Genomic DNA, 53823 nt, shown 5'->3' on the forward strand with positions numbered 1-53823 from the left:
GTAGCCACCCTTTGCCTTGATGACAGCTTTGCATACTCTTGGCATTCTCTCAACCAGCTTCATGAGGAATGCTTTTCCAACAGTCTTGAAAGAGTTTCCACATATGCTGAGCACTTTTTGGCTGCTTTTCCTTCACTCTGCGGTCCAACTCATCCCAAACCATCTCAATTGGGTTGAGGTCAGGTGATTGTGGAGGCCAGTTCATCTGATAGAGCACTCCATCACTCTCCTTCGTGGTCAAATAGCCCTTACACAGCCTGGAGGTGTGTTTGGGGTCATTGTCCTGTTGAAAAACAAATGATAGTCCCACTAAGCGCAAACCAGATGGGATGGCGTATTGCTCCAGAATGCTGTGGTAGCCATGCTGGTTAAGTGTGCCTTTAATTCTTAATAAATCACAGACAGTGTCACCAGCAAAGCACTCCCACACCATCACACCTCCTCCTACATGCTTCACGGTGGAAACCACACATGCGGAGATCATCTGTTCACATACTCTGCGTCTCACAAAGACACGGCGGTTGGAACCAAAAATCTCAAATTTGGACTCATCAGACCAAAGGACAGATTTCCATCGGTCTAATGTCCATTGCTCGTGTTTCTTGGCCCAAGCAAGTCTCTTCTTGTTATTGGTGTCCTTTAGTAGTGGTTTCTTTGCAGCAATCGACCATGAAGGCCTGATTCACGCAGTCTCCTCTGAACAGTTGATGTTGAGATGTGTCTGTTACTTGAACTCTGTCAAGCATTTATTTGGGCTGCAATCTGAGGCTGGTAACTCTAATGAACTTATCCTCTGCAGCAGAGGTAACTATGGATCTTCCTATCCTGTGGCAGTCCTCATGAGAGCCAGTTTCATCATAGCGCTTGATGGTTTTTGCGACTGCACTTGAAGAAATGTTCACAGTTCTTGAAATTTTCCAGATTGACTGACCTTCATGTCTTAAAGTAATAATGGACTGTCATTTCTCTTTGCTTATTTGATTTGTAGGGGTAGCCAGGTGGTAAGCATGGCCAGCCGTAGCAAAATGCTTGTTGAAATTCTCGATTATCGTAGATTTATCAGTGGTGACAGTGTTTCCTAGCCTCAGTGCAGTGGGCAGCTGGGAGGAGGTGCTCTTATTCTCCATGGACTTTACAGTGTCCCAAAACTTTTTGGAGTTAGTGCTACAGGATGCAAATTTCTGTTTGAAAAAGCTAGCCTTTGCTTTCCTAACTGATTGTGTATATTGGTTCCTGACTTCCCTGAAAAGTTGCATATCGCGGGGGCTGTTCGATGCTAATGCAGTACGCCACAGGATGTTTTTGTGCTGGTCAAGGGCAGTCAAGTCTGGGGTGAACCAGGGGCTATATCTGTTCTTAGTTCTGAATTTTTTGAATGGGGCATGCTTATTTAAGATGGATAGGAAAGCACTTTTAAAGAACAACCAGGCATCCTCTACTGACGGAATGAGGTCAATATCCATCCAGGATACCCGGGCCAGGTCAATTAGAAAGGCCTGCTCGCTAAAGTGTTTTAGGGAGCGTTTGACAGTGATGAGGGGTGGTCGTTTGACCGCGGACCCATTACGGACGCAGGCAATGAGGCAGTGATTGCTGAGATCCTGGTTGAAGACAGCGGAGGTGTATTTATACGGTAAATTAGTCAGGATGATATCTATGAGGGTGTCCATGTTTACGGATTTAGAGTTGTACCTGGTAGGTTCCTTGATAATTTGTGTGAGATTGAGGGCATCTAGTTTAGATTGTAAAACATATGGGGTGTTAAGCATATCCCAGTTTAGGTCACCAAGCAGGACGAACTCTGAGGATAGATGGGGGGCAATCAATTCACATATGGTGTCCAGGGCACAGCTGGGGGCTGAGGGGGGTCTGTAGCAAGCGGCAACAGTGATAGACTTATTTCTGGAGAGGTGGATTTTTAGAAGTAGAAGCTCAAACTGTTTGGGCACAGACCTGGATAGTATGATAGAGCTCTGCAGGCTCTCTCTACAGTAGATTGCAACACCGACCCCTTTGGCAGTTCTATCTAGACGGAACATTTTGTAGTTGGATGGAAATTTCAGAGTTTTTGGTGGTCTTTCTAAGCCAGGATTCAGACACTGCTAGAACATCAGGGTTGGCGGAGTGTGCTAACGCAGTGAGTAACTAAAACTTAGGGAGGAGGCTTCTGATGTTAACATGCAAAAAAACAAGGCTTTTACGGTTACAGAAGTCAACAAATGATAGTGCCTGGGGAGTAGGAGTGATACTGGGGGCTATAGGGCCTGGGTTAACCTCTACATCACCAGAGGAACAGAGGAGGAGTAGAATAAGGATACGGCTAAAGGCTTTAAGAACTGGTCTTCTAGTGCGTTGGGTACAGAGAATAAAAGGGGCAGATTTCCGGGCGTTGTAGAATAGATTCAGGGCATTATGTACAGACAAGGATATGGAAGGATATGAGTACAGTGGAGGTAAACCTAAGCGTTGGGTAACGATGAACGAGACGAGCAGTTCGAATGGCTGCTACAGCACAGGCGAGCAGGAAGCACGGCTGTTGATTGCGTGTGCTAGCGGGCCGGGGCTAGTAGATGGATCTTCGTGGTCGTCGCAACGGGAAGCCTGTTGAAACCACATCAGACGATTATGTCGGCAGACCAGTCGTGATGGATCGGCGGGGCTCCGTGTCGACACTAGAAGGTCCCGTCCGGTTTACAGAGAGGTAGATAGCCAGGAGATGGGCCTGGCTCGAGGCTAGCTCAAGGCTAACTGGTGCTTGCTTCGGGGGCGGTGGTGATTAGCCAACAACATCCATTCGGTTGCAGCTAGCTAGTTGCAATGATCCGGTGTTAAGGTCCAGTGATTCAGTGATTCCGGCAGAAAATCCGATATGTTCTTGGTCGATAGCGCGCTGTGCAGACAGTGCAGACTGGCAGATAATAGTCCAGGCTAGAGCTGGCTGGTAGGTAGTGCAGGCCACGGACAATGGTGAAAACCGCTAACGGTGGCTAATAGCAAGTAGCTAGTTAGCGGGCTAGCTGGCTAGTTTCAACTGGAGGTTCTGGATAAAAATGTAAAATAAATAATAGAATCCGTTCCACATTGGGTGAGGCGGGTTGCAGGAAAGTATATTTGGTTTAAGGATGAAAAGTGTGATTGAGAAATATATACGAAAGAGACATAAAAAACAAAAAAACAGGCTATTTACACGTACACACTACAGAGTACACGACTGCACTGCTACGCCATCTTGGATGAACATTTACTTTTGTTTTGTTTGTGTTCACATATACACTGAACAAAAATATAAATGCAACATGCAACAATTTCTAAGATTTTACTGAGTAACAGTTCATTTAAGGAAATCAGTCACATGACTGGGAATATAGATATGCATCTGTTGGTCACAGATACCTTAAAAAAAAAGACAGGGGCATGGATCAGAAAACCAGTCAGTATCTGGTGTGACAACCATTTGCCTCTTGTAGCGTGACACATCTTCGCATAGAGTTGATCAGGCTGTTGATTGTGGCCTGTGGAATGTTGTCCCACTCTCTCCTCTTCATTGGCTATGCGAAGTTGCTGGATATTGGCGGGAACTGGAACATGCTGTCGTACATTTCGATCAAGAGCATCCCAAACATGCTCCCCAAACATGCTCAATGGGTGACATGTCTGGTGAGTATGCAGGCCATGGAAAAACTGGTACATTTTCAGCTTCCAGGAATTGTGTACAGATCCTTGCGACATGGGGCGTGCATTAACATGGTGATGGCGGCGGATGAATGGCACGACAATGGGCCTCAGGTTCTCATCATGGCATCTCTGTGCATTCAAATTGCCACCGATAAAATGCATTTGTGTTCGTTGTCCGTAGCTTATGCCTGCCTATACCATAACCCCACCGCCACCATGGGGAACTCTGTTCACAACGTTGACTTCAGCAAACCGCTCGCCCACACAACATAATACACATGGTCTGCGGTTGTGAGGCCAGTTGGACGTACTGCCAAATTCTCTAAAATAACCTTGGAGGTGGTTTATGGTAAAGAAATGAACATTAAATTATCTGGCAACAGCTCTGGTGGACATTCCTGCAGTCAGCATGCCAATTGCACGCTCCCTCAAAACTTGAGACATCTGTGGCATGGTGTTGTGTGACAAAACTGCACATTTTAGAGTGGTGCACCTGTGTAATGATCATGCTGTTTAATCAGCGTCTTGATATGCCACACCTGTCCGGTGGATGGATTATCTTGGCAAATGAGAAATGCTCACTAACAGGGATGTAAACAATTTTCTGCACAGAATTTGAGAGAAATACACTTTTCGTGCGTATTGAACATTTCTTGGATCTTTTATTTCAGCTCATGAAACATGGGACCAACACTTTACATGTAATGTTTATATTTTTGTTCAGTGTATAATTAATAGTTCCAATTCTATCTATTAATTTCATAGCTGATCCATCCCTTAAAAAAAGGTATTATAATAAATAAAAACAGGTTTATGAGGCGTTTGTGAGGCAGATAATGCGCCACCTGATGGCCACCCTGTCTGGGATCTTACACAGTGACTCCACCGCTGCCACCAGGCTGTGCATGACGTTAGGTGGACCCACAGCTGCCAGAGCAGACGAGCTATCACAGAAATACAAATGGAAGCAGGTCAAGTCAACCAGACATTACAACAAGACCTCACTCTCTATCGAGACAGGACTGGTTAACGTCTATCGAAATGAGACAATGAGAATGGTAGTGTAGTGAGTGATGCAATAGCAAAAAGCTGTAGTCAAATATTTTTTTATAACTAAACCATCTGCGCTGTAGTGCTGTATACAATTGACCATTCGCTAAACTCCGCCCCCGAAGAGCGATTGTCCAATCACAGCTTAGCAACCGTAACCAACCACTCGGGCCTCGGATACATTTCGCAAAAAATCCTCATGGCGTCTGTGGGCTACGGGGAGTCAGAGATACTTTTTCTTGCGCTGCTACAAGTGAACGATTAGTTACCGGAGTGTAACTCCAGTTCTATGAGTGGAGCGGAGCCCCATAGGGGAGCTCTGCTCCTATTGGTTTACCCACTGCCCTAAGGCAGCATCAGCCTGAGACAAAATTATGCACACACCTGCAGCCAATAGGAGTACAGGTGTCCCTATAAGAGGGGATGCCTCCCCTCATTCAGCCTCCCGAGATATTTATCTTCAGCGAGACTAGAGGGTCGGCAAGGCCTTAAGTCCTATGGGGCTCCGCTCCACTCATAGAACTGGAGTTACACTCCGGTAACTAATCGTTCTATATCGTGGAGCTCCGCCCCATAGGGGAGCTCTGCTCCTATTGGTTTAAGGCGGAGCGTAGCGCTCCAAAATGTACTCCCTGCCGAGCCCAACACTTCCCATCAAAATGAAAAGGTCAGGCCTAGCAATGGCTGCAACCAATTCCCGCAGTACTGCAACCACTGTAACCATACAAGTGTCACAATATACTGCGTCATCGGTTAAAAACCCGCCCCACCTAGTCCAATGGCAACACCAATGACTAGTGGGCAGATCACCAGAATACAGGCCCTACTAATCTGTACTAGCAGATAGATGGTGTCACGACCCGGTGCGAGAAACAGTCACTAATAATTGTCAGAACCCAGAAGATGAGGCAGACACAGCTGTACTAGAGATGGTGGTTTAATTAAAGAACAAAATCTTCAGGCAAAGAAACTAAATCCACAATGTCCAAAAATAAAGCCAAGAGGCACAAAGAGGAAAACCTCAAAAAAAAAAAAAAGAAACTCCACAAAGTGGTAAAAAACAGCAGGGAAAAACAAACCTCAAAAGACTACTCAAACAAAACACAAGAACTAAACCAGAGAACCTCTGGAAAATCCCACCAGAGAAATATCTATATACAACAAGGCTAGGGCTGGGGCTGGGTGCTAACTTACAAACACTGAGCAAGGAACTGAGGAACACACAGGGTTTAAATACTAACAAGGGAATGACCTACAGGTGCAAACAATAATTAGAGCAAGAAAAACAAAAGGTACAAAAAAGGTGCAATGGGGACATCTAGTGACCAAAACCCGAACAGTCATGGCCAAAACCTGACAGAATCCCCCTCCTAGGAACGGCTCCTGACGTTCCTACCAGCCTTCTCAGGGTGGAGGGCCCTGAACTGACGAATGAGGTCAGGGTCCAGTATGTCCTTGGCAGGAACCCAGGAGCGCTCCTCGGGACCGTAGCCTTCCCAGTCCACCAGATACTGCCAGGACCGCTGCACCCGGCGGGAATCCAGTATCCGGTGGACGGTATAAGCCGACTGGCCACCGATGACACGGGGCGGAGGGGGGAGGTCTGCCTGCCGGGATAAGGGGAGAAAAAACAACAGGTTTTAATAAAGAAATGTGAAATGTTGGATTGATCTTAAGTGATCTGGGTAAGTGCAGGCGAAAAGTAACGGGATTGACTCTCCTGGCAATCTTAAAGGGACCGATGAACCTCTGGGACAGCTTGCGAGACTCCACCCGTAGTGGTAGGTTCTTAGTTGAGAGCCATACTCTCTGGCCGGGGGTACAGGGTAGGACCGGGACGGCGACCTCTGTTGGCTTGTCGTTGGTACTGCTGAGAGGAACGCAGAAGATTAAGACGTGCCTTCTTCCACGTAAGCCGACAGCGTCTGATGAACCTCGAGGCTGAAGGCACTCTGACTTCTGCCTCCTGGTCCGGGAACAATAGAGGCGCATAGCCAAACTGACACTCATGCGGGGACATACCAGTGGAGGAGGAGCACAAGGTGTTGTGCGCGTACTCGGCCCAAACAATGAAGGATGACCAAGTGGACGGGTTGTTGGAAACCATGCATCTGAGGGTGGTTTCCAGCTCCTGATTCATCCTCTCAGTTTGGCCATTGGACTCCGGATGGTACCCTGAAGATAAACTGGCCTTGGCCCCTATGAGTTGGCAGAAGGCCTTCCAAAACCTTGAGGCGAACTGGGGACCTCTGTCGGAAACCATATCTTGCGGAATCCCAAAGACTCGGAACACATGGTTAATCACCAACTCAGCTGTTTCCTTGGCAGAAGGTAATTTGGTCAAAGGAACAAACCTGGCCGCCTTAGAAAACCTGTCGATGATGACTAGGATCGTAGTATTACCATGGGACGGAGGAAGGCCAGTAATAAAGTCCAACGAGATATGGGACCAGGGTCGGTGGGGAATAGATAGAGGGTGAAGGAGTCCTTGAGGGCGGAGGTGAGAAGATTTGCCCTGGCAGCACACGGAACAGGCCTTGATGAAAGTGGCAACGTCTTCTTTTATGGTGGGCCACCAGAACTTACGCTGGATGAACTCCAAGGTCGCGGCCTACGCCCGGGTGACAGGTGAGGCGAGAGGAGTGCCCCCACCGAAGGACTTGGGACCTTGCTGCCTTGGGAACAAACAACCGATTAGCAGGACCTCCTCCAGGGCCCGGTTCGATGGCTTGAGCTTGTTTCACGGTATCCTCCACTTGCCACGAGATCGGAGCCACGATCTTAGCGGCCGGAAGGACAGTCATGTCAGTATCTTCTCGAATGGCAGGAGAGTAGATTCGTGACAAGGCGTCCGGTTTGAGATTCTTCGACCCGGGTCTATAGGTGAGGATAAACTGAAATCGGCTGAAGAAAAGAGACCATCGAGCTTGTCTGGCGTTCAACCGCTTCGCCTGCTGGATATACTCCAGATTCTTGTGAAACGGTTGAGAAGCCCCCTCGAGCCAGTGTCTCCATTCCTTCAATGCCATCTTAACCGCTAGGAGTTCACGATCCCCCACATCGTAATTCCTCTCGGCCGGGGTAAGCCGGTGAGAGAAGAAGGCGCAAGGATGAAGCTTCTTGTCTTCACCCCTCTGAGACAGGACAGCTCCAACCCCAACCTCTGATGCGTCTACCTCCACCACAAAAGGTTCATCCGCCGTTGGTAGTGTCAGGATGGGAGCAGAGAGGATGCGCTGCTTGAGTCCTTGGAAGGCCGTCTCAGCTTCTCTACCCCACAGAAACCTTGTGTTGCCACCCTTGGTTACCGCCGAGAGAGGGGCTGCCACCGAGCTGAAGTTCTTGATGAACTTGCGGTAAAAGTTGGTGAAGCCCAGGAAACGCTGAACTTCCTTAACGGACTTGGGGGTGGGCCAATCCGCTACCGCCTCTACCTTCTTGGGGTCCATCTGGACTTGTCCGGGTTCCACTATAAATCCCAGGAATTGTACTCGAGAGGAATGGAATTCACACTTCTCCGGCTTAACGTACAAATGGCTGTCTAGGAGGCGTTTGAGCACTTGTCTGACATGCTTAGTGTGTTCTTGAAGGGAGCTCAAAAGATGAGGATGTCATCCAAGTAAACAAACACAAAGATGTTAAGCATATCCCTAAGCACATCGTTTATGAGCGCTTGGAACACAGCCGGAGCGTTGGTCAGGCCGAAGGGCATCACCGAGTATTCGTAGTGACCAGTAGGCGTGTTGAAAGCGGTCTTCCACTCGTCCCCGGGTTTGATCCGCACAAGATGGTATGCGTTCCGCAGGTCAAGCTTAGTGAAGACAACTGCTTCCTGGAGCAGCTCAAAGGCTGTGGCCATAAGGGTAGTGGGTAGCGGTTACGGACGGTTATGGCATTGAGTCCCCGGTAGTCGATGCAAGGTCGTAATCCACCGTCTTTCTTGGCCACAAAGAAAAACCCTGCTCCCGCCGGCGAGGTAGATGGACGCATGAGGCCTGCTGTCAGAGCGTCCTTGATGTAGGTATCCATAGCAGCTCGTTCGGGAGGAGAAAGGGAAAAGATCCGACCCCTGGGAGGGCAGGTCCCCGGCAACAGGTCGATGGTGCAATCGTAAGGTCTATGGGGTGGTAGTTTGGTGGCCCTCTGTTTGCTAAATACCAGTTTGAGGTCATGGTAACACTCGGGAACTCGGGACAAGTCGATGGATTCTAGAGACTCGGAGGGAGAACTCTGGGAACTCGGGAAGATACAAGTGGCTTGGCACGTAGGACCCCACTGCTTGATAGTGCCCACAGACCAGTCGATGTGAGGGTTATGGCTGTGAAGCCAGGGATAACCAAGGACGAGAGGAAACTCGGAACAGGAGATCAGATGAAAGTTCATCACTTCCTGGTGTTGGGAAACTGAAAGTCGTAAGGGGGTAGTGGCACGAGTGACAAGTCCAGATCCCAAAGGACTTCTATCCAACGTAGTAACCCTTATGGGGTCACTTAGAGGTTCAGAAGGAACGCCATTCTCCTTCGCCCAGATCCCATCCATGAAGTTACCTGCGGCTCCAGAGTCTACCAAGGCTTGAAGAGAAAACTCGTGGTCGTCCCAGGAAAGGGTAACTGGAATGAGCAGGCGGGAGTTGGATGGATGGGAGGAGGTTATGTTTCCCGTTACAGTCCTCCCAGGCCTGCACGGGAGAGTGCGTTTCCCTGGAGCCCGGGACACGTGGAGCGGAAATGGCCCGGTTTGCCGCAATATAGACAGCATCGCTCCCTCATCCGGCGGTCTCTCTCAGCCTGGGAGATGCGTCCAACCTGCATGGGTTCTGGTGGAGCCAGCGAGGATAAAGGTGGAGACTCGGAGCTGGAACCGATAGGAGCTAGGGTGAGCGGTCTATGGTTTTGTTCTCTCTCTCTCAGACGCTGGTCTATGCGTGAAGCCAACTTGATAAGGGACTCGAGGTTGTCCGGTGGTTCCCGAGTGGCCAGTTCATCTTGGATGGTGTCAGAAAGACCCTTCAAAAAACACACTGTGAGCGCCTGCGTCGTTCCAGCCACTTGCTGCTGCCACAGTGCGGAACTGGATGGCATAGTCCGTCACGCTGCGCCGACCTTGGCGGAGAGTCAGGAGCTGTTTGGCTGAGTCAGGGCCGTTGGTAGGACCTTGAAACACTCGCTTGAATTCTTCAGCAAAGGTAGAGTAGCTGGCACAGCAGGGACTTTGGGCATCCCACACAGCAGTAGCCCAGGCTAGGGCCTTTTCCGACAGCAGGGTGATGATATATGCTATCTTGGACCGGTCGGTGGGAAACGACGATGGTTGCAGCTCAAAGGAGAGAGAACATTGGGTGAAAAACCCCTTACAAACACTCGGATCCCCTGAGAACCGTTGGGGAGGCGGCAGACGAGGTTTAGCCAGGGGATTAACTGCCAGGGGCCCTTGAATCGGATGAACTGGAGCAGAAGCGGTTGCCGGGGAAAGTCGATCCGAAATCTGCTTTATGGAAGTCAGCATCTCTGACAGAAGTTGAGAATGTCTAGCCATTAAGGCCTCTTGCTGAACCAGAGCAGCTTTGTGGCGTTGGACAGTCCCCTCATGGTGGGACATCATGGAAAAAAGATCCTGGGTACTGGCTGCCTCTGGGTTCATAATAATGGCTCAGTGTTTCTGTCACGACCCGGTGCGAGAAACAGTCACTAATAATTGTCAGAACCCAGAAGATGAGACAGACACAGCTGTACTAGAGATGGTGGTTTAATTAAAGAACAAAATCTTCAGGCAAAGAAACTAAATCCACAATGTCCAAAAATAAAGCCAAGAGGCACAAAGAGGAAAACCTCCAAAAAAACAAAAGAAACTCCACAAAGTGGTAAAAAACAGCAGGGAAAAACAAACCTCAAAAGACTACTCAAACAAAACACAAGAACTAAACCAGAGAACCTCTGGAAAATCCCACCAGAGAAATATCTATATACAACAAGGCTAGGGCTGGGGCTGGGGCTGGGGCTGGGTGCTAACTTACAAACACTGAGCAAGGAACTGAGGAACACACAGGGTTTAAATACTAACAAGGGAATGACCTACAGGTGCAAACAATAATTAGAGCAAGAAAAACAAAAGGTACAAAAAAGGTGCAATGGGGACATCTAGTGACCAAAACCCGAACAGTCATGGCCAAAACCTGACAAGATGGTACCTCAATATCCTGTTACAATACTACCGACCACTAATGGAATAACACAAAGTGTCACTCTACATTGTGTACACGGTAGGCCGCCTCACTCCATCAATGGAACCCCAGAGATTAGTGGGCAGATCCCAGAACATGATTCATACTAATCTGAACAAGCAGATAGATGACGTCACATTCCGTCAAATAAAAATCGTAACTAAGTTACTACTATTATCCCCCATCATTCCGCCTCACTCCAGTGAATCACTGGTGGGCAGATCAATACATGCCCTCTACTGTACTGAACCTGTCAGTCAGGAGTCATGCCAAAAATATGTCCTTCTATCAGAAGCGGACCTGATGGAGACCCTGTCTCCACAGTCCTGCATTCCTCTCCTCCTAGCTCTAGTTCTCCCTTCAGCTACGCTGAGTACAGACTGAGCCAAAGAGTTAGAAGACATATCCAAGAGATAGAAACGGATAAATGGAGACGGTGTTGATCATGACGCCGCTCTACATATATCCTCTAAACCTGTTCCTCTGAAAAGGGCAGTAGAAGCTGCTACTCCACGAGTGGAGTGAGCTCTGATACCCTGAGGCAATTGTCGCCCCGCTGCCTCATAAGCTGTCTCAATGCCCTCACAAAGCCAATGAGACAGACGCTGTTTCGAAAGTGGTCTACCTAGTGCAGCCGCACCGTGACACACAAACAGCTGAGGCGATGACCTAATCGCTGCTGTGCGCTCAACGTAACACGCCAAGGCGCGTACTGGGCACAGGCGATGGAGCCTTTCCTCACTCCTCTCCCTATGAGGAGGGGGAGAAAAAGCCCACAGCTCCACGGTCTGTGATCTATATGAACTCCTAATAACCTTCGGCACAAATGCCGGGTTAGGACGTAACACCGCTCTGCTCAGATCGCCATTAATGGCCAGGCAGTCGGGTCTCGTCGAAAGAGCACACAAATCACTGACACGCTTAGCAGTAGTCAAAGCGAGCAACAGTGCCGTCTTCATAGACAGCATCTTGAGGGGTATTTGATTCAATGGCTCGAACGGCAACTTACATAGCGCTTCGAGTACCAAAGCCAAATCCCACTGAGGAAGCGTGGCTCTAGGTGTTGGCCTAAGCCGCCGCGTTCCTAATAGGAAACGTTTCACTAGAGGGTGGCTAAAGACATTGTCTCTGCCAAACCCCTTGTGACAAGCTGAAATCGCCGCTGCAAACACCTTAATGGTGGTGGGCGATCGCTGCTTATCAAACATAAGCTGTAGGAAAGAGAGAATACTCTCAACCTGACAGCTCATGGGGTCTACACCTTGTGTGACACACCATCGTGAAAACACGTTCCATCTACTGGCATACATCCTGGAAGTGGAACTGGCACGTGACCCCTGTATGGTCCTGATCACTGCATCAGATAACCCACGGCGCTCTAGCCTGTCCCTCTCAGCAGCCAGGCCTTCAGTGGTTGGCCGATTATGGGCAACTGCCCTATCGTGCCCTCCGCCTGAGACAACGCGTCCCGTCGATGTGGAATTGGCCAAGGTGGCGCAATCAACATCTGACTCATCTCCGCAAACCAAGGAGCCCCTGGGCGATCGGGGGCTATCAATATCACTGACAGCCCTCCTGACCTCACCCTGGCTAACAGTGGGAGAATGCAGGACAGCGGAGGGAATGCATACAGAAGAACTCTCGGCCACGGGTGGTGCGCAAAAGCGTCTCTTCCCAGTGGCGGTTCGTCCTGTTCCCGCAGAGAGAACCATAGAGGACATTGCACGTTAATGTGTGACGCGAATAGATCCACCTCGGCTCTCCCGAACTGTTCCCAACTTTGGAGAACAATGTCCGGATGCAGACACCACTCGTCGTCTCGAGGACCCCCTCTTGACATGAGGTCTGCTCCTACGTTCAAGTAGCCCGGAATGTGTGCTGCTCTCAATGAGCGAAGGTGCTCGTGAGCCCACAGCCACAATTCCTCTGCCGCCCGATGGAGAGCAGGAGACCTGGCTCCTCCCTGGCGATTTATGTGGGCTACTGTGGTCCGGTTGTCTGACCAGACCAGCACATCGCGACCCCGAAGGGTAGACGCGAAGTGGGTCAAAACCAGTCGAACCGTTTCCAACTCCAAGAGGTTGATGTGGCGACTCGAAAGAGGCCACACACCTCCTATCGCTTGGGTCTGACCCTCCCCATCCAGTCAGAGACGCATCTGTGAACACTGGGATGTAAGAGGACACTTTGCCTATCGGGACTCCGTGCGTGAGAATGTGCGGGTATCTCCAATAGTTCAGATCTGCCCTGAGTGAGTGGGAACCACCACCAACCGATGACGTTGACGCAATGGGTCTAGTCTTAGTTGGGCGAACCATCGCTGCATCCTGCGCATGTGCAGGAGTCCCAAGCGGAACCACAGAGTGGGCTGACGACATGAGACCCAAAAGTGACATGATAGACAGCGCCGTCACCGTGTGATTCGGACGACACTTCCTCAGGGCTAGCAACAAGGCTACCCTTCGGGGGTCCGAAATTCGAGCCCTCATCATTACAGTGTCTAGCTAACCCAGGTAGACAATCTGATGACTGGGCCAGGGCGCGCTCTTTTTCCAATTCACAGCGAACCCCAGATGTGTGAGATGAATCACTGTCTGTGTCGTGTGAGTGATCGCCAGCTCTGCTGACGGGGCGAGAACCAGTAGGTCGTCTAGGTAGGCTAGTAGCCGTATTCCCTGACGACGCAACGGTTCCAATGCCGCCTCCACACACTTGGAAAACGTGCGAGGTGCCAGGGCGTACCCAAATGGCATCCTCGTGTATTCGTACGCCACGCCTTGAAAGGCGAATCGCAGAAACTTCCTGTGACGCGGCTGTACCGGCACATGAAAGTACGCGTCCTTTAGGTCTATGCTCGTACATAAGTCTCCTTTCTGGACACATTCCAGCAGACATTTTGTCGTTAGCATTCGAAAGGGCCGTTTGATTACGCTCTCGTTGAGAATGCGTAAATCCAATATCGGCCTCATTCCCCCCGTCTTTTTGGGCACCAGCAAGTAGGGCGAATATAGCCCCTTGTTCCTTTGCTCCTGGGGAACTACTGTGACCGCCTCCTTCGCCAAAAGTTCCGTAATCTCTGAAACCAGAGCGGCCACTTTTTTGGGCGTTTTCATCACCGTCTCCACCACTCCCCTGAATGGGGGTGGGGTCCGATGGAATTGGAGAGCATAACCCTTCTGCAACGTCTGTTCTAGCCAGCATGAGAGGGTGCAGCTTCGCTGCCACTGCCAGCAATGCAGAGAAAGCGGCCGAGCGCGAAGCTGTGGTACATTCAGTAGGAAGGACCTGTATTCCTCTATGGCCCTTGCCGCCGCTGTTCTCCAACACTGAGGTGGTGGAACAGCCCAAGGCGGGCCTCCCATGAAAGAGAGAGGAAACATTAGTGCGCTCTGAAAGAGGAGGAGGGGCAGAGACGTCAGTTAAACCCGTAACCGTCGTATTCCTGCCCTCCGTGAACGCAGCGCAGGTCTGAATTGCACTGACCGAGGCCACAGCATGCGACAGGGCACCATCCCCAGCAAGCGATTGCGTCATCATCCCAGATGACTGCAATTCGCTATTAGAGCCCCTCACTATAATACTCCTAGGAGTCTGTAATATGAGGTCTCTATGAGGTAACACAAGGCGGCGCCTTGATACCTTCTTAACCTTCACCTTCTGTGTGTGTTCAACTCTGCACCTCTGGTGGGTTGAGCCACACTCAGTGTGGTGAGCATCAGCGTGTTCTGTGAGAGGTGGGGGCGCCGATACATTGGTTATACCCGTAACCGTAGTAATCAGGCCCTCCGTGAACGCAGCATGGGTCTGAATCGCACTAACAGAGACCTTAGTCTGCGATAGTGCGCCGTCCCCAAATAGCGGCTGCGTCATCATGTCTCCTGACTGAGACTGCAACCTGCTATGAGAGGCACTCACTACAGTACTCCTTGGAGTCTGTAATGTGAGGTCTCTTTGAGATAAACCAAGACGGCGTCTTGGTATCTTTTCCCCTTTCACCTCCTGTGCGTGTTCAACTCTGCACCTCTGGTGGGCTGAATTACGCTCAGTGTGGTGAGCATTGGCGCGTTCAGAAAGAGGTGGGGGCGCCGATACGTTAGAGACTTTCGTGACCGTGGTAATCGGGCCCTCCGTGAACGCAGCATGGGTCTGAATCGCACTAACAGAGACCTTAGTGCGCCATCCCCAAATAGCGGCTGCGTCATCATGTCAGAGTCTGACAGAGACTGCTGCCTGCTATGTGAAGCACTTCTTATACTTGAAGTGCTATGTGTACCTACTCTGAATGCCTGTTCAGCAACGCACCCCTGGTGGGCTGAACGGCGCTTAGAGTGGTAGGAAAGAGAGGGTGAGATTTGAACGCTCTCAGACGTATTATGGAAAAGGGGCTCTTTTTTGACAAAGTCAGGTGGAGCCAACTCTTTATTAAACACATCAGTCAAGACATTAACATCATCACCCATCCCTTCAACCGAAGGATGGGGGGAACAGTGGCCACGTTCAAAACCGACGTGTCCTCCATCCGCTCCCCCGCGTCCCGTCATGTGCGCCTCCTCTTGTGGCCTCCCTTAGGGGCCCAGGTTGGCGCTCTCACCACTTCCCTCGCCGGCTACAATGGGGCCACCGGGGCTGCTGGGGGGGGTTGGGCCCGCTCTCCTGCTTCCTGTGGCCGCCGACTGGCGCCGGATACGCCGCCTCGCTGTAGAACCCTGTCTACTCTGGGGGGCGGAAGTGGAGGGTCTTTGCGGAGGTGCAGGGCCTAACCTCCCTGCCAGTGGCAGGTGTCTGGTCAGCTGCTTCTTCTCCTCATCCAGTTTTGAGAGCCTCTCAGTCGCCTCTTTGACGGCGACTCCGAAGAGCCCGTCGTCAGAGAGGGGGGCGTTCAAAAGGGACGTCCTGTCTGCCTCTTTCATGGTTGTCAGGGACAACCAGAGGTGTCGCTCCGCGACCACCGAAGTGGCCATGGACCTCCCCGAGCAGACGGCCGATGCCTGTGTTAGGTGCAGGATGGCGCCAGAGATCCTAGACGCCTCCTCCACCTCCTCTGGCTCCAGCTCTGTCTTGCCCGTGGTTAAACGGGACAGAGCGGCTGCCAAGAAGGCAATGTTATTGGCTGCTGCTACAGCCTGGGCTCCCAAATTGAAGGACTTCTCTAACAGCTGTGCTGTGAGACGGTCCTTCTGAGATGGCAAGGTGGCCTTCTTGGAAGAGGGCCAGGGACTCGAACCCGGTACGAGATACGCCGCCATGGCGCTCTCTAACCTGGGGATTCCCCTAGCTTGGCTCTGGAACCTTCCCTCCACTCTAGTGAATGGGAGGTTCGATTTAGCCGGCGAACGCGCCGCTAAAGGTGCCTCCCATGAGCCCTCTACGTATTTAGCCAACGAAGGCATGGCTGGAGCTAGTGGCTCTGCCGCTCTTCTTGGCCTGGAATAAGGGCCGCCCTCCATTAAATCAACCTCCGGTGCAGAGGGAATAGGGGGCAGCGGTATTTCCAACCGTCTGGCAGCCCTCTCAATGAGTCCGGGAAAGTCCGTTCTCAGAGACACTGCGGCGAAGGACAGGGCTTCTGATTTCTCAGAGCCCGTGTCGTCATCGCCATAGGAACTACAAGCCCTCTCGCTAACCAAAGGAAAGGGGGGCTTGAATGTATGAGGGACGGGGTCTGACTGTTCCATAGGAATGCCTGCCTCCTCCTTATAGTCCCCATCATCTCCAGAGTCTGCGCCGTCAGATGATGCCTCTGAAGCAGAGGCTAGTATTGACAGCAGGTCCTCTAGAGGGATATCCTCCCTAAAAAACGCCCAGCGCTGCTTCCTCTCCTTCATAGAAAGGAGGGCGCAGGAGGCGCAGTTAGGGGGACTGCAGACGCCCTCTTTGGCAAGCTGGGACCCTAAACACACGAAACATAAGTCGTGGGAGTCGCCGGCCGCCATGGAGGAGCATCTGCATTGAGCTCTGAAAAGAGCTTTTGGGGGTGGAAAATCTCCTGGTGTGCTCATTGTTGGACGATGTCGATGACTGGAATTCGACTGCGTTTTCTTCGTCCTGAGTCTTTTCTTCGTCTCTTCTTGGCTTCTTCAGTCTAGTCCAGTCACTGAAGATAAAGGGAGGCTGATTGAGGGGAAGCGTCCCCTCTTATAGGGACACCTGTACTCCTATTGGCTGCACGTGTGTGCATAATTTTGTCTCAGGCTGATGCTGCCTTAGGGCAGTGGGTAAACCAATAGGAGCAGAGCTCCCCTATGGGGCGGAGCTCCACGATATAGAACAGAAAATGGTAAAACGGTAGAATAGTAGCCTGTAGAGGCTAGTCTTTTTTCTACCCTTAACAAAATCTAAAGGAAAAGTGTAGGTTGTGGATAAAGCTTTGTGGACGACTTCATTCACAGTTGAAAGCAAGATAGCTATGGACACATGTTTGCTCCAAGGTAAGAAACTAAGTTAACATTTTGCATAATGTGATATCTCAATATATTACTATGATTAAAAAGAAACTGTCTAGACAAAGTTAGCAACAACGTTAACATTATACAACTAAGCTAAACTTTGCTAGCTAACGTCAAGGTTAACAATGCCAGCTAACGCAACTTTGTTAGGTTACATGTATCACAAATCTTTAGCTGGCTATTTGCTAAAATACATCATTATTTTAGCACTTTGTTGATGGGAAGGCAAGTCTTCAGTACCCAAATCCAGCTGCTGGAGGAGATGCAGTCAGGCAGGCCACCTCCCCCAAAAAAAGGTACTGTAATATGAGGGTTAACCAAACCTAGCCTACATTACCAAAATGTTGACAGACACTCAAGGGCACATTTCAGACGTTTATCCTTTATATGGAGGGTTTGTACATAAGTTATACACAACTTACATAACTCATACATAACTACACAACTTAGTGCAATCACAAGTACAACATAGGCAACATACACTACATGGTCTTTGAACATCTCATTCCCAAATCATGGGCATTAATATGGTTGGTCCCCCCTTTGCTACTATAACTGCCTCCACTCTTCTGGGAAGGCTTTCCACTAGATGTTGGAACATTGCTGCGGGGACTTGCTTCCATTCAGCCACAAGAGCATTAGTGAGGTTGGGCACTGATGTTGGGCGAATAGGCCTGGCTCGCAGTCGGCGTTCCAATTAATCCCAAATGTGTTCGATGGGGTTGAGGTCAGGGCTCTGTGCAGGCCAGTCAAAGTTCTTACACACCGATCTCGACAAACCGTTTCTGTATGGACCTCACTTTGTGCACGGGGGCATTGTCATGCTAAAACAGGAAAGGGCCTTCCCCAAACTGTTGCTACAAAGTTGGAAGCACAGAATTGCAGACGCCATGCCAGGTGTTGTTGTCGCTCTACTGTCTTCTCTTTTTCCAGTGCCTCTGCTTCAGACTGGGAGATCATCATATCACTGTTGTAATATATCTCATTTTCATTCAGAACTGTAGAGAAACAGTTTGGTTGTGGCGGCAGAGGAAATGTTGGGAACTCACCAGTTGGGTTCGAGGAGGATGGTGGTGGCTCTGTGTTCTCCAATAGTGGGAGCTGCAAAAGAACAGTGTAAAGAACAGTTATTACAAAATACCAACATCTTGTTTAAATCATGTACTGTAGGAATTCTTATTGTAATAATTTGGCGTATTTTGTGTTTCCAGAGTGTATAGAGGAGCATCCCCAGTTGGAAAAAGAAAAATGAGGAAGGGGAGAGGTTCAAGATTCAACTCGCCCAAAAGGAAGAAAAAATCCATGCTCTTCAGGAAACTCAAACCCCAGACCCGTTAACGCCAGAGTCAGTAAATAACAGCAGTGTCTCCAACTACTTCCGATACCGTAACACAGCCCCACACAACTATCCCCTTGACATACAAGAGAGTAGATGGGCAGATTCAACAGATGCCCCTGCGTCAGCAGTTTCGGCTAGTGCTGATGAAACAGACACTTTTGACATAAAATCACAGAAAACATGCCAGATAACTACGAGAGATTTTCCAATAATCTTTGCAATACTAGATTGCACAGAGTTAAAGATGGAGAAACCGAGCTCACTGCTACTGCAAAGCCAAACTTATTCCAACTACAAGTCTAGCAACACACTGAAGTCTCTGATAATATGTAATCTACGTGGCTCAGTTATATTTGCATCCACCCTCTCTCTACACAGGATCCATTTCTGACAGAGAAATATTTCTACAGTAACATCACAGAGTTACTGCAAAGTCTGCTTCAATGTGGCTACCTTAAGAGAGATGATGGGCTCATGGCAGACAAGGAGTTTCTCATTGAGAAAGATGTGGAGGAAATTGGTCTTAGATTTGAACATTCCTCCCTTTGCAAAGTCCAACCTACAAATGAACCAGATGTCGAGATGACAAAGAAAATAGTGAAGCATAGGGTGCACGTGGAAAGGGCAACTCTTCTTTGTAATCCAATGCATTAGTATTGTTATCAGTGACTATGCTTGTTTCCTATTAATTGTATTTATTAAAAAACAATATTATTGATCTAAAAAGTTTTCTGAATTGCTTTACCTTGTAGCTCAAGCCACTGCCTATCGGGTACTCCTCCTCACCTACTGTTACTTCTAATGGGGGCCTGTCAGCAATGTAGCTCATAGGTGTGCCTGACATTTTTCAGTCAATGTAAATCTTCCATCTGTTACTTCTGACACTGTCCTGAGAACATGGAGGTGGAAACTGAAATCTGTTTCTGCATAACCTACTGCTGCTGCTAACAATAGATTTGTGCCTGTACAGTAAGTACCTGCCCATGTCTAAAACATGGGTTTCTATGACATGTAACAGTTGTAGATACAGTGGGGGAAAAAAGTATTTAGTCAGCCACCAATTGTGCAAGTTCTCCCACTTAAAAAGATGAGAGAGGCCTGTAATTTTCATCATAGGTACACGTCAACTATGACAGACAAATTGAGGGGAAAAAATCTAGAAAATCACATTCTAGGATTTTTAATGAATTTATTTGCAAATTATGGTGGAAAATAAGTATTTGGTCACCTACAAACAAGCAAGATTTCTGTCTCTCACAGACCTGTAACTTCTTCTTTAAGAGGCTCCTCTGTCCTCCACTCGTTACCTGTATTAATGGCACCTGTTTGAACTTGTTATCAGTATAAAAGACACCTGTCCACAACCTCAAACAGTCACACTCCAAACTCCACTATGGCCAAGACCAAAGAGCTGTCAAAGGACACCAGAAACAAAATTGTAGACCTGCACCAGGCTGGGAAGACTGAATCTGCAATAGGTAAGCAGCTTGGTTTGAAGAAATCAACTGTGGGAGCAATTATTAGGAAATGGAAGACATACAAGACCACTGATAATCTCCCTCGATCTGGGGCTCCACGCAAGATCTCACCCCGTGGGGTCAAAATGATCACAAGAACGGTGAGCAAAAATCCCAGAACCACACGGGGGGACCTAGTGAATGACCTGCAGAGAGCTGGGACCAAAGTAACAAAGCCTACCATCAGTAACACACTACGCCGCCAGGGACTCAAATCCTGCAGTGCCAGACGTGTCCCCCTGCTTAAGCCAGTACATGTCCAGGCCCGTCTGAAGTTTGCTAGAGTGCATTTGGATGATCCAGAAGAGGATTGGGAGAATGTCATATGGTCAGATGAAACCAAAATATAACTTTTTTGGTAAAAACTCAACTCGTCGTGTTTGGAGGACAAAGAATGCTGAGTTGCATCCAAAGAACACCATACCTACTGTGAACCGTGGGGGGTGGAAACATCATGCTTTGGGGCTGTTTTTCTGCAAAGGGACCAGGACGACTGATCCGTGTAAAGGAAAGAATGAATGGGGCCATGTATCGTGGAGATTTTGAGTGAAAACCTCCTTCCATCAGCAAGGGCATTGAAGATGAAACGTGGCTGGGTCTTTCAGCATGACAATGATCCCAAACACACCGCCTCGGGCAACGAAGGAGTGGCTTCGTAAGAAGCATTTCAAGGTCCTGGAGTGGCCTAGCCAGTCTCCAAATCTCAACCCCATAGAAAATCTTTGGAGGGAGTTGAAAGTCTGTGTTGCCCAGCGACAGCCCCAAAACATCACTGCTCTAGAGGAGATCTGCATGGAGGAATGGGCCAAAAATACCAGCAACAGTGTGTGAAAACCTTGTGAAGACTTACAGAAAACGTTTGACCTGTGTCATTGCCAACAAAGGGTATATAACAAAGTATTGAGAAACTTTTGTTATTGACCAAATACTTATTTTCCACCATAATTTGCAAATAAATTCATTAAAAATCCTACAATGTGATTTTCTGGATTTTTTTTCTCATTTTGTCTGTCATAGTTGACGTGTACCTATGATGAAAATTACAGGCCTCTCATCTTTTTAAGTGGGAGAACTTGCACAATTGGTGGCTGACTAAATACTTTTTTCCCCCACTGTATAATGGACTTGCTTCTGTGTTGTTATAGCCTCTTGTGGTTGAATTGGTTATTACATGCATTAGATGTCAATAATGCATTCACGTGTAGCTCACCTGTCAAAGTTGTAACTGCACTAGACTGGTCTTCTCTTCCAACTCACATTTTCCTTTTCCACCACGACCGCTGTAATAGGCTTGGCATCAATCTTCTTGCCTCTTGGCTTATGCCACTGTTGTGGCAAGCTTGTGGTGGACATTTCATCTTGGGCTCTCCAGAGGTCCAGGGTGTGGATCAGCCCAACAACATGCGAGCAGTAACCAGTGGAGCTAGCATAGAACAGTATGTTTGTTGGGGCGAAGTCGTTGGTTGTTTACGTCAGCATAACCGCTAGCTACAGCTGATATTGTACACAATGTAGTATGCGTTAGATTTTTCAATGATTGTGAGACCTACTGTGCAGTACATGAACAATGTTGCTCCTTTATTTAATCTGCCTCTGCCTCGATGGTCAGCTGGTGGGGTTTCTCCCTCTTACACTGGGCCCGGTTGGCTTTTGCTTCTATCCCAGTCCTCCTGCTTGTTGTGTTGCGCTCCTGCGTTATTTTTATTTAGTGAATATAACCTACAAAAGCATATTGAAGGCCCTTTTATCTACTCCTATCTGATATAAGTGATGGTTGTCTCAACTCACCAAAGAGGTACTTAGTCAGTTTATCTTAGTGTTATTACAATGCATTTCTCCATGTTCTCTGGAAGATAAAAGGCTAAACTTGCCTGAGTTAGTAACAGTTACCAAGGGGGGCAGGGTTTAGCGAAGGGTCAATTGTTGCCCTGTTGATAAATAAGTATCTGTCTCTCGAACTGGGAAATACATTACCTTATGAGTGCTTTGGTCCTCTTGCCTCCAGCTGTTCAGAATGTGGAACTCTGAAACACTCAGAATGTAGTTGACCTGAAACATAACCACTGAAGCATTGTATTGTCCTGTGGCCAACTTGGAATATGAATGAACACAGAGAGAAGTTGGCCAAAGCACAAACAGACTAGACTGTTCTGACCTGGGCTAAAACAGACTGGACCACCAGGCTAAGGGATGGAGGGAGGGACTCACTATCTTCTTGAGGGGGGTAAACGTCATAGAGGATGCAGCAGTACTCCATGGAGCACTCCACAGTGCAGGTCCACAGGGATTTGGCCACTGGGGCCAGCGGGATCACGCCCTGGCCACGGCTCTTGGTCAGCATGTCACACTCCGCCTGCTGCTAACTGGACTCTGCCATGTAAGGGCAGTGGTCGACCACGATGGTCGTCTTGTGGGAGACTGAGAACATCTTAATCTCTGGTTCAGCACTGTGCGAGTTCTGCAGAGGTGACAGAAGGAGGAAACATTTAGTCTGGTGTCAAGATGCCACCTCCTCTCAACTCAGCTTTAAAGAGCAAAGCACGAGTAGCTAACTACAGCCTAGCTTCGATGCAACCAATAGTTTTTACATTGTGCTGGACTAGAGTCTGTAAAAAAAACTATATTTTGGTTGTATCGAAGCTAGGCTGTTGCTAGCTACTCGTGCTTTGCTCTTTTCAGCTGAATTGAGAGGAGATGGCATCTTGACACCAGACTAAATGCCTACGCACTGACACCAATTGACGTTGCTAATGCATAGCTTAGTTAGTGGCTGAAAGATAGACATGTCCTATGACAATGTCCTTTACCTATAGATTTAGCTAAGTAAATTTACCCTGGCCCCTGCAGTGTAGTTAGGATCATGGTCGTTAGCTAGCGTGCTTAACTTAGCTACAGTATATTTACTTACTAGCGTTATCTAGCTAGTTTCCAGACATATTAAAACACTATTCATAGCTACGTTAGCTAGCTGTGTAGTGGGTGAGCCTTCTGCAGAAGTACCTGGGACCGTTGAGACTGAGGCGCGTCGATTTGCTAATGTTAGTTTAGTTTGCTAGCCAGATTAGCTATCAAACATAGCTACGAATTAATCTAAAATAAAGTCCGTTTTTCACACCATATAGCACCCTTATTGTATGGGTCCGGTCCACCAACGAAAATACAGGTTGTAGTTATACAACTAAGTAAATAGCTAGCTATGTATGTATGTCAAACAGTTGACATAACGCCTTGAGCAACAACAAAAAAACCTGAAGCAGACTTATTGTTGTTATTGACGGAACCATGTCCGTCGTGTATGAATGGTCCGTGTCTTACTTCGATCTGTTTTAATGGTTTCTATCTTATTTGCGTAGAGAACCTGTTGAGAATGTGCACAATCCATGTGCCGCATATGACACATTCACAGACCTTGGTCATGACTCTCAGTTCCAGTACATTACACATAAGAGTCATTGGACGAAGGCGTCTTCTGTAGTGACATTTCAATTTGTCATCATGGCTACTCTGTATTCTGATAAGAAAGGTTGGAACAGTATTTGACAGGGAACAATTATGATGGGGAACAGTATCTATTTCATAGGGAACAGTATAAGGAACAGTTGATCCAAATTTATTTGATGGGGTATCAGTATCTGATAGGGAGCAAAGATGGGAAACAAAAGTATCTGGGAACACTGTGATATGGAACTTATCTAATGGGAAACAGTATGGTGGGGGAACAGTAGGTATATCTAATATGGAACTGTATAAGGAACAGTATCTGACAGGGAATATGGTTGGGAACAGACCATATAAAAAGGGGTCTCATTTTAAGAGAAAATATCTGCTCTATATTTATTGTCAAGATATGAAATTGCACAATATATTAATGGATGTCAAACAATCTTTCAATTAAATGTGAGATATTTTGGCCATACTGTTATGTTGAAATTGTTCGCTTTATCCCTTGCCTTTTCAGGACCCCAAAGCTCTTTGAGGCCCCACACGGGCCCCCTGGTTGAGAATCACTGACCTGTTAATAATAACCAGCAAATGTAATAAAAACATTTCCCAATGAGAATCATTAACTGCATATGGAAATCGGAAAACGACAACTACACTACGGGCCTAACGAATGCTATTCAGACAGTTTATGTGGGCGTAACAAAGCTGCCAAATCGCTCAAAACGAGGCTAGTGGGAGGTAACCGGTCTGTCTAGAGAGACCACTCAAAAACCCTCCTCGTAAAGTACCCATAGTCCGTATAGGACTACCCCACACATTCTTTCAAATTATAACTTGTTCTGAAAAGCATGCAGCGTTTTTTTTCTTTTGAAACAATGTTGACAAAAAAAGTGGGAACTTTTGGAACACATGCAGCTTATTGGCAGTATGCGATATGATGATGCGATAATTCGCGTTGTAACATTTTCCAGACAACTCTCCACTTTTAACCATTGATGACTTGTGATATGTGAAAGATGTATAAAAATGAGTGAGGGTGGGGACAACGACATTCTTGAAATGGATTATGTGTCCGAAACAGAATTAGAGGGCGACACGGAGATAGAGATGCATATGATAGAGGACGTCGGTAAGTTCACGTGGATTTCATTATCTTTCGCAATATGAGAGAATTTCTCGCAAGAGAAAAGGGCGGAAGAATGTAGGCTTCCTTTGTAGCCTTTTGTTTCCACCTATCATGAACCATATGCTACGCTACACTATTCAAAATGTCATTGTATGTGCAAATTTTTTTCCTTCACAAATGTTATTCTGTTGTACACCTTATATATTTTCTCCTTTGTAATTTAATACATAAAAAAAGTATGCAATAACAATACTGACTTTTGGCACCACCATTGCCCTCTGTAATGAGAGGGTTCTGCTCTACCCTACACTATACATTATCATAAACTTCATTATCATCTACCACAGTGTCTATAATACTGTAGTGAATTAGAGGGTATTCTAACTGGGAATCAAACCCAGTCTCTGCGACTGGTCAATCCTTCCTTCGGAAAGTAAGCGCCAATGTTTCCAAATATCTTTCAAGTCCCTTATGCACAGGCACACCTTTGATGGTCTCAGTGTTTACCATGAAGGATGCCCCATCCCACTTCTGACACCAGTGCAGCGAATTTTGGGAGTGTCTCAGGACTCTAACCTGGATATCTGTGGTTGTCAGGCTAACGCCTTAGCCATTACACCAAGAGGTCCGACTTACTTGATTGAATAAGTCGCTAGTTTTTGTACTAAGGTCACTGGAATACATAAGTATTCCTTGATCACACTGGAGGACATAGCAATAGATAGACATAGGCCTAACAACTGCGCTGATTACATTCACAGATGCAAGATTTCAGTCATAGCCTATGGCTGACTGCACAGCTTGCCCCTACCCCAGTCTAAATTCACAAGAAATGAACCTATTATTGGCCCAATGTAGACTCCCACTCTCCTACACTGTATCAAATATCAGGGATCTTCAATCTTTGGGATCTTCGGGCAGGATGTTCATGACTAGATAATTACTTGATAATAATTGTAGTTTCAGGTTATATATGCACTGAGGGAAGGGCCTGAAAAAAATCAACATCCATTTAGTGTGTTTTATACTCTCTCCATTTAACGAAGTACTTTGAAAGTGCTTCCAACAAGTGCTGCTGCTTCATCAGTCTGTCTTTCTGCCATGAGCTAGTAAACATAGCCTTTGACCTGGTCTAGCATCAGGACAAGCAGGCTCAGCGTAGCATGTCTGTTCCTAGGGAAGCACTCTACAGGGGGAAGAGGGTTGCCTGTATAAATCACATAGCTAGGTGGATGGTTTTGCTGAAGGTACAGATTATATTGTGTCTCATATCTTCAAAGTCAAACTTGGAGAAATGCATGACACATGGCATGCAGTATGCAAGTATTTAAGTATTTCTGGTAACTTCAAAGGTTCTACATGCCAAACAAGTGAGAAATATTGCATACAAGTAAGTCAAGTGAAGTACATCAGGCATGCTTCAATTCAATAACATTGAAAGATTTTAAAATTATGTTATTACCACAGTTTTTTAGCACAGTTGCAATCAACTTGTCGAATGGAGGTAGTTGCCTAAGAGACTTAAACTATTCCATCATGGAGTATCTGAGTTTGAACATTTAGAGTCTTTTCCAGGGCGTTACTAAGGGTAATGTTTTCCAAACACCATCTGATTCCAGTTACAATAGGTTCCCATAGTACTTCCTACCATGGGATGCTTAGAAGTTTTCCCGATGGAATCTGTTGTGTAAAGTATGAATGTAGTACCAGACACAATAAAATATCAAATTTAACTGAATTAACACAATTTAATGTGGGTTGTTGAATGTGCTTTACTTTGGTATTATATTCCCATCTGAAATAAATGTGAGTACTTTGCATTGGTGCATATGCTCAGTAAATCTGATCAGGACTGTTTTGCTAGCACAGACTGGAATATGTTCCGGGATTCTTCCGATTGCATTGAGGAGTACACCACATCAGTCACTGGCTTCATCAATAAGTGCATCGGTGACGTCATTCCTACAGTGACCGTACACTACCGTTCAAAAGTTTGGGGTCACTTAGAAATGTCCTTGTTTTCGAAAGAAAAGCAATTTCTTTGTCCATTAAAATAACATCAAATTGATCAGAAATACAGTGTAGACATTGATAATGTTGTAAATGGCTATTGTAGCTGGAAACGGCTGATTTTTTATGGAATATTTACATAGGCTTACAGAGGCCCATTATCAGCAACCATCAGTCCTGTGTTCCAATGGCACGTTGTGTTTGCTAGTACACAGTGTTGTACGAGATCTTCAGTTTCTTGGCAATTTCTCGCATGGAATAGCCTTAATTTCTCAGAACAAGAATAGACTGACGAGTTTCAGAAGAAAGTTATTTGTTTCTGGACATTTTGAGCCTGTAATCGAACCCACAATTGCTGATGCTCCAGATACTCAACTAGTCTCAAGAAGGCCAGTTTTATTGCTTCTTTAATCAGCACAACAGTTTTCAGCTGTGCTAACATAATTTCAAAAGGGTTTTCTAATGATCAATTAGCCTTTTAATATGATAAACTTGGATTAGCAAACACAACATGCCATTGGAACACAGGACTGAATGGTTGCTGATAATGGGCCTCTGTACGCCTATGTAAATATTCCATAAAGAATCAGCCGTTTCCAGCTACAATAGCCATTTACAACATTAACAATGTCTACACTGTATTTCTGATCAATTTGATGTTATTTTAAAGGACATTTCTAAGTGACCCCAAACTTTGGAACGGTAGTGTATCCCATCCAGAAGCCATGGATTACAGGCAACATCTGCACTGAGCTAAAGGGTAGAGCTTTCAAGGAGCAGGACTCTAACCCAGACGCTTATAAGAAATCCTGCTATGCCCTCCGACGAACCATCAAACAGGCAAAGCGTCAATACAGGACTAAGATTGAATCGTACTTCACCGGCTCCGTCGCTCGCCGGATGTGGCAGGGCTAGCAAACTATTACGGACTACAAAGGGAAGCACAGCCGCGAGCTGCTCTGTGACACGAACCTACCAGACGAGCTAATTTACTTCTATACTCGCTTCGAGGCAAGCAACACTGAAGCGTGCATGAGAGCATCAGCTGTTCCGGACAACTGTGTGATCACGCTCTCCGTAGCCGATGTGAGTAAGACCTTTAAACAGGTCAACATTCACAATGCCGCAGGGCCAAACGGATTATCAGGACATGTACTCCGAGCATGCGCTGACCAACTGGCAAGTGTCTTCACTGACATTTTCAACCTGCCCCTGACAGACTCTGTAATACCAACATGTTTCAAGCAGACCACCATAGTCCCTGTGCCCAAGAACACTAAGGTAACCTGCCTAAATGACTACCGACCCGTAGCACTCACATCTGTAGCCATGAAGTGCTTTGAAAGGCTGGTCATGGCTCACATCAACACCATTATCGCAGAAACCCTAGACCCACTCCAATTTGCATAACGCCCCAACAGATCCACAGATTATGCAATCTCTATTGTACTCCACACTGCCCTTTCCCACCTGGACAAAAGGAACACCTACGTGAGAATGCTATTCATTGACTACAGCTCAGCGTTCAACACCATAGTGCCCTCAAAGCTCATCACTAAGCGAAGGACCCTGGGACTAAACACCTCCCTCTGCAACTGGATCCTGGTCTTCCTGACGGGCTGCCCCCAGGTGGTAAGGGTAGGTAACAACACATTTGCCACACTGATCCTCAAGGGGTGCGTGCTCAGTCCCCTCCTGTATTCCCTGTTCACCCATGACTGCATGGCCAAGCACAACTCCAACACCATCATTAAGTTTGCCTACGACACAACAGTGGTAGGCCTGATCACCGACAATGATGAGACAGCCTATAGGGAGGAGGTCAGAGACCTGGCCGTGTGGTGCCAGGATAACATCTCTCCCTCAACGTGATCAAGACAAAGGAGATGATTGTGGACTACAGGAAAAGGAGGACTGAGTACGCCCCCATTCTCATCGACAGGGCTGTAGTGGAGCAAGTTGAGAGCTTCAAGTTCCTTAGTGTCCACATCACCAACAAACTATCATGGTCCAAACACACCAAGACAGTCGTGAAGAGGGCACGACAAAACCTATTCCCCCTCAGGAGACTGAAAAGATTTGGCATGGGTCCTCAGATCCTCAAAAGGTTCTACAGCTGCACCATCGAGAGCATCCTGACTGGCTGCATCACCGCCTGGTATGGCAACTGCTCGGCCTCCGACCGCAAGGCACTACAGAGGGTAGAGCGTACGGCCCAGCACATCACTGGGGCCAAGCTTCCTGCCATCCAGGACCTCTATACCAGGCGGTGTCAGAGGAAGGCCCTAAAAATTGCCAAAGACTCCAGCCACCCTAGTCATATTTTTGTTTTGTTTTATTTTTTTACTTATCTATTTTTTACTTCAGTTGATTTTAGTAAATACTTTCTTGACACTTATTTTTCTTAAAACTGCATTGTTGCTTAAGGGCTTGTAAGTAAGCATTTCACTGTATGGTCTACCTGCACCTGTTGTATCTGGAGCATGTGGCAAATAAAATTTGATTTGATTTGATGTGTATCTGCTGGGCCTTCTCAGAGTCTTACAAAAGATGGTGGTTAAGAAGACTCAAATCTCTCTATCAAGTTTAAGATCTTGTCATGCATGTCTCTCATGTCTTTAATGCATATTTTCTTTTTTTTTCTTCAGTTTATTCTCAGGAGTTTTTGCCAACCTATGAGACTATACCAGAGGGGGCATCAGTGACCAAAGTGGAGAAGGTGAGTCCCATCCCTTTAAAATGCGTAATATTTATGCATTATGAAAATGATTAGTACTCATAGTTTTAATAGTAGTTGTAGTATTAGTTTGAGCTGCCAAAGAATACCTTTACAATTAATACCATATTTGTATAACATGGCTTGTTCTTGCATTTATTTCACCAAGAGGGACATGAATTGATTCGCTATTGTATTTTCATATGCAGAAAATGTATGAGTCAATGTGCCAAATATCTGTAATTACAAGAGAGGTCTATGTTTGATCCCAATCCAAATGTGGACTGTTATTGTTCATGGAACAAAAAAGGGTGTGTCACTTTCGTTGTAGACTCTTCCCTCCCTCTCCCTATCTAAGTCTGATGTCAGTTGAGAAAGACGTTGTCTAGTAGGGTCTCGTACAAGCACAGTCTGTCGGTCTCTCTCTCGTTAAAGGACATGTATGATATCATGGAAGAAGAGTTTGAGGCTGTGGAGCTACCAGATATCGCTGTGGCGCTACCAGATATTGCCTGTTGTTTTTGCCCACAGGTTGAGTTCAACGGCAAATCTGACTCTCTGTTCTTCAATGATGGGGTTAGACGGATCGACTTTGTCTTAGTCTATGAAGATGAGGACATGAAGGAGATTGACAAAAATCGAACGTTCCAGAAACGGAAAGTAAGTGCATTTCTGGTGGCAGATTGTGAGTCTAAGTGTCCTTATTCACTTTCAACATGGTCAGCAGGTTTCTGTCTGACAGAAGTTAAAAACAGTATTCCTACTGTGCTGTGAAAAAGCATGTTTGAAATTAAATGCAGTTGAGTTTCACACTGTAAGCATAGTTTTGAGGAATATGTGAATCCAAATGTGTTTTCTTATAGCTTAAGAGGAGTACTGTATTATCTATGAAACAAGTTACTAAAGCCGCATTCCGTCAAAGGTGTAACTTGTAGGAATCAGTGTTATGTTCCGTCATAGAAGCTGGTGTTGTATTATGCCAGGACCTAAGGCTTTCTCATTGTACACCCGGAATATTGACTCTGAATATTTGTACAGGGAGTTTTTCTTTGCTTCAGTCACAGTGTGTCAGATCTAAGGTATCCCTATGATTAATATGAGTAAAATCCCTGTCCTACCACGTTGCACAATATCCATCACAACAAGGTGACAGAAATGTAACACACTAACATACACTATACACTATCCTTACAAATGTCAAAATATAATTATCCAAATGTCAGATTCTGGCACATCATAATGGCTGAAATAATAAGTAAATGCACCTTTGATAGAGGTAGCATCTGTGATTCACCAACAATATGTTGAAATAATGTTTTACAATGAGTGGTTTGGGAGCAGGGAGCATTGAAAGCAGCAGGAGTGTACACGCCTCGTATGCAGCTGTGGTCGCTCATGTTGCCAAGCTCTTGATGTCATGCCCCAGTAGGACTATTATGACATGCCCAGACTAAGGGAGGTTCTGTTAGACACTCCATTATACTGAAGCGCTGCTGTGGTGGTGTTATGATCCCATAGCTCTATATCCCATAGTTCAACGTACCATAAACAGATGATCCTTTTTAGAATTAATGAACTGTCTGCATAACTCAGTGTTGTTTACACAAACTATATAATTTAATAATAATAATTACCAATGATCAAATAACGTTCCATATTCAACTATCTAGACATGTTCTTCATATCATCCCAATGCTTCCTACATATGTCAATATAACCCAACTATCACTACTTCCTGTCACCCTCTTATGAAATCATGTCATTAGTAAATTGTATCCACAAACCACTACTACCTAATAACATATTTTCATAGACCTTGCTAGAAATAATTATTTTAATACCAAGCTACTTAAACAATCCAATTCAACCTTTCACATCTCCCAATAAACCTACTTAACCTTCTTCAAACAATTCAATTTAACATTAATTCAACATGTCTCATCACCCAATGAACTTACTTACTTTGTAAACCCTCTACAATATATATTATTCTCTATCGCTAACTTTCCATATAACGTTACCTCAACAAATGACAAATTACTGTTAAGTTATAGTCAAAACAAATAAAACATCTATTCACCGATATGCAACTTTAATTACTATGTTATACTATTCTCTATGTGTTGGTAAGACAATTCCTTTCACGTAATGTTATCAATTCATCTAGTAATCTAGGTCAATAGCATCAATGTAAAATATTTGCTTTCTGTTCCTTCCTGGGCTTGAACCAGGGACCCTCTACACATATCGACAACATTTACCATCGAAACACCATTACCCGTTACTCCACAAAATCTGCGATCCTTGCAAAGCAACTACTTCCATTTCACAGAGCAAGTTACGTCACCACATGGAACCCCACTAGCTCTCACTGCTAACTAGCTAGCCATTTCACACTGATAACATTCAACCCCCTATGACTTCCTTCTCTACAGCAACCACTGATCCTTGTACTCCTAATTTAACCCATTATGTCCCTTACAGTACTCTCACGTCTCAGCGAGACCCAGTTGCTAACACCCGCAGACAAAATATGGAAACCCCTTCTTACTAGTATACCAAATAACACATCTTCAAACAGCGTTCTACATTTACCTCTATCGTAGGGTTTAAAAACGAACGTAACAACATTAACCATCCCAAATTGCCGTAGTAACGTCATGTTTGGTTCAGTTTATCTATTACGATAGTATGTCCATAATACTTCTAACAAAGCTACATTATCCCTAGTGTTTGTTTAATATTCCTATTATTCTCTAAGTTCCCTTGCTTCAATTTTCATGAATATAAGACATTCACTTCTCCATGCGTCGTAAACTATATCCTATTTCCCCTGCAATCAACTAAGGTTATAATCACAGCTCATCTGAAAACAACACTCCTCCATTATCAGAATATAGCAGATGTAGGTAACTATCCTTTCTACGTAGACTACAAGTAAGACCAAACACTTGCTGTAGTTTACCATCATATATTGAATGCATATCCATATAATCAAAATCCAATTTATTTATAAACATTACGCCACCATTCTCAATCGCTTATCTAGCAAACCCTTAGGCAAGCACAAAAAAATGACTAACACACAATCGTCTCGCTATTCCTGTTAAATAAGTGAGTCTTTCTATTTAAACCACGCACCACGCTACAAATCTTCCATTCAACATCACCAAACCAAATACTTTGTAGTATCCATTCAAGCCACATACCATCATATGAATTACACTCCAAAACCCAGATTTTAGTCAGTACCATGGAACCGATGCCTTTTGAAAAGACAATATGTCCCACAAATAGCCCAACTACAATGGTTGGTAGTCTTAACCTCTGTGTCAAGGTGTCAGTGTAATGCGGTAGGCGAAGTCAGGCGCAGGACACAGAGCTAATCAAAAAACATACTTTACTCGTAGGTAAAAGTATGAACAAAACCTCCGCAGGGAGGGAATAAACCCGCACACTAACGACAACCAAAACATGAACAAACACGCACAACACACAGTGTGAGACAGAGGGTTAAATAGGGAAGACATAACTACATGATTGGAAACAGGTGTGATCAATGAAGACAAAACAAGTCGAACATAGATACATGGATCGGTAGTAGCTAGTACTCCGTTGACGACGAACGCCGAAGCCTGCCAGAGCAAGGAGGAGGGGCAGCCTCGGCTGAATCCGTGACAGTACCCCCCCCTTGACGCGCGGCTCCAGCCGTGCGCCGACCCCGGCCTCGGGGACGGCCAGGAGGACGCGGAGCAGGGCGAGTCGGATGACTACGGTGGAAATCCCTCAACATGGAGGGATGGAGGATGTCCCTCCTAGGGACCCAGCACTGTTCCTCCGGACCGTACCCCTCCCACTCCACGAGATACTGCAGGCCCCCCACCCGTTGCCTCAAATCCAGGATGGAACGGACCGAGTACGCCGGTGCCCCCTCGATGTCCAGTGGGGGCGGAGGAACCTCCCGTACCTCAGACTCCTGGAGTGGACCAGCTACTACCGGCCTGAGGAGAGACACATGGAACGAGGGGTTAATACGGTAATTAAGAGGAAGCTGTAACCTATAACATACCAATCAATCTCCTCAGGACTTTAAATGGCCCCACAAACCGCCAACCCAGCTTCCGGCAGGGCAGGCGAAGGGGCAGGTTTTGGGTCGAGAGCCAGACCCGGTCCCCCGGTGCAGACACCGGGGCCTCACTGCGGTGGCGATCGGCGCTCGCCTTTTGTCGCCTGATGGTCCGCTGCAGGTGTACATGAGCAGCGTTCCAGGTCTCTTCCGAGTGCCGAAACCACTCATCCACCGCAGGAGCCTCGATCTGGCTCTGATGCCAGGACCGGCTGATAACATAACACACACTGGAAAGGAGTAAGGTTAGTAGAGGAGTGGCGGAGTGAGTTTTGGGCCATCTCTGCCCAGGGGATAAAACCCGACCACTCCCCCTGCCGGTCCTGGCAATAGGACCGCAGAAACCTACCCACATCCTGGTTAACTCTCTCCACCTGCCCATTACTCTCGGGGTGAAAACCTGAGGTAAGGCTGATCGAGGTTAACCCTTGAGGTGAACTGGGGACCCCGATCTGACACAATATCCTCAGGTACCCCGTAGTGCCGGAAGACGTGTGTAAACAGGGCCTCAGCAGTTTGTAGGGCTGTACGGAGACCTGGCATAGGAATGAGATGGCAGGACTTGGAAAACCGATCCACAACGACCAGGATCGTGGTGTTCCCTTGTGAGGGGGGAAGGTCCGTCACAAAATCCACCGATAGGTGGGACCACGGCCGTTGTGGAACGGGTAGGGGTTGTAATTTCCCTCTGGGCAGGGGTCTAGGTGCCTTACACTGGGCGCACACCGAGCATGAGGAAACATAAACCCTCACAGCCTTGGCTAAAGTTTAGCCTTTTCTAAAGTGGGCCACCAGTACTTCCCACTAAGTGCACTGTCCGACCGATGCCAGGATGACCAGAGGAGGGTGACGTGTGAGCCCAATAGATCAATCGATCACGAACCTCGAGCGGCACGTACATCAGACCCTCTGGACACTGGGGGGAGTGGGCTCAGTACGTAACGCCCGCTCGATGTCCGCGTCAACCTCCCACACCACCGGTGCCACCAGACACGACGCCGGAAGTATGGGAGTGGGCTCAATGGACCTCTCCTCTGTGTCATACAGTCGGGACAGGGCGTCTGCCTTAGCGTTCTGGGAACCTGGTCTGTAAGTGAGAGTAAACACAAAACGAGTGAAGAACATGGCCCACCTTGCCTGACGAGGGTTCAACCTCCTCGCCGCCCGGATGTACTCCAGATTACGATGGTCAGTGAAAATGAGAAAAGGGTGTTTAGCCCCCTCAAGCCAATGCCTCCACACTTTCAGAGCTTTAACCACAGCTAACAGCTCCCGGTCCCCCACATCATAGTTGCGCTCTGCCGGACTGAGCTTCTTAGAAAATAAAGCACAGGGGCGGAGTTTTGGTGGCGTACCCGAGCGCTGAGACAGTACAGCTCCAATCCCAGCCTCGGACGCGTCCACCTCAACCTGGAATGCCAAGGAAGGATCCGGATGAGCCAGCACTGGAGCCGAGGTAAACAGGTCCTTCAGATGACCAAAAGCCCTGTCCGCCTCAGCTGACCACTGTAGACGCACCGGTCCTCCCTTTAGCAAGGAGGTAATGGGAGCCGCTACCTGACCAAAGCCCCGGATAAACCTCCGGTAGTAGTTGGCAAAACCCAAGAATTGCTGCACCTCCTTCACCGTGGTTGGAGTCGGCCAATTACGCACGGCCGAAATGCGGTCAATCTCCATCTCCACACCTGACGCGGACAAGCGGTGTCATAGGAAGGAGATGGACTCTTGGAAGAACAGACATTTCTCCGCCTTCACATACAGGTCATGCTCCAACACTCGACCAAGCACCTGACGCACCAGGGACACATGCTCTGCCCGTGTAGCGGAGTATATGAGAATGTCATCAATATACACCACTACACCCTGTCCGTGCAGGTCCCTGAAAATCTCATCAACAAAAGATTGGAAGACTGATGGAGCATTCATCAATCCGTATGGCATGACGAGGTACTCATAGTGCCCAGAGGTGGTACTAAATGCTGTCTTCCACTCATCTCCCTCCCGGATACGCACCAGGTTGTACGCGCTCCTGAGATCCAATTTCGTGAAGAAGCGCGCCCCGTGCAATGACTCCGTCATACTCGCAATCAGAGGTAGTGGATAGCTGTATTTTACTGTGATCTGATTAAGACCACGGTAGTCAATGCACGGGCGTAAACCACCATCCTTCTTCTTCACAAAAAAGAAACTAGATGACACAGGGGAAGTGGAAGGCTGAATGTATCCTTGCCTCAGAGATTCGGTGACATATGTTTCCATAGCCGCCTTCTCTTCCTGTGACAGAGGATACACGTGACTCCGGGGAAGCGCAGCGCCTACCTGGAGGTTTATCGCACAATCCCCCTGTCGATGGGGTGGTAATTGAGTCGCCTTCTTTTTACAGAAGGCGAGAGCCAAATCTGCATATTCAGGCAGAATGTGCATGGTGGGAACCTGGTTTGGACTTTCCACCGTAGTTGCCCCTACGGAAACACCTACACACCTCCCCGAGCACTGATTTGACCATCCCTTGAGAGCCCTCTGTTGCCATGAAATAGTGGGGTCATGAGAGGTTAACCAGGGAAGCCCCAACACCACTGGAAATGCAGGAGAATCAATCAGATATAGACTAATTGTTTCCTCATGCCCCTCCTGCGTCTTCATCCAGAGTGGCGCTGTGACCTCCCTAATCAGACCTGACCCTAAAGGGCGACTATCTAGGGCATGTATAGGGAAGGGCACATCAACTGGCACAAAATGAATCCCTAACCTACGGGTAAACTGACGATCAATAAAGTTCCCAGCTGCGCCTGAATCTACTAGCACCTTATGCTGGGAATGAGAAGAAAACTCAGGAAATACAAAATCTATACACATATGCGCAACAGGGAGCTCTGGGTGAGTTGGGTGCCTACTCACCTGAAACGATCCACCAGTGCTCTGCCTACTGCCTCGACTCCTAGAAGACCCTCCCCAGCACCGACCAGCAGTGTGTCCTCTGCGGCCACAGTTGGTGCAGGGGATGGCCCCTCTACCGGTCTCCCTCATAGCAGCACCTCCGAGCTCCATAGGGGTAGGGTCAGAGGTGCTTGGGGATGGAATGGACGGCCCCTGATCCGGACGTCCGCGGGTGGCCAACAGGTTATCCAGTCGGATTGACATATCCACCAGTTGGTCCAGGTTTAGGTTGGTGTCCCTGCAGGCCAGTTCCTGACGAACGTCCTCCCTTAAGCTGCAACGGTAGTGGTCGATGAGGGCCCTCTCATTCCATCCTGCGCTGGCAGCCAGAGTCCGAAAGTCCAGTGCAAACTCCTGCACACTCCTCTTCCCCTGTCTGAGGTGGAATAGACACTCACCCGCCGCTCTCCCCTCTGGTGGATGATCGAATACCGCCCTAAAGCGGCGGGTAAACTCTGCATAGATTACAGTTGCGGCGTCTATTCCCCCCCACTCGGCGTTGGCCCACTTAAGCGCTTTACCGGACAGACAGGAGATGAGGGCGGACACGCTCTCGTATCCCGAGGGAGCCGGGTGGATGGTTGCCAGGTAGAGCTCTACCTGGAGCAGAAAACCCTGACACCCAGCAGCTGTACCGTCATATGCCCTCGGGAGCGAGAGCCGAATCCCACTGGACCCAGGTGGTGATGAGGTGGACAGCGGTGTTGGTGGTGGTGGTGTAATTGGAGGAGGTATAGGGATACCGTCTCTCTCCCATCGTTCCATGGTATTAACCACCCGTTCCATAGCGGTGCCGAGAGCCTAGATCATGGCCGCTTGTTGTTGGACGCGTTCCTCCATCGATCCGGCTGGCATTGCTGTACCTGCTGACTCCATGTTATGGTGCGTGTTTCTGTCAAGGTGTCAGTGTAATGCGGTAGGCGAAGTCAGGCACAGGACACAGAGCTAATCAAAAAACATACTTTACTCATAGGTAAAAGTATGAACAAAACCTCCACGCAGGGAGGGAATAAACCCACACACTAACGACAACCAAAACATGAACAAACACGCACAACACACAGTGTGAGACAGAGGGTTAAATAGGGAAGACATAACTACATGATGGGAAACAGGTGTGACCAATGAAGACAAAACAAGTTGAACATAGATACATGGATCGGTAGTAGCTAGTACTCCGGTGACAACGAACGCCGAAGCCTGCCCGAGCAAGGAGGAGGGGCAGCCTCGGCTGAATCTGTGACACTCTGGTACATGTAGTCTTAACCTCTGGTACATAATAACGACACAATTACAAGAAAATAGCCTTTAAAAAATCTTTCAAGTGTTTCTTTGCAAAGCTCTCACGTGCTCAAAATGAATGAATTAGCAGTCAATGAGTCAAATCCACATTCATTGATTTGGAAATAGATCTGGCGATTTTAATAAAACTTATTATGTTTCCCTTGCGACATAATGAAATTCCTTTATTACATCATATTCGCTCCATAATTAGTTTTATTTACATTTACGTCATTTAGCAGACGCTCTTATCCAGAGCGACTTACAGTTAGTGAACACATTATTATTTTTTTATACTGGCCCCCCATGGGAATCGAACCCACAACCCTGGCGTTGCAAACACCATGCTCTATCAACTGAGCTACATCCCTGCCAGCCATTCCCTCCCCTACCCTGGACGACGCTGGGCCAATTGTGCGCCGCCCATGAGTCTCCCGCTCGCGGCCGGCTGCAACAGAGCCTGGATTCGAACCAGGATCTCTAGTGGCACAGTTAGCACTGTGATGCAGTGCCTTAGACCACTGCGCCACTCAGGAGTATTTTATTTTGATGGAAACCCTAAATTGGCTTTGTACAATATTATAACTTACGTCTTTAACCACTTTACTCACGGTCAGTTTATTCCTTAAATCTTATCTCGATCACATTATCCAACTACGGTACAAACTTAGAAACACCATATTAATTACTTTTCCACCCACGACGTACGTCTACGTTGTGGGTGAGCAAGCCAATATATAATTATTATTCCAATTATTATTTTATGAAATCTCTAATAATCACCTACCCATACGTAAAATGGATCATATTTTCACATTTGTCACAAACTCCATATAGACCGTTAGAAACTTCTAGATACTCACATCAAAGAATCCCTTTGTTAGTTTAACAATCCTCACTCAACCCAAATCAGCCTCTCAATCATTCTCCCAGCGGAACCAAAAAACAGACTGTAATTTCCAAGGACACTGCCATTCCTGTCCCAGAAAACACAGACTTTCCACTACTCTCTAAAATAACATCAAGCTCTATTTACCAGTCCTTGATATTCTATGACCTTATTATGTTATATATCGTAACTTCTTATCCAAACTTATATCAAATTATTATACCCATTTTTAGAACTTATTTTGCACCCTTCAGATTTAAATTATCTTCTGCTCTTTGCTTATAAGATAGCCAATTTTATCCCATTCAATTACTTAATTTTACATTACTTTTACAAAATACTTATTCTAACTGCGGATTTGCCTGTAATAATTTCGTCACTTCCTGTCTCTCTCTTTGAGTTAAATGAAGCTCTGCTTTACTCTTAATGGTGACTTAAAAAAAATATATACATATATACCGGTGTACTAAGCTGGCCATTCATTACTGTTATTAGTACATGCAATTATTAGTAATTAAATACTTATATTAAAATCTCCATCCTGATATGTATTAAAATTTAGTTTTCCTTTAAATGTCATTTTGGTGCTATGATTCAATATGTTACATTTAATCGGCTCCCTCTCCTGGCCGTTTTGAGTATTTCACCATCTATTTCATTTTATGATGTCCTCCCACATCTAAAAGGTCCGTAACCTATTTCTCTCTTTACCGATTTACTCCTATGATGATACAACACATCAGAGCTTCATCTAATTTACTCCTATGATGATACAACACATCAGAGCTTCATCTATTTTACTCCTATGATGATACAACACATCAGAGCTTCATCTATATTACTCCTATGATGATACAACACATCAGAGCTTCACCAATTTGCTCCTATGATGATACAACACATCAGAGCTTCACCAATTTGCTCCTATGATGATACAACACATCAGAGCATTATAACTCCTATGATGGTCCAACACATCAGAGCTTCATAACCTAAGCTATTTCTCTCTTTACCAATTTGCTCCCATGATGATACAACACATCATAGCATTATAACTCCCATGATGGTCCAACACATCAGAGCTTCACAACAACACATCATAGATCCATAACCTATTTCTCTTTCTTTATAATGAATTATCATTAAAGGTGTACTACGCCTAATCTCTCTTTATAATTAATAACATAATTAAAAGGTGCACTGCGCCTAATCTCTCTTTATAATGAATAACATCATTAAAGGTGCATTGCGCCTAATCTCTCTCTACTCTGTTGCTTTTACTCCTTACTTCGAACACACCCTATTTTGAATCATAGCACCATGTCATTGTCTAATTTGATATTCCTCCTTACATCCTTTTACATAATTCAAGACCGCTCATCGTCCCCCTTTAAAAATATTGAATTTTAAAGGTCCGTTACAGCTAAGCCTTACCACAGATAAGCAGAATTTGACATAATCAAAAAAGTGAAGGTCAGCTTACCTGTTAGTCTGGCTGGGAACTGCATCCTTTTCGTGACGCCAATCTGTTATGATGAGTTTCTAGTATTGAGAAGTGAGGATGCAAGAATTTACTTAGACATTCTGTGGAGATTTTACCAAGTATTTATTTGATCACGAGCTCGTGGGTTCATCTAACAAACGGACATAGCTCTGCCCTTTGTCAATTGAACTGCCCCTACACACAAATCTCACCTCCTTTATACTCTTGGTTATCCTTCCTTTCACATACATCTGGCAACCATCATAGGCACTCCCTTTCTCTGTTGTTATTACCCTTTGCCCCAAGTCAGTATCCTGTCCATCCATCATGCTATCCTAAACATCAGTAATCTTCTTTGTTATAAGGAACCAAGTCAATTATCCCCTAACTCTTTCCTAGTCCACACAATACTACGACATGACATCATTACAGGTTTTAATGCACTTTCACAGACTGAGAGGGAAAATAAGTCAAAATTCCACTTCCCTAGAAACTGACCCTTTAGTCATTCCCAACCCAGTTATATCTACTGTATTTGTGTTGTGTTGTGGATGCACTAAACAGAAGCATACAGACGGACGTAGTAGAAATGTATTTTGATTGACCACTGAGCTGCCTGCACTGCGCTTTGTGCATGCAATTTTTATTTATTTGACATGGTTTTATCAGAAGGTGTCTTGTATCGTACACACAATTCACATATAGATGTAGTCAGTTTCATACATGGTTGAAATCAGTCAGTGCATTGCTATCCATTGAGGGGAAATCAGTCAATGTAATGTCAATATAATTACACTTTTCATTCATTATTTATTATACACAACCACAGTTAAGATGGGATAATAATGTATTAGATATGGCATTTGTAAAGCACTTTTCATTACAAGAGTAATAAGACAAACAGATTGGACATGATCCAATAGGGAAACAGAAGGGGTAGTGTTACAAGCACGGGATCCATTGATTTAACATCCTGTGTTCTCTTCCCTAGCAACGCAGAGAGTACTTTGAGGCCAGCTTGATGAAGATGGGGATGGAACTAGAGGCTGCCAGATCTGTGAGTGGCCACCAAATACATTTTACAAGGACTGACTTGATGTATTTACTCAGCTGTTAGCTTGCAGAGTGAGGTCTAGTGTGTAGATCTTCAGGGAGGATTGGGTGGAAACAATATTTAATATCTTACATTAGTTTGGTATTGCATGGTAGAGAAACACTTAATGTTTGTTTTTGTTACATAGTTTTATTATCATACTGCTTATTTAAGTGACCTTGTGGAGCTTGTTTTTGGCTGCATTTTAGATGGCAGACACAGTTGTTTTACAAAGTCATCCTTTTAAACAACCAACTATTTCCTCAGGAAGGGTTGAGATTGAATTGCAGTGGAAAACTATGGCACCAATTCCATTATTTGAGTCTAGTTTCCCAATTATTGGCAAACTTTGGTGGTATTTCATGGAACAGGATCAATGAGTTAACATTGATAAACACAGAGCCAACTTCTGATTTTGTAGATAATAAAGCATTGCATTAGATTAATGTGATGTTTTAGTACTTGTATTATGTGGAGGATGTCATTTGTGATCATGGCAATGTCTTCTTAGTTGCCTCTTAGGGGATTACTGAAGTGGTAATACATTTAGTTGAAATGAAAAAGGCTGCCTTATCTTGTTGTTTTATCTTCGTCATTCCGACAAGGTGGTGGATGAGAAGCTGTTGTTCGTCAAGGTGCACATGCCCTGGGACGTGCTGTGTACCTACGCCGAGGTCCTCCACATCAAGCTGCCCATTCAGCCCAATGACCTGTCCACCACGTCCTCACCCTTCAACTTCCTCAGCTGCATCACCAAACACTTCTACCCCAGCGAGGACCTCATAGCCAAGGAGACGGAGTACTTCACCGCCCCGTTCGAGAAGGACAGGCTGGAGTACTTCTACGTGAAGGACCGGGACCTCTTCTTCACGCCGTCCATGAGGAGTAGAATGGCAAGTGCACTGCTTTCTTTACCTCATCATGGGACATAAACCCTAAAGTCAGAGAGGTCAAATATGCAGCGGCACACTAGATTTTGATAGAGATTAAAAATAAAGAACTAAAAAGAAGTCACCTCATTGACCTTCTTACGGTAGTTTAAGCATCTCAGGTTTCTGATGCTGCTAAATGGTATTGAAAGATATTTTGTCTGTAGACCACTGTTGTGGACATTCTTACACAGGGACACTCGAAGTCAATCTTATATGAATCACTCTTTATTGTCAGCAAGCTGGCGAGGTCACAGTCAAACTTAGATGCAGAAAGTAACGGTCTGAAGTGAGCTCTAACGGGGCAGTCCCGTTAGTTTCCTTATACAGTGGGGGAAAAAAGTATTTAGTCAGCCACCAATTGTGCAAGTTCTCCCACTTAAAAAGATGAGAGAGGCCTGTAATTTTCATCATAGGTACACGTCAACTATGACAGACAAAATGAGAAAATAATATCCAGAAAATCACATTGTAGGATGTTTAATGAATTTATTTGCAAATTATGGTGGAAAATAAGTATTTGGTCAATAACAAAAGTTTCTCAATACTTTGTTATATACCCTTTGTTGGCAATGACACAGGTCAAACGTTTTCTGTAAGTCTTCACAAGGTTTTCACACACTGTTGCTGGTATTTTGGCCCATTCCTCCATGCAGATCTCCTCTAGAGCAGTGATGTTTTGGGGCTGTCGCTGGGCAACACGGACTTTCAACTCCCTCCAAAGATTTTCTATGGGGTTGAGATCTGGAGACTGGCTAGGCCACTCCAGGACCTTGAAATGCTTCTTACGAAGCCACTCCTTCGTTGCCCGGGCGGTGTGTTTGGGATCATTGTCATGCTGAAAGACCCAGCCACGTTTCATCTTCAATGCCCTTGCTGATGGAAGGAGGTTTTCACTCAAAATCTCACGATACATGGCCCCATTCATTCTTTCCTTTACACGGATCAGTCGTCTTGGTCCCTTTGCAGAAAAACAGCCCCAAAGCATGATGTTTCCACCCCCATGCTTCACAGTAGGTATGGTGTTCTTTGGATGCAACTCAGCATTCTTTGTCCTCCAAACACGACGAGTTGAGTTTTTACCAAAAAGTTCTATTTTGGTTTCATCTGACCATATGACATTCTCCCAATCCTCTTCTGGATCATCCAAATGCACTCTAGCAAACTTCAGACGGGCCTGGACATGTACTGGCTTAAGCAGGGGGACACGTCTGGCACTGCAGGATTTGAGTCCCTGGCGGTGTAGTGTGTTACTGATGGTAGGCTTTGTTACTTTGGTCCCAGCTCCCCGTGTGGTTCTGGGATTTTTGCTCACCGTTCTTGTGATCATTTTGACCCCACGGGGTGAGATCTTGCGTGGAGCCCCAGATCGAGGGAAATTATCAGTGGTCTTGTATGTCTTCCATTTCCTAATAATTGCTCCCACAGTTGATTTCTTCAAACCAAGCTGCTTACCTATTGCAGATTCAGTCTTCCCAGCCTGGTGCAGGTCTACAATTTTGTTTCTGGTGTCCTTTGACAGCTCTTTGGTCTTGGCCATAGTGGAGTTTGGAGTGTGACTGTTTGAGGTTGTGGACAGGTGTCTTTTATACTGATAACAAGTTCAAACAGGTGCCATTAATACAGGTAACGAGTGGAGGACAGAGGAGCCTCTTAAAGAAGAAGTTACAGGTCTGTGAGAGCCAGAAATCGTGCTTGTTTGTAGGTGACCAAATACTTATTTTCCACCATAATTTGCAAATAAATTCATTAAAAATCCTACAATGTGATTTTCTGGATTTTTTTTCTCAATTTGTCTGTCATAGTTGACGTGTACCTATGATGAAAATTACAGGCCTCTCTCATCTTTTTAAGTGGGAGAACTTGCACAATTGGTGGCTGACTAAATACTTTTTTTCCCCACTGTATACTGACAAGCTATATTTGCATGATTTAGCTTATTCATCATTCATAATTAATGTTCTCTTCATTTATGTGACGACCAATACTGGGTCATGCATGTGACAGACCAATACCTCACGAGGCTTCTTCTCTGAGACCTTGAAACTGAGCTATCCCTTTCTCTAAACAAGGTTCTGGGCGTACTGCCAAATTGCAGATACTGATAGTGAGGATTCGTTCAATCAGAAATTGGTTTATAGAAAAGCACAAACAGTACACAGAAATTAGTTATTAGAAAAGCACAAACATAAAAAATTCCATCACACCACTTAGATTGGTTATTCAGCCCTTGTACTATGAAAATATCAATGTACCTATAATTAAACCATAGTGTTAACACTCTTTTCTTAACACTTGAATGATAACAGAATGGTTGGTCTTCCTCCTCAGGCCTACTACATCCTCAGCCGAGCCCCCTATGAGGTGCGAGGGAACATCAAGAAGTTTGGTGTCACCAAGCTGCTCGATGGAGGGGTGTACAAGGCTGCTTATCCCCTACATGATGTGAGTGGGGGTAAAGAGTGGGGTGGCACTAGTAACTGACAACATCGTACATTAAACACCAATCGATCTGTGAAAACACTGAGGGGTGTTTTTATGAACTTTTTAGTTTTGTTGTCTGTGAACTTACTGTAGTGCAGATTCAACGTCAGGTCGAAAGAAGATGAGTGCCCCAATGAGAGATACCTCCTGTATAACGAGTGGGCTCACCCTAAAAGTTTCTATAAGATGCAGCCACTTGATCTCATAAGGTAATTCATGCTTTAATCTACTGTCACAAAAATGCACATTGCATGCACATCGCTGCTTTAGTGTAATAAGGTGTTGAGAGTTATTCTTACAAACAGAATGTGCTTAAAGGCCTAATCATTGTAATTATGGCAAATAAGGGATGGAAATAATAATATTTTCTTTAATTTTCTCACAGAAAATATTATGGGGAGAAGATTGGCATTTACTTTGCTTGGCTGGGCTTCTATACAGCCATGCTAGCCCTCGCTGCCATTGTTGGACTTGGCTGTTTCATTTATGGGTACACGACTCAAGAAACAAGCACCTGGAGGTATGTTTAAAACTCAAAGAAAGTACTTCAGAAACCCACAACACCATAGAAATATGTGACAAGATGCTAAATCTAGTGTACTGTATATCAAATGAAGATCAATTAGTGCAGGATAGGACACATAAAGTTAAGTTTGCTTGATGTTCCTTCTATGCTGTACCCTGACACTCTAACTGTGTGAAAACCCAATGATTAACAACTTTGTTGCATTTTGTTGTTTGACCCATCTGCTCTGTTCATTTATTGGACAGCAAAGAGGTGTGCGACCCTTTGATTGGAGGAACTATTGTGATGTGTCCGCAGTGTGACAAGGAGTGCACATACTGGAGGCTCAACAGCACCTGTGAATCTTCTAAAGTAAGTAATACATTAGGGTTCACTAATTCCGATCCATGGCAGTACAGGTTTATACTCCAGCCCATCACTAAACAATTCTCATTCACTCACATGGTCAATTCAGAGTGATTATGATTATTAAAGTGACTTATATGGATAGTGTCCTTTAAAATTATATTTGCCAATGCTTGTTATGTCAGACCATTTTCTCAGACTCCTTGGCCCATGAGACATGCTACAAGTCATATTAAACCTTTTTGAACAGGGTTTGTTTCCGTATATATTTACAAAGAGTCATGGATGGAGAGGAAAATGATGTGAAAAGTATTTCATGTGACCTTGTCTTCCTCAGAAACTGTGCATATTTGATAACTATGGGACGCTGGTGTTTGCTGTCTTTATGGCCATTTGGGGTGAGTCATTTCATTCATTAAACGTACCATATTTACAAATGTAGAGGTTTCAGAAACTGTACTATTTGAGTGTGTTAATATATAATAATAATATAATAATAATATAATAATAATATAATATGCCATTTAGCAGACGCTTTTATCCAAAGCGACTTACAGTCATGCGTGCATAATTTTTTTTGTGTATGGGTGGTCCCGGGGATCGAACCCACTACCTTGGCGTTACAAGCGCCGTGCTCTACCAGCTGAGCTTTGTTTTGTCTATCTTAACTTATTAGCAATTAGATGTTGCATGATAATGATATAAGAGTTTTCCTCAGCACATGCTACAGGCAAATAAAATAAAGCTTTACTCTTGTTCCGATCCTGGTTCTAGTGACCGTGTTCCTGGAGTTCTGGAAGCGCTACCAGGCAGAGCTGGAGTATGATTGGGACACCGTGGAGTTCCTGGAGCAGGAGGAGCAACCTCGTCCCGAGTATGAGGCCAAGTGTAACCACGAGAGAATCAACCCTGTCACACGGGTAAGGGAGATGCGTTCGTCACACAGTCGCTATGGTGATTCCATAGCGTCAGCCTCAGGAGGCTAGAAGAACACTCCACATCCGATGATGTTGTTTTAAAAGGACAGTATTACCTGTATCATTACTTCATTGTAAAACATGTTGTTCTTCATTTAGGTAAAAGAGAACGTGCCTTATACAGCCTGTGGACGGTGTATAAGAGTGTCCTTAGGAATCGGGACCGTCTTATTCTGGGTAAACACTTTTGGACTTCTCTACTGTTATCTTGTTCTGAAAAGGCCAATTCACATGCACTCCAACAGCAATATTTGTTTTCTATAACCCTAACCTTTGTTTCAAGTCTGACCCCTCCAATTCTTGTGTTTGTGCTTGTGTTCAGATTGTGTTGATCCTGGCGTCAGTGGTGGCCATCATCGTATACCGACTGGCAGTGTTCTTCTCATTTTCGACGAGACTCCAGTCTGACCTAAAGGAGCTCGAACCGTTTAAGGAGTATGTGACCGCACAAATGGCCACCTCCGTCACTGCTTCCATCATCAGCTTCGTAGTCATCATGGTGCTCAACATCCTGTATGAGAAGGTTGCTATCTGGATCACCGACTTCGGTGAGATGCCCCAGTGTCAAATAACAATAAATATGTGGTTTGCTATACGGAACTATGATGTTTCTCAAACTGCTTTCAGACAAGGGCTAATATTAACTCAAACGTTCCTTAGCAAGGTTTATACAGTATCTTTGGTTATTGTAAAAACAAAAGTATCTTCCTGTGAAGGGAGTCGGCCTTATATTTTTTTACAGTGCCCCAAACATTCTGCAATTATACCATGGTATGAGTAAATATTGCATGCCAATAGGTCTAAGTAATCCAAATATATGTATCCCAACATATTTATACTGTCGGAAATTCACACCACCACAATAGCCCTTAGCTGATGTCCTTTTTCAGAGTCACTTGCAGAATCTGGACAGAGAAAAAGCCTGATTTAAGCCTGATGTTTTTTTGACGAGATTGAGAAGATGTCTTACTTGTTTAATTTTAAAGAGCTACCAAGGACCAAGACGGATTATGAGAACAGTCTAACTTTGAAGATGTTCCTGTTCCAGTTTGTCAACTACTACTCCTCCTGCTTCTACATTGCCTTTGCCAAAGGGAAAGTGGTTGGTTACCCTGGGCAGCCTGTTTACCTGCTGGGCAAGTACAGGAACGAGGAGGTACTTATGTCTATCAGTTGATTGAAAGATCAGTTGATTGAAAGATCAGTTGATTGGAGGCTCAGTTGATTGGAGCTTAGTGATTGGAGCTTGGTGATTGGGGCAGAACATGTGATAACACAGCATGACAGTGTTTTGCTTTTCCCCTTTGCTTGTGTTCTAACTACTATGTTGCCAAATGATTAGATGTTGCATTCTGTGGCATTTGTGTTTGACTAAAAGAGACCTTCATATTTCAAATGAATGAACCTAGATGAGGACATCTTCCACTAAATACAAGTTGTTTGAATGGAGGTGCTTTTTCATGTAATACTACAAGATGGCCGACATTGATTGATACAGTGTTTGTGTCTTATCCTTACCAGTGTGATCCAGGAGGATGCCTGATTGAGTTGACAACCCAGCTCACTGTCATCATGGGCGGTAAAGCCATCTGGAATAACATTCAGGAGGTGTTGCTGCCGTAAGTTTTTGGTTCAATGGAAGAACATAAAATGGCCAACCACATCAGCTCTCTAGGAGCCCAGCAACTGTAAAGTTTTTCAGTTACATTGGATCAGGGTTGGTTCAATGGTTTATTCCATCCCAACTCAAAATGGAATTCCCCCTTATCTTCAAGTGTATCTGTATCCAGACATAATAATTATCTGATTCAGAGAGCAATCGTAAAGGCGTCTTTTTGTAGGCACTAACGGAGACTTAACTATGCCATGGCTCATTGACCAAAGCCAGTGGGGAAATTAATGGGGGTTTTGTTGGGTTTTTGGATAAATGCCAGAAACACAGGGTTAGGAGGTCTTATACATTTTGTTTTATGAGATAATCTTCATCAGCTAACGTCACTTTTTGTGAATTTTTAAGCATATCCGTAATCAAAACAAGCACATACAGTTCATAATTCACAAAGGTCATGTTAACTGACTGATATTATCTCATAGAACAAAACATATAAGATATCCTTAGCCTGTGTTAACCTCAGACCTTATTTTCAAAGTTTATCCCAAAACCCCATTCTTTCCCCATTAATTTCCCCCATAGGAATGGCTGAACAAACCAGAGGTAGAAAATGCTAACTCATTTCTGTTTTTGAGGACTACAAGCTGGCAAGCTCTATTACCTTGTTATTAGCATCATGATTCTGCGATTGACATGTTTCTCCTCATCAGGTGGGTGAAGAATTTGATATTCCGCTGCTGCACACGTGTGGGGTCTGAAAAGGTAATTCCGCGCTGGGAGCAGGACTACCAGCTGCAGCCCATTGGGAAGCTGGGCCTCTTCTATGAATACCTGGAGATGGGTAAGATATGAAGAATGAGGCGAACTCTCTCCCTGACACCCAAATCAACCCTTAGCCCCTATCCCCGGGCACCTGGGTAGATCTGAGAGGATTGGATAGGTGTGTAGACAGTATGGTGGTAGCTTTAGGTGTATTCTTGTGAGTTGAAGCTGATCCCGCTATTACTTTGGGCTCGGTCCAGAAACCACCCCTAGCCCCTATCCCTAAGGCACTTTCTTAAACTAGAAGGGTTGGATGGACATAAGCAATATGGTGCAAATCGCCGCTAGCTAGCCTATCAACTACTGTCATAGTATCAGGTTCCCCCCTAGCTAGCCTATCAGCTACTATAATAGTATCAGGTTCCCCCCTAGCTAGCCTATCAACTACTGTCATAGTATCAGGTTCCCCCCTAGCTAGCCTATCAGCTACTATAATAGTATCAGGTTCCCCCCTAGCTAGCCTATCAACTACTGTCATAGTATCAGGTTCCCCCCTAGCTAGCCTATCAACTACTGTCATAGTATCAGGTTCCCCCCTAGCTAGCCTATCAGCTACTATAATAGTATCAGGTTCCCCCCTAGCTAGCCTATCAACTACTGTCATAGTATCAGGTTCCCCCCTAGCTAGCCTATCAGCTACTATAATAGTATCAGGTTCCCCCTTAGCTAGCCTATCATCTACTATAATAGTATCAGGTTCCCCCCTAGCTAGCCTATCAGCTACTATAATAGTATCAGGTTCCCCCTAGCTAGCCTATCAGCTACTATAATAGTATCAGGTTCCCCCCTAGCTAGCCTATCAGCTACTATAATAGTATCAGGTTCCCCCCTAGCTAGCCTATGAAGTACTAACTATCATAGTATCAGGTTCCCAGATCTACACTGAACAAAAATATAAACGCAACATGTAAAGTGTTGGTCCCATGTTTCATGAGCTGAAATAAAATATCCCAGAAATCTTCCATAAGCACAAAAAGCTTATTCTCTCAAATGTTGTGCGCAAATTTCTTTACATCCCTGCTAATGAGCACTTTTCCTTTGCCAAGATAATCTATCCACCTGACAGGTGTGGCATATCAAGAAGCTGATTAAACAGCATGATCATTACACAGGTGCACCTTGTGCTGGGGACAATAAAAGGCCACTCTAAAATGTGCAGTTTTGTCACACAACACAATAAGCAGCCTCCAACGTTGTTTTAGAGAATTTGGCAGTATGTCCACAACCGCAGACCACGTGTAACCACGCCAGACCAGGACCTCCACATCTGGCTTCTTCGTCTGCGGGATCATCTGAGAGGGGAGAGGGTGGTGCTGAGGAGTATTTCTGTAATAAAGCCCTTTTGTGGGGAAAAACTCATTCTGATTGGCTGGGCCTTGCTCTCCAGTGGGTGGGCCTGGCTCCAAAGGGGGTAGGCCTATGCCCTCCCAGGCCCACCCATGGCTGCACCCCTGCCCAGTCATGTGAAATCCATAGATTAGGGCCTAATTTATTTATTTAAATTGACTGATTTTCTTTCATGAACTGTAACTCAGTAAAATCTTTGAAATTGTTGCATGTTGCGTTTATATTTTTGTTTAATGATCAAATTTGGCTTTGTGTCTGCGTGGCTTTTTTCCTACAGTGATCCAGTTTGGTTTTGTGACTCTGTTTGTGGCCTCCTTCCCCCTGGCTCCTGTCCTGGCTCTGGTCAATAACCTCTTTGAGATCCGGGTGGACGCCTGGAAGATCACCACCCAGTTCCGCCGCATGGTGCCAGAGAAGGCCCAAGACATCGGGGCGTGGCAACCCATTCTCCAAGGTGTCGCCATCTTGGCTGTGGCATCAAATGTGAGTGATGGCTCCTCCATTGGATTATGAAGTACTATATTTTTTTACTTATTTTTTAAAATCTTGGTTTATTCTCCATTGCATAATCCCATCACTGGATGTTATTCATATAATTTGATTGTTACCATGCTGGTGTAGTGACATTCTTAGATTATAATTCATCTATTATGATGAGCACCAGTTTAATGTGCACTGTCTCCTCCACTTCCTTGTCTCTCTGCCAGGCCATGATCATTGCCTTTACATCAGACATGATCCCACGGTTGGTCTACTACTGGTCTTTCTCTGTGTATCCCTACGGAGACCATTCCAGTCACACCATGCAGGGCTACATCAACAACACGCTCTCCGTGTTCGACATCCAGCACTTCTCCAACGAGAGCCGGCCCTTGCAAACACCTTACTGGTTCAATAACAGCACCACCTGCAGGTAATGTGAATGTATATGAGATGGGTTTCAATTAAATTGTGTTAGACATTGAAATAGTTCATGCAGTCTCTCTGTCATACTTTAGATATCGAGATTTCAGATATCCACCGGGACACCACAGACAATATGAATACAGTATCTACTACTGGCATGTGATCGCTGCCAAGATGGCTTTCATAATAGTTGTAGAGGTGAGTAAAAATTTATACGATATGTTGCTTTGACCTGATTTTTCTTTCTACTGTGTTGTCTAATGCCAGATGGACATTTTCTAGCCTTTCAAGAAATCCTACAAATGTTTTCCCTCCTTCCGACCCTTTTTCCCTTGTCCCCTCAGCACATTGTATACCTGACCAAGTTCGTCCTGTCCTACGTGATCCCGGACGTGCCTTACGCAGTGAGGGAACAGATCAAACGAGAAAAGTACTTGAGCCAGGTCATCCTTCACGAGACCAACCTCAAACTGGTGACCAAACGCTTGAAGCCTGTCGCTGATACGATACTTAAACACAATGAGGTCAAAGAGGAGGAGGAGATGATGGACCTTTGTTTTTAATCTCCGAAACTTTGGCAGTCGTCTGAAGAGCGAGACCTGCCTTTGTCAGGACCTACAATATGTGCCAGTATTATGAGCAGCTAAAGATGTATTCAATACATGCTTTAATAGCTTGAATTAATATGAATTCATATTATTAGTAGCTTAATAGCTTGGTGGGGACTGCGACCAACCAAACCAGCCATGAAGCTCAGCTCTGTTGCTCCGATCTCTGGACATATTGCATATTTAGCACTTTTATGTCACTGATTGTTACGTGTACACTGTTACATTTAATGTGGCTTGTATTGTTACAATGATGACGTTGTTTTGAGGTCTTAGACACTTCTGGAGGAACACCACAGTGCCTGGGTTTTCCATACATGTGTACACTGTTACATTTAATGTGTCTTGTAATGTTAAAATTAGGATTCAAGGCCATATGTTTGACTGTACAGTAAATATGGAAGATTATGGGGGTTTTGAATGACATGACAACAATACTTGTATTCTTTAAACAAAACATACAGATTTGTATACAATTTGTGGCCTAGGCCTATTCAAATGATTTAGCTAAGGATATGTGACGATACCTTGGTTAAATATGTCAAACATTTGTAATACTCAAAGTGTGCTTGATTTAGTCAGGAATAATTCCAAAAGCTCAAATTGCATTAACCAGGCAAGCCATCAAGTATGGAAGCCTGTTCCCACCACCCCCCAAAAAATATCTGATTATGAGATAGTAAGGTATAATGATGAGATAGAAAGTCATAATTATGATTTAGAAAGTCTGGATGATGGACATTGAATAATCCTGCAGGTCGACCCCTTTTAAAGGGGCATTCTGGGATTCAAACAGTAACAAAGGTTTTCCCACCACAGCTGAGGATTGGGGCAGGAGAAATGTAACCAATCTCAAATACATAGACACAAGGGCTCACATATGGATGCAAGGACTGACCATCCATGAGATCAAAATGATAGTTTTAACCATGTTTTGAAGCTATACAGTGCTTGTTTCCAATGACATTGTTTACAAACAATACAGTAAGCCAAGTTTATATTTTGGGTTCTGATTGGTTAAGACCGTTGCTCATGAGGCATTTCTAAGTTAGATTCTTCAAGAATCAGTGGCTATACACTGAGTGTAAAAAACATATTTCCATGAAGTAGACTGACCAGGTGAAAGCTTTGATTCCTTATTGATGTCACTTGTTAAACCCACTTCAATCAGTGTATATGAATGGGAGGAGACAGGTTAAAGAAGGATTTTTAAGCTTTGAGACAATTGAGACATGGATTTTGTATGTGTGCCATTCAGAGGGTGAATGTGCATGACAAAATATTTAAGTGTCTTTGAACAGGGTATGGTAGGTAGTAGGTGCCAGGTGCACCAGTTTGAGTGTGTCAAGAACTGCAACGCTGCTGGGTTTTTCACGCTCAACAGTTTTCCGTGTGTATCAAGAATGGTCCACCACCCAAAGGACATCCAGCCAACTTGACACAACTGTGGGAAGCATTGGAGTCATCATGGGCCAGCATCCCTGTGGAATGCTTTTGACACCTTGTAGAGTCCATGCCCTGACGAATTGAGGCTGTTCTGAGGGCAAAGGGGGGTGCAACTCAATATTAGGAAGGTGATCCTAATGTTTTGTACACTTAGTGTATATTAATTAAATCTGATGCCAACCAGACAAACAGGCACCAACTAACATCAACAAAACTCTCCAATCCGTTAATATGGAACAATCTTCTTTTTTTTTTTTTCACCTTTATTTAACCAGGTAAGCCAGTTGAGAACAAGTTCTCATTTACAACTGCGACCTGGCCAAGATAAAGCAAAGCAGTGCGATATAAACAACAACACAGAGTTACATATGGGGTAAAAAAACATAAAGTCAAAAAATCTCACCACAATCTCTCTCGCTCTCTCTCTCTCTTTCTCTCTCACACACACACAATGTGTGATTGACTATAG

General features: G+C 45.4%; 1 protein-coding gene and 1 long non-coding RNA gene across 3 annotated transcripts; one reads left to right on the top strand and one right to left on the bottom strand.

Annotated features, from left to right (window-relative positions):
* Positions 1 to 18246: 18246 nt before the first annotated feature.
* LOC121542458 lies at positions 18247 to 21677 on the bottom strand. Of its 2 annotated transcripts, none has more exons than XR_005995908.2 (3): positions 21458 to 21677; positions 18441 to 18492; positions 18247 to 18339 (listed from the first exon to the last, which is right to left on the bottom strand). It is a non-coding gene; the product is annotated as an uncharacterized LOC121542458 (long non-coding RNA). The 2 variants fall into 2 exon arrangements; XR_006659749.1 differs by having other exon boundaries at positions 18247 to 18358.
* A 2815-nt stretch (positions 21678 to 24492) lies between these two features.
* LOC121543471 (anoctamin-6-like) lies at positions 24493 to 52861 on the top strand. Its single transcript, XM_041853341.1, has 20 exons — positions 24493 to 24820; positions 29476 to 29546; positions 30075 to 30203; positions 41251 to 41316; positions 41958 to 42245; positions 44613 to 44726; positions 44859 to 44974; positions 45151 to 45285; positions 45537 to 45642; positions 45974 to 46034; positions 46411 to 46556; positions 46713 to 46790; positions 46936 to 47161; positions 47600 to 47769; positions 48135 to 48232; positions 48936 to 49066; positions 50672 to 50877; positions 51102 to 51307; positions 51393 to 51498; positions 51645 to 52861. Exons 1-20 carry the CDS (start codon positions 24718 to 24720, stop codon positions 51861 to 51863), a joined length of 2775 nt encoding a protein of 924 aa, XP_041709275.1. The 5' UTR covers positions 24493 to 24717; the 3' UTR covers positions 51864 to 52861.
* Positions 52862 to 53823: the final 962 nt, after the last annotated feature.

Source organism: Coregonus clupeaformis, unplaced genomic scaffold (assembly GCF_020615455.1).
Source record: "Coregonus clupeaformis isolate EN_2021a unplaced genomic scaffold, ASM2061545v1 scaf1690, whole genome shotgun sequence".
Taxonomy (NCBI): domain Eukaryota; kingdom Metazoa; phylum Chordata; class Actinopteri; order Salmoniformes; family Salmonidae; genus Coregonus; species Coregonus clupeaformis.

What these genes read in the sequence shown, in the direction of transcription:
- LOC121543471 (XM_041853341.1), top strand. Translation starts at nt 24,718, where the DNA reads ATGAGTGAGGGTGGGGACAACGACATTCTTGAAATGGATTATGTGTCC. An exon ending in AACTAGAGGCTGCCAGATCT is followed by an intron (nt 41,317 to 41,957) that starts GTGAGTGGCCAC and finishes CATTCCGACAAG; the next exon opens with GTGGTGGATGAGAAGCTGTT. An exon ending in AATAACAGCACCACCTGCAG is followed by an intron (nt 51,308 to 51,392) that starts GTAATGTGAATG and finishes GTCATACTTTAG; the next exon opens with ATATCGAGATTTCAGATATC.